Here is a 71,876-nt window from a genome sequence, read left to right as displayed (position 1 = left end):
AACCACATCCAACTAGGCTTTGAAGCTAACTTTTGGATAGAAAGGTTCCATGGGGGAGGGGGGGTTGAGGAGTTCACGACCTTGTCACTGTGTATTTCCAAACAACAGAAAATCCACCACAGCTCTAGGAAGATGCCAGAATTACACGGCAAGCCAGGAGGAAATGAGGGAGAAAACGGGACTACGAGGCAAACGAGGAAAGAGCAACATGAATTACAGAGACAAAATCAGAGAGGCCATGAGGTCAGGCAGCAGCAACAGTAGTGGGTGGCATCGGGGCCAGGCTTGAGAGTGTTGAGGGCACCTTCACAACATCCCATAGAGCCCACCAGTCAGTGCTCAAAGGAACCAGCTTCCTGATCCACTCTCAACCATGTCTTTGAAAACATGATTCTGAGCTTCTGTGGCCTTGCTCATTAAGCAGCAGGTGCTCCCCACCTGCCTCTCAGTGCTCCCCAGCAGAGTCCTCAGGCACTGGAGGGTGTCTCTCTCCACCCCAACAATTCATGTTTCCCCCAGCCTTTTGGCTAATTCCTATCCTAATATTTAAACTGTTACTTTCTCCAGGAACACTCTCCTGACCCCTGTATTAGTTCTTATCCCTCTCACATATGTGTCCATAATAACATGGACCCTGTATTATATTCTATGCCACTCACATTTGTGTCCAGAGTAACACAGACCTTTCATAGTGGTCACCATGCTCCATAAAGGGCATGCACATAGCATTCCCAGCTACACCCCTGGCATGAAGCAGATTCTAGCACTGACAAAATGCCAATTAAACACCCATTGAAAAAAAATCAAGGGAGAGCTGGTCAACATCTCAAGATTAGCCTTCTCCCTCACTAAGCCAAGAAGAGGAAAATGATGACATGTGGGGATTTGAGCAAAGAGATTATTTTGAGAGAGAGAGAGAAAAAAAAGAAACCCAGAGAAACAAACAGCTTTTCATCTAAGGGTCATCAAGACATAGATTGTCCCCTTGATAATTGTGCAGTTATAATTGTCGCTGCTGGGCAGAGGGCCTTTTGGAAAAAGGAATTACAGAGATTTCCTTCCTTAAAAATAAACAAAACCAAAAGCTACTAACTGTCTATATAGCTCAGAAAACACTCAAGCTCAAAGGCTTGTGTGAACAGGACAGAGGGCTGAGAGCTCTGACAGGGCAGCTTGGTCCAGGAACAGCTCTTTGTCAGCGCAAACTAACTGTTGAAATGCAAAAAGGCAGGTCACTGTTATCAGTGTCTCCGAGAACTCCCAAGTCCGTGTAGAGGTCTTTTTGTTTATTTGTTTGTTTGTGAAGTCTTCTGTTTAAACATTCCCAACCTGTTTACACTTTTTTTGTAGACACGGATGAACCTAAAGAGCAACTGTATAGGACCCAGAGATGGCAGGGATCAACTGTTACACCAGGAATCATGACTTCAAGAGGAGCCATTACCTAAACACATGTCAACACCAAACTGCACTCCAAGGTCTCCAAACAATGCTATTTACCCACGAAGAGTGATCAATATATCTATCAATACATGACTAGGAGGAGCATGAGGAGCAGTTATTGCTACTCCTTTTAACTGGAGTTCAAAGAGTCTTAGGCAATATGTCTGCAGTTCTATGTTTCCACCACTAGATGGCGGTAAATGTTTTATGCTATAAAATGTGCAATGAATGTCACATGAAGAGTTTTATAGGTTATGAGACTGATGTGCTGCCTACTGCACTAAGCAGGAAGCCAAAAAAAAAAAAAAAGTCAAAGAAATGATTCCTAATGAAATTCTGCTATACTCCTATATTGGGGCCTAACCATCATCAGAGAGGCAGATGATGGAGCAAGTTCAGAGACCTACAGCCAAATATTAGATAGAGACCAGAGAACCCCGGGGACAAGGGGAAGGACAATTGTAAGAGTCAGAGGGTGGAACACCAGGAGAGCATGGTCCACAGAATCAACTAAGCAGGGCTAACAGGGGCTTACAGAGACTGAAGCAGCAGAGAGCTTGCATGGGTCTGTGCTAGGCCCCTTGTATATATGTTATAGTTGTGTAGCCTGGGGTTTTTGTGGGGCTCCTAACAGTGGAAGTCAGGGTGTCTCTGATACTTTTTCCTGCTCTTAGGACCCTTTTTTTCTTATTGGGCTGCTTTGTCCAATCTTGATATGAGGATTTGTGCTTAGTCTTGTTGTGTCTTACTATCAACAGACTTACTAGGGTAGTCTGTTGATATCTTAGGATATGTGCATATATGTATATATGAGTATATATAAGTATATATATGAATGTATGTATATATGAGTATATATATGTGTGTGTGTGTATATGTATACATATGTGTGTATATGGGTTTTATAGATACTTAACTTTCCTATCTCTCCTCATTTCTTACCCTCATTTCCTATCTCTCATTTCTTACCCTTGTCAGGTGTGCATACAACTAAATTCATTAGAAGGGCATAGTCTCCCTTTAATGTGAGTAAAATTACATTTAGAAGAATTGGATTCCACAGTGGAGAATGAATGATGTCAGCTATTCAGACCAATCATGGCAGATAGCCCTTTAGCCCAACCACAACATTGTAAGTTTGCTTCTATACTAAAGGCACATAGATAATGATTTTGGGCTCAATGGGGGAGAAAGACCAGACTGTCTTGGTTACAGAAGGCACTGAGGGGGTCTTTTAAGAATAATTCATGAGCCCAGTGAATACTGAAGGGTGAGACAGAATTCATGATGGAAAACATCAACAAGAGCAGAGCATCCACACATTCATCAACCATTTACTGAGTCCTTAGGAATGAGTGTGTTGCTGACCACCTGAGATAAAGCAATAAGCAGGACACTGCCCAGAAGAACTCACTGTGGTGGAAGAGATATATAATACAAAGTGCATTTAAAATTCCAGTTTGGGATAAGTAGGAAGAAAAGCTATCTGCTGAGCTATCTGAAGCCATGTTGCTAAAGAGAGACAGCACTTGTGTTTCTTGAGGGTAGTCTAGGTGGCCCTCTGTGAGGAGGCAGCATTGCAACTGAAGGGTGAGAAGAGACCAGTCATGCAAAACAGACTTGGGGAGAAAGGAGCGAGCCAAAGATGCCCCTCACAGGGGAAGTAACAACTTCCTCCACTTCAAGAACAAGACCTCACATTTATAAAGCTGCTGGGAGAGGCTGGGAAACCTCCCAGGACACTTGGACGACAACACATTCTTCTGATATTGAGACAATGTAAGGGAGAAAACAAAACGGAAAGGAAAGCCATCAAACAACTGGGCTTTGATAAGGCCTCTGCGGCCTCAGAAGCCACAGCCAGTCTGCTTAACCCTCCACTCTCTGGAGCCTCGTTCTGTTGAGGGCAGCCCTTGAGCTCTGTCTCCTTTGAGCTGTTCACAGACAAATTTCCAGAAAACAGCAGGGAGCACTTGTGTTCTGAAATCTGAGTTGAAAACACTTCCATTTTTATCAAGAGAGAGAAAGAAAGAAAGAGAGAGAGAGAGGGAGGGAGAGAGGGAGGGAGGGAGGGAGGGAGGAAGGGAGGGAGAGAGAGAGAGAGAGAGAGAGAGAGAGAGAGAGAGAACCAATAAAGCAAAAACTACCAATGATCCTAACAGTCAAGAAGTAGGGAGGGAGGTGGGGGTGGGGAGGTGTATTCCTAGACAAAAGCTTATGCCCCAAGGGGCTTTTTGTTGGAAAGTTATTTGAAGTCAACCTCAACAACTCTGGAGAAGAGCAAACTACTGTGCAGGAACTTGGAGGAGGGTAGGAGCAACCCCCACTATGTGAAATTTCCAAGTTTGGTTGTTTCCTTCTGACCGAGGAGGACTGCTTAGCTCCTTGGCAGTTGGCTAATAAAGAGATTTGGATGAATCTCCTGAAAATGAGGAACTAGCTCATAACTCCTGACAGGGGGAAGCCGAGTCTAATAAAAACCCTTTATTCCTTTTATGAATTCATATCTGGTAGCTTAGACAGAGAGGCAACCTAAGCATGCGTCTCCTGAGGTGCTCCAACCCTTCATTTTCCCATTCTATAAATATTCAAGAAGCACCTGTGAAACATCAGATACTGGGGCTGGAGAGATGGCTCAGCGGTTAAGAGCACTGGCTGTTCTTCCAGAGGTCCTGAGTTCAATTCCCAGTAACCACGTGGTGGCTCACAACCATCTGTAATGGGATCCAGTGCCCACTTCTGGTGTGGCTGAAGACAATGACAGTGTACTCATATACATAAAATATAAATAAATAAACAAACAAACCTTTAAACACACATGCATCAGATACTGCATAGAGCTCAAAACTAAGAAACTGAGTTATGACTCTAGATATCTAGAAGGCTCCAAGAAGGAAAGATAATGATGAAGCAGCCCAGGGTAAGAGAAGAGAGAGCCTACAGCCCCCACCTGAGAGGGAACCCACAATCCCCCCCATGCTTCGTCGCAGCACTGTAGGAATTCGCAGACTACGTGGCAGGTCTTTAGCGGTTTAAATGAGTGAGCAGACATTGCACACTGTTATTATCTTTACAAGGCCATTGGGATCTAAGGCAAATATATCTTGGTTTCTAAAAGCTGGAGAAATAGTTTTAAATACTGTGAAACTAAGTGAAATAAAGAGGTATATGAAAGGATAGAGTCTGAAGGCTCCAGTGGGTAGCCCTACATGTCAGAGAGTTAAAGATTTTCAGGAGCAAATGTTGGATGATACAATGTGTTTATAAAATTGTACCACAGAGTATGTGCTGGTTGCATTTTGTCAACTTGACACAAACCTGAACATACCTGGGAAGAGAGAATGTTCATTGGTCCCCGCCACCTAATTGATTCACCCCATAACACAAGATTACGAGATCTTTTCTTGATTAATGATTGATGAAAGATGGCCCAGGTCTTTGTAGGCAGCTCCATCCTTAGGAAGGTGGTCCCTAATTATATAAAAACGGAGTTATAAAAATCAAGGAAGTTAGCCTATATATATATATATATATATATATATATATATATATATATATATAAATTTTTTTTGAAACTTAAAACTCAAAAGTCCTATCAGAAGCTCTCCATGAGAACGCCTTAGCTTTCATCTTCTTTCAAAAATATTGTTTGCACATCTAAGAAACCCAGCAAGCAGCCCCTGTGATGGCTATTGTTGCCATGGGACAGATTTTTTTTTTTTTTTGGTTTTTTTGAGACACGGTTTCTCTGTGTACCCCTCGCTACCCTGGAACTCACTTTGTAGACCAGGCTGGCCTCGAACTCAGAAATCTGCCTGCCTCTGCCTCCCAAGTGCTGGGATTAAAGGTGTGCACCACCGTGCCCGGCTTCCATTGGACAGATTTAACATGGTTTCAAACCTGCTTCTTCTGCTACCTATGACCTTCCCCACGTTCCTCCTGGGGGAATCTGCTTATGGAGACACCAGTCTACTGGCATGAGCAACAAATCATGATTCAAACTGGGTTCTGGCAGGAAGAAAACGCCCAAAGAATGCAATGTTCTTTGGATGCCTGACATACATTTCAAAACTAAGAAATCCTTCAAGGTGTGTTTATGCTCTTCTTTCCTCCTCCTTTGAATTATTGGTTATTTTTTCTTCATCCAAGATTCCAGTAAAAAGCGATTTGCACCTGCCTTCTATGCCTGTGAAATGAGAGAAGGTGGTAATTAGGGTTCCCCAGTATTACTAAAGTTAATGGCTCAATAAAACTTCAGTAGAAGTCATTAAAATGAGAGATATTTGCATTTTGTGAACTATACGTTTGGTCCAAAATAAAATGAGGGGAAAGTGTGGGACTCTGCAAGAGGAAGTAATCATAGGTGACTTGGTTTTGTAGACACCAAGGTGTACAGATGGTCCATGCAGCTGGATTCTGCTCGTGTGGACTGGGGAATGGGAGATAATGACCCCTTTCAACTGTGACACTTTGTGTTGGATGTGTTTGTTGCTTAAGAAACATTTCTTTACAGCCAGTGTCTCTTTTGGTTCTCACGCTGAGCTTGACAGGTAAGCAAAGAGTGAGTATTGAAATCACTTTGCAAAGAAATTGGAACCCCCAGATTCAGTGGTGCAGCTGTTTGCCACCAAACACTCATCACCCTTTAGAACACAGGTCAACACTATCCACACCTTCAAGGATGGGACCTATGGAACAGAGTATTGGACTCTAGGTCTCACAAACTACCTCAGGGATAGAGTTGTAGATTTGGTTAGAGCTGCAAGAGACTGGTGTTGGCTGGTGGGATGATGTATGTACATCACCTATCACCTTTGCGTCGTGTCTTAGAACAAAGCAAACATAGCGGAGAACAGAACAATGAGGAAGAAAGCCTTGCTCCAGATGAAACCAGTTCCTCCAGTCCCGGGAGCAGATGGCTTCTCTTTTCACCATTGACTTGAGCTGCTTTATTGGTACGTGCAGCCAAAGAATGACTCAAGATGCTTGTGACATCTCTGGCCCCCTAACTTCACTTTTTAGGTGAGTGACAGCTCTCTGCTGTCCATGTGGCATCAGCTTTCTGTATCCATGTGTGTTATCAACTGGAAACTCTCCTCCCTAATTCAGAGAGAGAAGCAAAAGGATGGAAATGTAGCCAACTCCTGTTTTAACATCTAAAAATTCCTGGCCATCAATCAGGAAATGGATTGCTTGCTCCTGGCTCGATGCACTCTTCCTTCCCCATTCAACCCACAGTGGCCAGATTGTGGAGAAAGGAGAAGTGATGTGGGTGATAAGGAACAGGATATGGCCAGCCACAGAGGCGAGCTAGTGAAAAGCTGAAGGCTCGGTGAACTGTTCTACTCTCTCCGTACTTCCCTGTGAGTCCAGGAGATGGACAAATTCCTAGACAGAGAAAAATAGCACTTTCTTTTGAATTTTATAGTCCCTTAAGTACTTTCAAGATTTGTTTCACTTCTTAGACTAACTCGTGGGATTTCCACATGTGGATTTACTGAAATTGAAAAGAAATGGCCTCCAGTGATATGAGTAAGTTGTGAATAAATAGAGAAAAATAAATAAAAATACTTTTAAGGAAAAGGGAATAAGTGATGTATTCACACCAAGTGAGAAACAAACAATGTCATGGAACTTCCTGGCATAAAATGTTTGCAATGATGAGAATTGAAACTGTGGTGGACAACTGAGGTTCAGGGAACATAGCCAAGTGGAACACCAAAAGGTCTCACTGGGGCAGATGTGGGGAGAACTACTCCTACCTAGAACTGTCCCTCTGTGCTTTTAGTCCATTTCAAGTCTAACTGTCTCTAGCTTGAATTATAGATGATACATAACTTTATGCTACTTTTGTTTAATTCAACCACAAGATGAGCAGTTTATTCTATTTGTATTCTTATATGTGTAATTATTATTATTATTATTATTATATGATAATATATAGGTTAACATTATGGACCATAAGAAAGTAATTTTTCCTTTAAAGGGGTTATTCCATGAAGCTTGAAAGCTAAAAAAAAAAATAGTAGTGTGTGTTTCTTGCCCTCTTCCTTAAGGTCTTCTCTCTAGAATACTTTTCTTTAGAGAGAATAGTGCTCCTTGTTAAATTTTGACTGACGTGCTAAAACAATATGTATATATTTAATATATACAACTCATTGAGTTTAAAGATAAGTGTATAATTTATGCTATAAACATCTATCACCTGCACAAGTTTCCTCCTAGATGCTATTTGTGTTTATGCAATAACCACACTTAACAAATGCTCTATCCTTTTAGTAAATTTTAAGTGGACAATATTGTTCATCTGGGCACTATGCTGTACAGTGCATCTTTAAGACTCTTTTATTATATAAGACAAAGCATCATGCCCTTTGACCGCTATGTCCAAATTTCCTTCTCTTTGCAACCACTGACTGCCACCCTTACTCTCTGCTTCTGAAGGTTCAACTCTTTTAGACTTATCACACAAGTAGCATTATGTCACATTTGTCCTTCTTTATCCGTAGGGACTCACTTACCATGTCCACCAGGTGCAGTCATGTTGTCACAGAATGCCAGAGTGTTCTCCTTTAAAAAAGACTAACATTCTTTGCACATCTGTACCGTGGAAGAACACGTACTGTTGGACTTTTGGGTGCTTTGTTATCTTGGCTGTTGTGAGGTAGTGTTGCAAGGACCATGGGAGTGCAGATGTCTTTTCAGGATCCTGATTCCAAAACGTTTGGATGTGTGTCCAGCAGTGTGATTCCCTAATCACGTGGCCATTCTATTTTAATTTTCTTTATATTTGTTTCTATAGAGACTATGACAGTTTGCTTTCCCAACAATTACATACAAAGGTTCATTTTCTGTGTATCTGTTCAAGCACTCATTTTTAGAAACAAAACTATAATGATTATAGTACAAAGCGTAAGGCAGCCTCTCACTGTGGTTGGGCATCTCTTCATATATACCCACCAACCATTTGCATATCCATATTTACTAGGGAAGTATCTGTCTGCTCTTTTGACCCTCTTAAAATCAGAATATTTGTTGGCTTTTCCTATGGAACTAAAGATTCTTTATGTGTTTATCACATGCATGTTTATGGTGATGGCCTCCCTTTTCGGTGGAATGCATTTCCTTTACCTGGTTGCTTTCTTCACCGCACAGAAGCGTTTTGATATCATTTTACTTATTTGTTTGTGTCTCCTTTTTTTTTTTCCTATTCTATTCCAGAAACCACTGCCACATCCAAAATCCAGGAGCTTCCCATATATTTCACTTCTAGGAGGTCTCTGTCTTCAGGCATTTAATTACTTAAGGAAGTGATTACTTAAAAATTGATTCTCACACACAGTTGGGGTCCATGTGCCCAATTTATTTTCCCAACATCCTTTGTGGGTGAGACATTGCTTATTCCTGACCCTCTTGTCAAAGACTACTTCACAGTATATGCTAGGACCTACTCCTCTCTACCTTGTTCTTATGTCCTCTATGCCTGTTTTTATTCTAGTGCCATAACTGTTTTGATTACTATACCTTTGCAATATAAAGCCCCAACCCATAACAGCACAATTTAGTATGGCTCAAAATTGGTTTGGCTAGTCAAGGTCTTTTATGGATCTTGATATGCTTTAAATTAGATTTTCTCCTTATATGTCAAGTCTTTGGGACTCTGACTGAAATGGCCCAAATAGTAGCAGGGCTACCTTGGTCCTTCCATTCTCAGAGCAAAGGACCTTTCTATTTATGTGTGTTGGTTTTCTTTCATCAGCATCTTCACCTTTGTCATGTGCAATCCTTAATTAACGTTGACATTTCAAAGCCTTAATTTTTAAGTGAGATTTTAAAAAATATCTTCTCGAAGTATTTTATTATTAGTTCATATGGACTGATTTTTTTGAACACTGTGTAAATTTGTTTACTGACTTACTGTCTTCTCATGAGATCATGAAATCTGAAGAATTCATTTCACATCTTCCTTTCAGGCATAGGAATTGTGGTGGTTTGAATAGGGGTGGTCTCCATGGATGTACATGTTTGAATGATTGGCCCACAGGGAATGGTGCTACTAGGAGGTGTGGCCTTGTTGAAGTAGGTATGGCCTTGTTTGAGGAAGAGTTACTGTGGGGGTGGGCTTTGAGGTCCCAGAAGCTCAAGCCCATTGTTCTCTCCCTGCTGCCTGCTGATCCAGATGTAGAGATCTCAGCAAGTTCTCCAGCACCATGTCTGCCTGCATGGCTGCCATGCTCCCTGCCATGATGATAAGGGACTAAGCCTCTGAAACTGTAAGCCATCCCTAATTAAATGTTTTCCTGTATAAGAGTTCACATGGCCATGGTGACTCTTCATAGCAGTAGAACCCCTTTCTTGCCTAATGACTCTGGCTACAGATCCTAATACACTATTGAAGAGATGGTGGGGATGAATGCATTTGACTTGCTTCTGATCTTGGAGAAAAAATATCTTTTTGCTCTCACTATTGAGTGATGTTAGCTATGGCCTTTATTATAGTAAGGTTGGTTCTCTTTTTTTTCCTGTATTGACATTTTTCTTATTAGATATTTTCTTTATTTACATTTCAAATTTTATCCCCTCTCCTCATCTCCCCTCTGAAGCCTCCCCATTTCATCACCACTATTACCACCACCAGCAGCAGCAGCTCACTAACCCACCCACTCCTGCTTCCCTGTCCTGAAATTCCCCTACATTGGGGCCCTTCACAAGACCAAGGGCCTCTCCTCTCACTGATGTCCCACAAGGCTATACTCTGCTACCTATGCAGCTGGAGCCATGGGTCCCTCCATGTGTGTTCTTTGGTGAGTGGTTTAATCCCTGGGAGCTCTGGAGAACTCGTCTCCAGGGAGTGCTCTGACGCCTGGACTCGGGGGTGAGGTTAGTTCTTTCAATGCCTAGATTGTATTCCCTGAACCCTGGAAAGCATCCCGTGAGTACCTGAGAAGAATCTGTGTTCTGTGACCATTGCTGTGGTTGCCTATCATTGCTTTTTAGTCTGCCTGGTCTATGGTGTTAGCGGTGCCTGCTGCTTCCATACTGACTTTTTCTCTGCTCTGTCGGCTATTGCAGGCAGAATAATAGAGTCTCATACAACTCCTTTGTTAAGATTTTTTTCTTTCATATCTATATTGTCTATATATTTATGAGCTCCCACACTGGGCACATACATAGTTATTAAATTCCTCCTGAACTGACACTTTCATTATTGTGTAATGAAATTTCTTATTCTCTTGTGACAGCTTTTCAAAGTCTTTGATGTTTGACGTAAGAATGGCTTCATCTCTCTTTTGCTTTCCATTTGCATGTAACATCCTTACTGTCCAACTCTCAGGCTATGTATGTTCAAAACCAAAACCATTTATATTATTTACTTCCTTTAATAATCAATTAGCAGGACTTTTTGCTTTTGACTCTTTGTAATGACACTTAAAGCAGTCATGATATAGACTCATTGTTTGAACAAGTATAAGAACCTGATGGCCATTCAGTGAGCTTTGAGGGAATAATTGCACTCTGCAGGGTCTGACCTGACTGATCAATCTGTGAATTTATACTACAATAACTTTCTCAAGAGGAGGTAGTGTATAAACTATTCTTTGCATTCTTCCAGCAAATAATATATACATTATATTCTGGAGGAAAAAAAACACAATTTTCCCTATCTTTATGCTATAAAGGTCTCCAGGGGGTGTTGGGAAAGGGGCACAGCTGAGTTTGAAATCCATGTTCTTTACTTCCTACTCTGTCCTCACTGCATTTCCCAATGTTTACCCACACAGAGACTGTTCTGCTATGATTACTCATTGTCACTGTGTTCCCTGACGTCTTTGAGCCTTTGCACACACTGTCTCTTCTTTCTGTCCGTCCTTTATTCTAGTTAATAGAATGAACTCAAATGCTACTTTTTCTCCACTCACTGTAAGAATCAACCCAACTGTCATCAGACACCTTTCTGCTTGCAGTAGGCTATGACTGACACAACCAACCAAAGTTCCAAGTGACTGTGGGATACTCAGCTCTAAATGGGACATCTATGTCACACTCATCCTCCCAAGGCTCAAGGGCCACTGGGGAACATGATAGAATGAGTAGAAGAGGCAGCAGAGGTGATAAACACAAACAAGAAAACAGCATCTTCCAAACACACCAGAGCAGGGCAGATGCACATATGAACTCACGGAGGCTGAAGAACATGCACAAGGCCTCTGCAAGTTCAAGTCAGACCGGATCCCAGCATGGAGTGGAGATGGGGGCCATGAAGTGCCACTCAAAGCTGAGGAGCCACCAGCAGTTAATAACTGCTGAAAGAATGAGAGTCCTTAAGAGTGTAGCCCCTGGGGGCAGTGGTGGCACATGCCTTTAATCCCAGCACTCGGGAGGCAGAGGCAGGCAGATCTCTGAGTTTGAGGCCAACCTGGTCTACAGAATGAGTTCTAGGACATCCAGGACTACACAGAGAAACTCTCCCCCCCCCCCACCCAAAACAAAGACCAAACCAAAAAAAGAATGTAGACCTTTGTGAGTCAATTGCATAGAAGGTCACACATCCAAGAATGAATATTTGGGCAGCAAAAGCTAGCTATGGGTGTAAAAGTAAAAAGTAAGTTAAAAGTAAAGAGGACACAATGTTGTTTGAGTAAAGAAAGAAGGTTGAATCTAGTAGGAGTTGAGGGAGAGAGAAAATATTATGAAAACATACAGTACAAAGTTCTGAAACAACTACCAAGGTTGGGGAAGGTGGCTAACTGTTTGATGGACTGGTGGCTTTAATGATGGTGTCTTTCTAGCTTCATAGTTGACTTTTCCCTCAGTAGCTGCAGTAAGGTATGGAATGGATGAGAGTCGGGAGCTGGTATAGCTCAGTCCTCTGCTCAGCCACCTAACACGTTGCCCAGTCTCCAGTCAGCACCCAAACGATTCATGACTCTTCAAACCCTTCTCCTCTTACACACAAATGAAAGCACAGAAAGGGAGTGTGAGACTTTCAAAGTCCTGAGGTCGTTGTCTGGTCTCCTCTAAGTAGGGGTTGCCAATGTTTCTCAGAGCCGAGTTAAGATGAGCCGCCAGGTTGGAGAGGAGAATGAGGTAGATTGTGGAGAGGTGAGTTCAAGCTCCTGGGAACTGGGTCAGGACTGATAAAAAATTGATAAGCTGTTTAATGACCTTTTGTTGCCAAATCTCTGAGCCCAGACTACTCAATAGGGATTAACAAGACTCTTGAGAAAGAACTAACTTGTAAGTCAGAAAAACTGGGTTTCAGCCAATGCACACCCCTCTATGTGAACCTGGACAAGGCCCAACTTCTTTCTAGACACCAACTTCTAGTAGTGAAACTAACAAAAAATAACAATAAAAATCCACATGTTTATTAGATCCTTGCTATGTCCCAGGCACTATGGTACAAGGCATGATTATAAATGAAAATATCTACCTGCTAGGTGTTGAAAGCCACAGAGAGTTAGGAGCCCTTCCTAGCCGGCCTTCTTAAACGTTTTTACTCAAGAAACTTTTGGTGAAGAAATTTTTGCATAACTTCTGTTATAAACAAGTGTATAAAATAAACATACAAGTCAAGCATGATTGATAATAAATTATATTAAATAGTTCAAAATAACTGTCTGATAAACATAATTTCATCATTTATTAGAGATAAAAGCAATTTTCACACTTTGATAAGATGGATCTACTTATTTTTTCACATAAAAAAATTGCTGAGCCTCCCAGAACTTCAATTTTCAGAACAGATCTATAATCGAGATTTTTAGAACAGCAAGGCTGAAGATGTCACTTTTCATAAATATCTATCACAAACTGCACATTTAAGAGCATTTCAGAAATTACTAAAAATTCTGTCTTAATCACACACCAAAATTTATGTAATCTTTTAACTGAGACTCAAGTTAACAGTTCAAATGTAATATGAACAGCATATCAGTTGATGTGTACATGCTGAGAAACGACAATGAGGAAGAATGAACTCTTTGTTTTCCATAATTAAAACATCTTGTCTCTTTAAGGGCAGAAAGTGTTCTACGTGCCACAACCGCACTGTAGTTTACAATATTAATAATCTCAAATCTGCGCTGAGATGTTTCAGGCAAGGTTCATCTGCACTGGGTGATCTAACAGTAAATGGTACAAAGAGCATACGTTGTGTGTACAGAACCAAGGTCACTGTGAAGTCAAACAATGCAGCAGGGACCAGGACTCCACTATGGATTTATTACAAGCTCAATGTCAAATCCCTCTTTGGTCACCGTGTGCTCAGACATCTCTTACTCCTGCCAAACCTTTGTGATCCTCACGGGCTGTCACGTGATTACATGCAGCGATGTTTCTCAACCTTCCTAGTGCTCAGTCCCTTTAATTCAGTTCCTCATGTTGTGATGACCCCCAAGAATAAAAGAATTCTGTTGCTACTTCATAACTGTAATTTTGCTACTCCTATGAATCATAATGTAAATATCTGATATATAACCCCAAGGGGTTCATGACCCCTATGTTGAGAGCCACTGGCATACAGGGTCATAACTCAGCAGCTTAAGGATACTGGCCTTTAGAATACTGGACCGGACTATCTAAATTCCAACTCAACTATAAACGCTTTAAAGGAATTTCTGTCACAGTGTGTTAGCCCCAGTCTTTATGCCAAATATAAAAGCAAATCAACTTAAAAATTGGGATTTTTGGCTCACAGTTTCTATCCATGGTCTGTTGGTATTGTTTAGAGGCCTGGGGCAAAGACATGGTGAGATACGATTGAACAAAGTCACCTACTTCATAGAAAGGCAGGATGTAGCCAGGTTCCCAGTATTCCACCATTGAGCAATGACATCATAGGCAGGAGCCAAGTTTCTAAGGCATGGGTCTTTTAGGGACATTTACAATCCAAATGATAACTCATAATAAGCCTTGTACACCCTAGAACTTATTATATACAGTAATGCTGTATTTTAAGGTATACCTATGTACCTATATCTCTTTCAACTAAATGTACCTATTCTCATCTAGGAGGCCATATACACACATATGAAAAACAAAAGCACTTGGGATTCTCAATGGTCTGGGATGGAAAACTATTATTTAAAAATAAAAAAAAAACAGCTTCAACATGCAAAAGTCTTACCAGCTGGATTCCGTACTTCATCAGTTTCTTGGGTTTAATTATTATTAATCATGTCAGCAAGTTAGCAAGGTGGTTTCATTATCTTGTTCACTCAACACAGCTCCCTGATTTATATGGGGATACAGAGAGCACGTGGCAATTCATAATGATATTGATGTCTACATTCCAGACGCCCTTCCTTGCCACTTTCCAACCTCTGCAGTTAGGTTGGCCACGGGCAGGGGTAAGTTTATGCAAATCTCTAAGTGATAAGAACCCCGACTTGATTTGCCTCACTGCTTCAACACATATTAAATGTTCGGAGTTAAAGGATCAAAGAGTCTCTCTCTCTTCTCTTCTGACTGCACTACTTCCAGGCCCTAGTTTTGGAAACATCTCCGTTTAAAAATACTCCATCTTTTGTAGACAGCCGTGAAACCCAGAGAGCTGGTTAACCATCACTTCCCAGGTGTCTGTGTAGATGCTTTGGGAGAGATGTCATTTGGATCAGGGTGTGGCATAAAGTAGATTATTCTCTCCAGGTCAATACAGACCCCCCAAGGAAGACCTTAGTAAGACAAAGAGTTGAGAGAGCCTGAGGTCATGCTGCCTGATGGATGATGCACTGGGCTCTCAGCCTCCCCTTTCACCTCGTGGTAGTCTGGAAGGAAAAAGGATGCTCCCGACTCTTAAGACTTCAGATCAAAATTAGAACCCACTGACTCATGGATCTTTCAACAGCACCATCTTGCCTGTGTAGCAGCAAGATGTTGACAGCAAATTATAGGACTTCCCCCCATCCACAATTATGTAAGACAGTGCATTCTAAGTACTAGATATCTGTCTCCTCACCTATCTGTCTGACTCTTGGTTCTAGAGAAGCTCATCTGACTGTGACATGGTTTTCCCTACAGACCACACAGAAGTGAACAGTACAGGCTTTGGCCACACTGCTCAGCCCTTCGAAGATTTTTCTTTGCTGCCCCTCCCCCTAGCTCCCTCCCCACTCTCATCATTTGCTTGTTTCCATCTCTTCTGTGGACTCCATTTTCTACAAACCAGGCAGGTGAATGAGGCCCATTCGAGTCGTATGGAAGCTTTGGTGAAAACTTGAGATCTTGTGACATGTCAAATGTCCACATGATTTGTGCTCCTCATAGGAAAAAAAAAAAAACCCACTTGCTGCCAGGGACTCCGAAAGGCAAATGTTCCTTAACATTTCGCCCATTGTGTGTTTTCCTTCCTTCCATTTGGTTTGTATTTCTTGGAGATGGAGAAGATAGGACAGAGAAGGTGGGGTGGGTGCCTGCTTCATTGTTGACCTTGCCCATGCACTCACAGCGGGGGGAAGGGAGTTCAAGTGGTTAGGGACACCAAAAGCCCCAAGCTACCCCACCCTTTCCCACCTTGGCGTCCAGCTCCATTTCCAAATTACAGGGTGGTTTCCAGATTAAGGCTCTGATTGAATGGCACTCAGCCAGGGTCCCACACTGCCTTCCTTCTGGCGCTCTCTCAAGGGTTCCTCATGCACCCGAGTGCATTTGGGACCTCTACTCCCCCACCTTAAAAACATCTCATGTACAAGAAAGAAAAGCCTTTCTGTGCTATTTCTAAAAACAGGGGCAAATGTTTGAAATCACCTGTATGCATATAGACATTGACCAGTTCATAAAATAATAGCATCAAACAAACGAACAAACAAACAATCACAGGGCTGGTGTCATACACCTTTAGTCTCAGCACTTGGAAGCTAAGGTTCCTGGCCAGGCTAGTAAGGACCACACAGTATGACTACCTCTCTAGCCATTAGACCAGGAGCCTTGTCTATTTTGCTGTGTGTACTTCTCAGTATGGGGCAAGTTTTATTTGCATGACCCTTTTATGGAAAATGAATCTCACTTGGTGAGGAGTGGGGTTGAAAGGGTGAAGTTTAATTATTTACATGTATTATGTAAGCATAGAAATGAGACCCAGGCTAAGTGAGGACAGCCCCTGCTCAGTCCAGGTTGAGCTCATTCACCACCCGAGTCCTCAGAGCTCCCCGCTGGCACATGGCAGTGAATGGAGACTGGGATATTTCAGGCCTTGTATTTCTTTGTGGAGGTAAGCCAAGGGTCTGTCTGCCCCTCCAGGTCTACCATCGCAGGGGCACACATGGTGATCTGGAGTGCTTCAGTGCCCATCATGTGAGCTCACTCCTATCAGGTCATGTATAGGGTAGTGAGTGGGTTCCTTGATATTGTCCACATTTCTCCATATAATCAAACATCATCATCGTTAAGATTGTCTGATACAACACCCTCATCGGAGCAGCTACTCTGGGCCTGAGTGCAGCCCACTTCAGTCTGGTTTAAATCTAACTTTTAACAAGATAAATGGACCACTGGCCCCCTATCACTATGAGCAAATGAGATAACCAGGACTCCAGACCAAGTAAGTCAAACTAAAACCTAAGCAGATCACATTATGGAATAATGCCTTGTTCTTAAAAGCCTTTGGAAGTTTGCCATATGTATATCAATTCTTATCAGGAAGGCCTGGAAGCTCTTCCCCTAAGTAGTAAGACTAGAACTCTCCCAATTGTGTGATGCAATGGGAGCGAGCTACCGTCAAAGAAAACTTCCTTGTCCACAGAAATCCTCAGCTCATTGGCACAGACAAAAGTCTAGAATCAAACAAAGTACCCAGACATGGTGACTCATGTCTGTAATCACAGACCCGGAGGAGTGGAGTCAGGAAGTTTGCCCGTGACTCTGAGACTAACCTGGGCTACAAGAGTAAGTTCTAAGCTAGCCTGGACTATGGAGTGAGAATCTGTCTTAAAATAACAAAAACAAAAATAAAGAAATGAGACTAGAAGGAGAGCCAAAGTGCCAAGGCATTACACTTTTTCTTTTTAAATTTTATTTATTTTTAAAATTTTTTGTACCAGTACACATTGTACATTGAACATATTGCGATCCCATAGACCTCTGCCCTACCTGCTCTCGCACACCCCGTTAGTCCTCTTCTCCCCTCAGACACTTTCAGTCTGCCTTCCTCTTACATACATTCATGAACTTGTGTAGCTATATAAAACCTAGGAAGCACAACTGAAAGAACCATGTGATATTTGTCGTTCTAGAACTAGTCTAGTTTGCTTAATACATTTGTCTCATTGTTGATGACAGAAAGTAAAAAGCCATTTCTGTGTCCTTGTGATCTACAAAATAGCTCTGTCTGAGCCCCAACAGGCACTGTAGACATGGACAGTCTGACTATCTGAGCCCCATGGGCACTGCACACACCGAGGGTTGGACTCTGGAGCCAGACTACAAAGCAGCTGGAAGTTCGTGCTGTTACAATCTTTCTCCCTTCCCTCCTCCCCTCTCCCGTGTGTGTGTGTGTGTGTGTGTGTGTGTGTGTGTGTGTGTGTGTGTGAAAATATTTTTTAAGGAAAACACTCTTTCTGTTTTCCCATCTGTGACATTAGCTAAACCCCAATGGCATAAATCCACAAAAAGGACAGCTGCCCTGAGTACATCAGTGAGCTTTTACACAGTTCCTTCTTGAGTTGGTGTTTTGCCACACCAAACTTGAAAATGATCCACCTAATGTCCCTACATCTCTAGCCTCGGTGATCCCGAAACCGCCTCCACTTCTTGCTGTAACCGGGCTCTGCCTGCACTGTTGCTTCATTCACACCTGGCTGTCTGATGCCTATCTCGATTTGCCCAAAGCGCTACATTTGGTGATAGCATGCGTATACTCATTAACTGGTATTCGTCTGTGCATCCTCAGATTGTCAACATCATTACCACTAGCATGCTTACTGTATCTTGGGAAGCACATATTTAATAAGCAAAACATCCTAAATTTTAAGAGTAAGTTGCATTGTACTGTTTGCTCCTACAATTCTGATGGACAGTAGAGTATAGCTTAGCATCTAATTTAGCATAGAGTTTGTGATCATCATATTAAATTTAACACAGCGCTATGCGATCCTGTTCTATAAAGAGCGCTATGATTTCTAGGAACTTTGCCAAGCTGATTTCTAGGAATCAGTGGACTTCTCAAACAAAATGGTCAATTTGCCCCGTTCAACTCAGCCGTCCTAATATGGGCCTCTGGTTCAATGTGTACCCTGTCTTTTCTCTTTTATGTATTTGTTCATAGATGTAGTTGTGTATGGTTTGTTTATGCAAAAGATTCTTGCCAGCTATTTTTAAAAAGGCACAGCCATTAGATAATCCTATAAATATTTATTGAGCATTTGTCATGTGCCAAGTGCTAGCTAAGATGTGGAAAGCCAACAGCATTGAACACTGGCCTTAGGTTCCTTCATGTTAGTAAGGCAGATAGGCAACCAGGAAGAGTCTCATGAGACCTGGCAAGACATGCTATACCAAAGATTACAAGACCCTTTCTATGGAAAAGCTTAGGAGGTAAAGGCTTACATTTGGAGCATGTGTAAATTTATACCCATCCAATCACATAGGCAGAGAGGGAAAGCTCTTTATCACTCTAAAAGAATAGTACTTTCTGATATCTAGTTAATTGGGGTTTATCATTTCAGCTCCCCTCCCCTTCTGAGGCATAACCTTGAGACACGCATAATCTAAGTGCCACATGAGGACTCTGCTGTCCTGCTCAGGGCATACCTTCCATGGAAGCTGGGGCAGAAGGAAACATGACCAATGACATTGGATTAGGGAGTTAGGTATGCCAGTCCATGGACTGCGCGTTAGAACCTCCTTGACACGGTCCTAGACTCTGAGCATCTCTACCTATATCAGCCACATTTGATCCTTTCTCTGCCCACCTCTACCCTCTTAATAATCTGTGTTTAAAGGCCACCTACCACCTCTGTCTTCCCACTCTGGACTTTGACCACAAAGTGGCTACCATCTAGGATCTACTCAACCCTGGCTACAGTCGCTCTAGGCCAAAGCATTTCTATTCAATCCCATCTCTGTCTGGACCTTGGGGATGCTCAACATACTAAAGTAGTCAAGGTCCCCCATACTCATTCCAGCACTCCCTTCCATCTCTTCAAGCATAACTTCTCTTCCACCTTCCTGCCATGTTGGCACCATTACCTTGGGCTTTACCAGGTATTGTGTGTAGAACCTCCCCCTGGCTGCCTTGTACTTTTCAGTCTCACTGAGCTTCCATGCTTCCATCTGACCCCACGTTGATTCCAGGTTTACAGTGGCCCCAAGCTGGGGACCCCACGTCCATTCCAGGTTTACCATAGCCGAGCCCCCACCTTGCGAGAACTCTTTCTTTCCTATCCTCATCCTTTATTGACTCAGGCCACTGTGGTTCTCCTGGTTTGGCTTTCTTACATGAAACCCCAAATCTGAGAAATCTTTCTCTCCTTCACAATGTTTTCCTGGAGGCCAGTAATGCTGCTCTGAGCACTCTTAAACTAGGGGTATAAAAACACCAGGAACTATTAGGTATTTACTTAGAAGAAAAGCAACTGGCTTAATAATTCAAAAAATGTATCCCCACGAATCAAAACAATCAAAGCAGTTCCACAGAGACACAAGCCACCCAAGCTATCTCCCAGTACTTTTGCCTTTGAAAAATTAAAAGAAAACGCAGAGGTGAATTCGTACTTGTTGACTGTCTTCAAAGCTAAGGTATAGTTGCAGGTGTTTCAGGGTCCCTGTCCTTTTGAGTCCTCTGTAAATACATGACTTTTGTCTTACAAAGACGGGGATGAAGTTTGGCAAGCTAGTATACCACTTTTTCTTAAATAATCAGTGTTGAGGTCAGCATTTACAACTGGCTCTCAAAATTTGTTTGCTTTTTCCTCTTCCATAATGAGCAAAGCAAGCACCATTCAATAGGAGTGTAGTGGCGTGTTTTTAGTCCTGTATGTGCTATTTATAGCATATGATGTTCTTTGAAAAATCAATGAATGTAATGCATTTGTGACTGTTTTCCTGCTTTGGGAGAGAGCGTAATGTACTAGTTTGGATGTTCCTGGTGACTGACAGCTGAACTTTTGCTTCTCAATCATCTCTGGGTCCTACTGCTTTGATGTGGAGTCTGTAGTTACTGTGAAGAACCAAGAACAAAGTTGAGAAAATTGAGCCTACTGTGATGGCTTGTTCTACACAGCTTGCAGCAGAACCTCATGTTGAAGAAAGTGCGCTGCCTGTGCACACAAACACAGATTTTCCCCGAGTGGCTCCAGCTTAGAGGAGTGGCTGCCAAGTCTCAGCAAAATCAGAAGTCTCTTCTGAGCATAAAGAAGCCTCTGTGACACACAGAAGAGCATCTCAGCTGACATTTTGGCAGCTGAGCCACCAGAGTCCCCAGGGTTGAGAGGTCAGCTGTTAAATATAACTTTCTTACCATGAATATCCACTCAAGCCCTCCTGGAAAGTCTGTGACACAGAACGTCCCAGTGAAGGTGAGAGAATCCATGAAGTCTTTCCTATGGCCTGGGAATTTAGAACAGGGTGGCCATCCCTGAATTACTCATGCACAAAACACCTGTTGTCCAAAAAGAGAGAAGAATCTAGTAGTCGTTAAAGCAATATAGGTAAGCAGCTGAAATTTTAACTGTGCTCTTCACATATGAGTGGGATCCAAAAGGTTGATGGGCTGCTGTTTTGTGAAATTTGCTTTTTGGTAACTTATGTATCTTGTATACACAGTAGGGCTAATCATGTATACACAGTAGAGCTATAGATACAAATACGTGCAACTCTGTGTGGTAGCAGGTTAGTTTAGAAGAGAACACTGAACGAGAATCGAGATTAAAAGCATACTCCTGGTATTTCTAGCAAACCATGGCAGCTTTCAAACTCTTCTGCAATTCAAATTTCTCAGATATAGAATGAAAAAAATATTGTCAGTTTGCACACAAACTTATTGTCAGTTGGCACATAAGCTTAAGATATGCTATGCTCTTGTGATCTGCTATTACATTCAATTCTCTGCATGTCTTGGTCAGCATGCTATTGCTGTGAAGAGACACCATGGCCAAGGCAATTCTTATAAAAGAAAGAGTTTAATGGGGCTGGCTTACAGTTTCAGAGGTTTAGTTCATAACCATCATGGCAGGAAGTATGGAGGCGTGCAGGCAGACACAGGGCAGGAGAAGTAGCTAAGAGTTCTACATCTGGATCCATAGGCATCAGGGAGAAAGAGACACTGGAACTGGCTTGGGCTTTTGAATCTCAAAGTCCACTCTCATGATGCACTTCCTTTAACAAAGCCTACTCCTCTGACACACACCTACTCCAACAAGGCCAAGTCTCTTAATAGCACTCCTTGATGACCAAGCAGGAAAATATGTGAGCCTATGGGGACCGTTCCTATTCAAACCACCACACCATGAAAACTAGGTTAGATGTGTCTTCCAAAGTTCCCATTCAGGCTGCCCTGCATTCTACTTGGTGTAGGTAGAATAGAGTAACAATTTTTTTATAATGGCTTTAGTCAACACTAGAAGCCACAAAGGAAAGAGACTCTTCCTTTGTTGCTCCCCATTGTGTCTCTGCACCTGGTTCACCATCATCTAATAGTTTTTGTTTGTTTGTTTGTTTTTGTTTTAAGAAGAAAACGATGATAAAATACAACAACCTGTGGAGAATGTATTTGTTCTGAATACCGCAATGGCATGTTAATATAATAACTAGTTTATGGTTTTCTCTGCTTCATGATCCTTTCCAGTACCCATAACCAATCTTCTGGATCTAAATTGTATGAAGATCTAATGATTATATATATGATTCATCACTTTTATAAGTACACAAAAGTAATTCAAATGTTTAGCATGTAAACATTTGTTGAATAGTTGATCTTATTCATGACTATAGATTTAACATCATTTCTTCAAATTCCACTTTCATTACTATCTCGTTCTATGTTCAAATTAGGGCCTATAGCTTCCTAAGACTATCATAACAAATTACTACAAATCAAGTGATCTACACTAATGAACATTTATCCTGTCACAGTGCAGCAGCTAGAAAACCAAAGCCAAGGTTGTCAGCACAGCTGGTTTCTTTTAGAGGCTCTGCAATCTTGGTACTTGGAAACAGTTGACAAGAGTTAGAGGCTAGCCTGCGTTAAATAGAGATTGAAAGCATACCCTGAGTTACCCAATGAAAGCCTGTCCCAAACTGTCAGGGGTTAGAGGCATAGCCTAGTGTTAGAATGCTTGCCTATCTGATATGTATGAAGTGTTTGCATCACCACACGAAACTAGCTAGCTAGGTAACTAACTAACTAACTAACTAACTAGCTAACTATATAAAAGGAGGAATTTTTCACATAAGGATATGAAATTTATAACTGTTAAATATGAGTTAAAAAAATCAGCATAGAGTCTTGTACATGAAGTGAAAAACTAATATCACAAGAATTTGCATAATATATGACAGGAAGCTGCCAAGAAAGTGTTGACATTGGTTGCAGAGAACTCACTGGCCAGAGGCCATGCTAAGAGGGAATACTTTTGCTCCAAAACATTTTGTACCTTTTGAGCATTGGACACTGAGAATATTGTTTGTCATCAGTCTTTGATATATTTGACTGATTTCAGATTCACTCTTAGAATTTTTTAAGTTATTTGAAATGATCAGTTATACATGGGCAGCTATGAATATGATTTATCTCTTTTCCTCCCTGGGACTCACTAACTAGACAGAAAACAACTTTTCTAGTTATAAGCCAACAAGGATGCAGAGAAAGGAGAAGACAAAGTTGGATGCACTGTTCCAACATCGTGTATAGAAGGAGAAAAGATAGAAATCTTTACCCTAGAATTGGGGATTTCTGAGAGGAGGGCAGGGGAGGGGAGGGGAGGGGAGGGGAGCAAAATATAGAGAGATTACAGAGTGACAATTGCACAGCTTATAAAGAAAGGACAAAGTGGACGAGTTGGAACTGCTTCCCTCTGGGAAATGAAGCAGAAGTGGAGTAGCAGCTTTTTTTATTGTGTGCTGAAATTCATCATGACAACATATAGTTTATTACTTCAAAAAGGCATGTTATTGCTCAAAATGTTATGCTTGAATGTTCAGTGACATGAATGAACTCTACAAAACGTTAAATGACCAAAATTGACCCAGAAAACAATGGGTAGGTGCAAACTGACTAATGGACCAAGGATGAAACTGGAGAAAATTAAAATAATTATTCTCATTACTACTGCAGCTAGTGGTTTTTCAAAATTTCATCAAATGTTGCTTTCAAATGAGAAAATTCTTAGGGGCAATGAATATGAGAAAAGTAAATTGTATCCCTGTGAAGTGGCACATGTCAATAATTAATAGTTATTAAATGCTGTGATTCATTGGATTATGGACTAATTTAATTGGAATCTAAGAAATCGAATTATCCGTATGGTAAAAGAATTATTCTCTGACACAGAGCTTGTCCTAATGTTTCACACCACTAACAATAAACAAAAATAGAAACCTTGAAAAATACTTTTAATGCAATTCTGTATCCATCTTTGACAGAAACAGAACTGTATTGGGAATGAAAGTAGAAGTGAGACTTGCCTGTCTTCCAGAAATGTATTCAATTATTATATTTCAATTTCTGAAAAACTAGGAGAAATTCTTCTTTAACATTCAAAAGATTTGGATGTTAAATGATTTGATGCCCACTCTTTAAAAAAAAGACTTCTTGAAATCACTTAATCGATGGGCAAATGACTTTGGAATGCTTGCAATCACAGAGACACTCTTACAAAGCATATTAGATCGGTGTGGATAAGATGATGCCCTTGAATTCAAGAACACACATGGTCATGGTCACTGGTGCTATGACAATGCATTATATTTCCCTGGAACACTTTGCGTGATACAGTTAGAACCCTCACTTAGTAATTGTGACCAGAGGTTCCTCTGCTCTGGCCCAGCCAGATGAGGAAGCTATTGGATCGAATTCTAGGGCATGTGGGGGAAAGGAACTCCTTTAGGAGCTGAGATTTCTGGGTGGGGAAAGGCACCTGTGAGAGAGGGCAGACATCAAATGATACAGGACAATATCATCTGTAATGGTGGCAAGATGGAAGGAAATCCCCCAAATCAGAGAAATAAAGTCAGCCATAGACATTAAAACTGTGCAATAGATAGCCTCAAATGTCAGAACTTCAGAGACCAAAGAGATACATAAAGATATGACTATAAAATAATGCTCAGGAAAAATAAATTCAATACTATAACTAAATCAAATTTCCTCACATTGAGAATGGCAGCCAGAAATTATGAACAAGAGTCAATAGATTTAAAATCTATTTTAGTTTCTCTGGCAGTGTTACATAAATTTGTACTTTTTAAAAAAGAGTATCTTTTGTTGCTCCCAAAATAATCACTTCTGCTGGATCATAGAAGACATGTCCTGACTGCAAAAATTTCCAAAGGAACTCACATATGGTTTTGTTCTTACCCTTGAGTCTACAGATGTCCCTTTATGCGGGGCGGAGGAAACATTTATAAATAAAAGACAAAGTCAGACATATAGACAGCACCAAGCAAACACAGCAGACTTTTAAAGCAAACACATAAAGTTGGGAGGCAAAGTATTGGGTTAGGTGGGGGAGGGGATGGGGGAGTGGTATTGATCAAAACACATTACGGGTATGTATGAAATCCTCAAACAATTAAACTCTGAAGGGGTGGAGGGAGACATACTCAATAAACATCTTTTCATCAAATGCCAACAGCAGTGGGCAACAGTGACGCTTTATTTCCCCTGGAAAATCCATGTTATTAATGAGTCTTTATAATTGGAAGGGCATACAGAAATCAAGTCTAGTGGATTTTAATTCTGTTCCACTGGGTGGCTCGGGATTCCATTTCTCGGATAATGAGGTGACATGTTGAACATGCCGGTGCAGTTTCTTTGTCTCTCCTCCCACACTCTGTCCTGGAACGCCAAACACACAAATAATTAATCCCAGGAACCCTGCTGAAATATCTGATTCAATACTGGTGTGTCGGAGCATGGCCACATAGGGAAGTCAGAATGGTCTGAGGCCTCACATCTGACCTACCTACCAAATCAGTGTCTGACAACGCAGCTCAGCAATTAGCATCCGTTGAAACTTCCCCCTGTAATTCTGATGAAATCCAAATATGGAAAATCTTTCCATAGAGAACTAGAAAGAGGGCAACATCTGGCCTTTGCTGGAATGCTTCCAGTTGCAGGAGTGTCATCTTCATAGAAACGTAAGGATTATGAAATGACAGGGATCTTAGCCATGAAGTCAAACTAACTTGTTATGCTTTCTTGTGTCAACCGGAATCAAGAAGCCTCCTTATTCTCAGGAGAGATAAAGCAGACTAACTGGGAATGGCCACTGTTTCATAGCTGTGCTTCAGGGAATGGGTTAAGGCTGTGGGGGAGACCACTGCAGCCCAGTGTCTTTTTCCCACTCTTGCCTGGTTGCCTCCTTCTCTGCGAGCTGTCCCCTGTAAGGGTGTTCTAAGCAAACCTCCAACCTAGCATCTGCTTTTTCCAGATGACTCAAGCTATATCTCTCTGCAGGAATCTCATCTAGGGAGGAAGGGATTGAGCTGAGCTATAGATGTTATCCTACAGCACCTTTGCCTGCTCCCAAATGTTCTAACCTTGCATCACTATGGTTCCGAACAGCTCAATGCTTTAATAATATGATATTTAGACCTGAGTACAACTCCTCAAGTGTGGGCTTTCCAGGCTAGCCTATAGGGCGGTTTTATACTACTCATACTTCTATAATTTAGCTAAAGATTATTAGATCAGCTTCCTAGCGGCCCAAAAATGTAGTCGGTTTATTGGTGCTTGTGTTTTCCAACCACTCCCATATTTCTTTCTGTCAAGGCAGCTCCCTCTCCCTGCATCCAAACATCTTCACTCCTCAAAGAACTGCCTACACTTTACGGCTGGCTGTATTTCTTAGCCATGTATAAACACATGCACCAAATATGGGCAAAGCACTGGGAGACTGGAGAGAGATGAAAGTCTTGGTTTTTTTTTTTTTGCAGAGTATAGTATAACAATAATATGTATACAGAATATGTATTTTTCTAAAACTGCACACATTGTCTATCCACCTCATGTCCATCCTCTTTGGCAGTTTCAGGAAACGCCTTTTATAATTTTATGATTGCTTTGTATCCTCATAGTTAACGTATGAAACTTTTAAACATATCAAATGTGTGTGGTGCATGTGACAATTGTCCCAAGGATGCTCATTGTTAGTAATGAACTATGTTTGAAAATGACGTGTCCTGGTTATTGGCTCTCACTGAAAAAAAAAAGAAATGATTATAGACTTAAAGTTTATTATCTTTTGATTTCTAGCAATGAAATGTGTGGAGCTGGGTAGAGCTGTAAAGATCTAGAAACAGAACACTGAACACCCCTTCATCGTCTCACGCTCCCAAACACCACGACAGGCACTTCTTTTTTCCATTCCCAGAGGGATCTTCTCTGGAGCCCAAACGCTTTCTCCGAATATCACATCAGATGCCTTCTCCAATTTGCTGGTTCTGTAAAATGGAAAACAAGGTAAACCTTGCTTTCCTCCTCTGCCCCAGTCACTATATTCTCCTAAAGAGGCTCAAGTCCAAGGTCTATAATGGTTGTATAATGGTTGATAATTAGGCTTCAACTCATTCCCAATCCAGTTCTCTGTTTGCCTGCCCCAGCCTGAAATTTAGCCAATAATTTCAACCACTATCAGTCTGAAGACTGGTCAAGTATGTAGAAGTCTGGTCTCCATATCAATAAGTATGTATTCCAATACAGAATGGGTATGTAGTCACTTCCTTGGCATCCTTAAGACATGGAACCCATCTATAGGAAAGGAAAGGGTCAATTTAGGCCTCCAGTATCCACGGGCCATAGACAAAACACCTCAATAACACTACTAATAAAACCCTGACAAATGGAAACATGTTTTGTACCCAGTGACTCATACCACGAAGCTAATCCCACAATGGCTCCACCTTGCTGTTACAATCAGGAGAGAGCGGGAGAGAGAGGAAAAGTAAACGCCATGTATGTCCATTTGTTTGGTAACCACAACAACCAGTCATAAATGATGAAGCGGCAAACGGTTTTGTTTGAAATCAAGACCAGCCCTCTGGCTCCTAAACCGTCATCAGCTGGAGGCTGGGAGAAGCCAATGGCCTTTGGGCCACTCAGGACATTGGAAATTGCTGAATCTCCCCATCACCGGCACCAGTTTCTTTATGCCTGAGACACGGCAAAGCTATCGAATCAACAGGATGGAAAACCACCAGTTGGCATGAGGTGCCCTGGGAGCCAGGCAGGAATTACAGGATGATGTGTCAGAATCCAGGAAATGAATGGAGTTTGCTTTCTCTTTGGCACAAAAGATCATACCTGAAACTCCAGCCCTGGAGGTTGAAGTTCGAATATCAAATCAGAATGGATTTAAGAGACACTATCCTGGTGCCATCACTTAGTAAATGATTATAAAATGAAGACCAGAGAGAAAGGAGACTTGGCCAAGATCATACAAGTGTGTCTTATATTTCTAAGAGATTTTTTTTTTGGAGAAAAAAACAAGAGACCCAAAAAATGTAAACACTGGGAAAAACCGTAAACTTAAATAACTCGTCCAGTGGAACACCAGTTGGTCTCTATAGTTCTGTCCCCTCAGAAAGCACAAACCATATTATTTATCCCAGCTGGTACCAGTTCTGCCAAGGGGTCTCCCTTCTTCCCCAGCTCTGATCTGGTGCTTACTAAGGCAAAGCCCTGGCTACCAAGTGACTCACTTTGGAATCAAACTGGGTGACTCAGCCTGTTTTCAAACCACTAGTCTAAGCTTCTAGAGACTTCGGTTTTATTACATCTACCAATAATCCAGCACAAGAAAGACCCATCATATATTAAAAAAAATCAATGGATTTGTAGATCTGTGCTAGACTACATGATAGAAATGCATAATGATTGACACTCAGTACATAGTAAACTAGGACCAGTGTCAGATGAGCTATCCTTTATCATCCTCACCACAACCAAGGATAAAAATGACTATTTGATAGTCCAAGGCAGAAAGCATCAGGATGACAAGTAACTGGAGAAGGACTTGGGGGAGGTGACCTCGGTTTCCATTGCCCCTTACATTTTCTTCACAGTCTTCACACCGCACTGCATGCCATGTGTTTAAGGTATGACAACCTATATTGTTTTAACTTTTTTTTGTGTATACAAAAAATTATATACACACATATATAATATGTTCATATATAATATATATATTCCTTCCTTGAGGAGAGTTTTTTTTCCCACTCTTACTCAACACCCTTTAGTTTTTCCCTGTCCACATTGGCAAGTCTGTTGCTGTTCAGCTCATATTTAGGCAGGCATGTTGGTGAGGTTTTATGTTGGTGACACTCCTAGGAGACACCATGTCAGACTATTACACATCAACACTGCAGTTCTGTGAAAGAGGACCAGTGTTGTTGGTGTGTGTGTGTGTGTTTGTGTGTGTGTGTGTGTGTGTGTGTGTGTGTGTGTGTGTGTGTGAGAGAGAGAGAGAGAGAGAGAGAGAGAGAGAGAGAGAGAGAGAGAGAGAGAAGGTGGTCAGACATGATGACTCAGTGGAAGAGGTGTTTGTCATCAACTTGACAACATACATTTGATTCCTAGAATTGGCATGATGTAAGGAGAGACTTACCTCAAAAAAGCTGTCTTCTAACCTTCAACCATCCATACACATACACTAGATAGATAGATAGATAGATAGATAGATAGATAGAGAGAGAGAGAGAGAGAGAGAGATAGATAGATAGATAGATAGATAGATAATGGATGGATAATTAAGTTCAAGGAACTTTGGATAAGTATATTGCATAGAGTTATGCTGTCATAAAGTAAAAGTAAGTTCACCCAGATCTTTAGAGACGTTAAGAAGGCCATGGAAAGGCTGATCCAATGAACTGGGACTAATATACCTCATTTCTTGGTTCATATCTATACACATATAACCTAAAATGGTGCATACAGCTTTTTAGCTTCACAGAAGGTTTTAGAGCATACTTTTGTTCAAACTAATAGTGATAAACATTTAAAACAGTGATTCTTGACCTTCCTAATGCTGCAATCCTTTTAATACAGTTCCTCATGTTGTGGTGAACCCCAATCATAAAATTATTTCATTGCCAGCTCATAACTGTAATTTGGCTAAGGTTATGAGTTGTAATGTGACTATCTGGTACAAAAACCCCAAAGGGGGTCTTGAGTCACAAGTTAAGAACTACTACCTTAAATTCTTTCCCCGTTACATGGTATTTCTAGGGCCTTCCTCAACACATGTGGGGTGAAGTAGAACAGCTTGTGTTAGAAATTATATACCACTCTCCTGCAGCTACTCGGAAGCAGGTGCTCCAAAGTGCCTGAGTAGGTGAACTGACCTTTGCATGCGGGTCCAGCCTGCTCTAAGACATATTATGTGAGGTCATTTGGGTGTGCTGCCTGCTGAAGAGAACCCAGCCTGGTGGCATAGCTCTAGGCTTTATCTAGCACTCTCTCCATGTCTGTGTGTGGTCTCCCGTGCTTTCCTGAGTACGGTTCCTTCTTTCCTGAGTACGGCCCCTTCTGTCCTCATTCCTCTCTCTAACACATTCTCCCACAGTGCATTTTACAAACTTCCTTCCTTAAATCCCCCCTCTCACTTTGAAGGACCTTCTCCCTCCTCTCTGTGATTCCACAGCTCAATTCTCTTCCAAGACTCTGACTCACTCTGTAAGCTCACAGGAGAGGGTGACCTGGCCTCAAAAGGTAAGTTATCAAAAGAAGTTATGAGCTCGGTATACATGGAAGCCTTTCCACCCTTGGACACTGGGGAGGCTTAAGGATTTAAGGAGTGGGATCTAAATCCAGGCTCTGTTCTAATGAACAGGCTAACCCTGGGCTTAGAATTTCATTTTAATGTTAGCTTCAAAGTAGCCACTAGTCTTTAAAATACCTCATGGGTATGGGAGAAGATAATGTTTGACAGGGATATGTGGAGGAATAACCAGGATATGTACATTATCAATCATGTGTCCCACTTCGCCCATCTCACTTCTTATCTCTGCAAAAATACCACTTTTCTTAAGCCATGGCTTCTACTTACCCATCCCCCAACTCCCCTAGGGACTCATTCCCATATGGATTCTTCTTTCCCACAGTATCACCTATGGCCTCTTCCACACCCTTCATAACTCCTCTTGATAACTTACCATTTACAGACAATATCACACTTGGCAATCCATATCAGAGACTTCCGACACCAGAGATGAGCCTCTGACAGTCACAGCCACCACAGACCATGTACTCTTCTATATTGCCTCTGTGCATCATCCGTCCTTCCCATAAATCTTGCTGCCATCCCTGCACCCCCTTTCATCCCACGGCTCCCTTCCCAGCCTTTGCCCTTCATAGCTTTGCTACAATCTGTGAAGAGTCCGTTCTTCTTCTGTGTAAAAGGCAGTGCTTATCTGCCAATGTGTGGTTTATCCAGCTGTCTCTTATTCTAGGTTGTCAATTCCCATTGCCTACCCACTTTTCAGATTACATTATTGTAATGTGTGCTTTGTCTCTAAGATATGAGTATCTCAAGTATATGTCTCACAAGTACATGTGTGTCTCCTTACAATATCAAGTAGAAAGCTACACATAGAAAAGGACCCAGGAAGATATGCATTGACTGATGAATCCACCTTCAAATGGAACATAATTTGTCTGGGTGGAGAACTACATTGGTGAACACTTACTTAACCTTATCATGTGCTAAGCAGTAAATTTAGGACAAAGGAGTGAACTGAAGAGTAAAAACTAGTCATCAACATCTGTGCCAAACATTGCACATGGATTTTTTTTAATTTAATCTTCAAAACAACTATAAGTGGGATAAACTATAAGTATGCCTATTTTACAGTTGGAGAAATTAAGACTTGAAGAATTTCAATGACCTGCTGTCTTAGCATGTTTTGCATATGTATGATATAACAGCATACACAAACTGGGTAATTTGTCCAGACTACAAACTTAGGTTTTACAGTTTTAGAGTGTGGAGAATCCAAGATCAAGGGCTTGACATTTGATGGGAGATTTCATCTGCACTGGTGTACAAAGATAAAGAGGGAGCGAGACAATCAGGGAGTGATGAAAGTGGAGAAATGGGGTGAGAGAGAGCAGAATGAGCACTGAAGTTTAATTTGCAGCAAACTCTAGGAATAATCAACCTATTCCCACAATGAAATTAACCCATTCATGAGAGCAGAGTCCCCAACGGTTCTACCTTCCATCAATGATGCACTGGGCTTGATTTTCTAGCACATGAAATTTGGGGAAGAGAGTTACCGTGTTGCTTTCCCCAAGGAAAATATAAGAAAATACTCCATACTCCAGGTGGAGCACCAGCAGAAGAAGAAAGGATCCATTCAAACCCAACTTGATGAACCAATGAGGGTGACCTATGGGAGCAAGGATGAGTAAACACACATGAGCAGTTATGACTTCAGGTGGGCAGGCTAGGAATCTCCAGAATCCTCCTCCTTTCACCTGCCAACCCGCTTGATCTCATGAGAGTGCTACATCAGATCACAGCAGCTCTGCTCCAAGGATGAGCCTGTCCAACTTTGAGTCAAGAACTATACTCTGGCATTCAGGTCTTTATCAATGGCCTCATGCCATCCCAGAAATGTATGTCAGAATTGAGTACATCTCACTTACTGGTTAACTCACCTAATAAAAACTCTTTCTTTTCTATTTGTCTTTACTTACTTGTTTATATATCCATTTTGTTTTGCCTTCCAAATTCATTTAAGGTTCCCAGAGTCCTAAAAATGATTCTGGATAAGTCAAAAAGTCACTAAGAGAGACCTAAATAAGGAGAGAGACTGAGCCATGCAGAAATGTGAGCTGAGGAAGCATGCCAAAAGACAAGGCTATGAGAAGAAGCCATACAGCAAGACAAGCTTGGTGTCCTTGCAAGGGGCCAAGAAGCCAATGTGACCAGAGACACCAGAAGTAGAAAGACAGGAGACTGGGTTAAAATTGAAAGAGCAGAACTTTGAGCCCTCAGAGTATATTTTATTCTTCATGCTTTAGTAAGCCATTAAAGGGATCTGACATATATAAGTAACGCTTCTGAAAGACTACCATCTAAGCAATTATTGCACAAAACTGTGGTTTCTGAAATAAGTGGAATCTGTAGCTGGTCATGGTTATCTGGTGTTAAGTGTTCATGTAAGCAAAGTGAAGACAGTTCAGCTTCTAAAAAGGGGAAGCCATCCATTCCTGGAGAGATTCAATACATGCATGATGGTGTAGGCAGGATCTGGGAATCCTGTAAGTGTGTATTTCCCTAGATGCCTTCTGTGGGTGCTGGTTTCAAGATGTGTGGATCAATGTTGCACAATGAAAAGTTAAATCATTACAGGAAATGTTCTGTTCAGCATAGGTAAACATAGCATAGCATCATAGAATTCACAGAATCTTGAGAGCTCTCAAGAAGAGGCTACAATTGGCAGCATCCTGGAAATACTTTTGCTGCAGTATTCTTTCTACATAAAAAAATTAAATCAAATAAAAACTATACCAGGAAACCCCATCGAAAAGACTTCATCTTAAAACAAACTAAGCTTTATTCAGAGATGAAAACAGAATTGTGTTGCATAATAACCCATGAAGCCAAGAATTTGGATATTCTGAGTTATTATAAAACAATTTAAATTAACTGGTATGCTAGAGTTCATAATAAACAAATTCATAAGGTCACTTTTCTGTCCTGTATAGAACAGACTGAGTTGCCCCAAAGAGAAGTGCCCTTGCACTATGGCTCTGGTTGCAGAAGAGAAGAAGAAAGAATGAAAACAACCCAATGGGAGTGGCATTTATATGTTACTGTCTTAGGTAGGGTTTCCTAAGAGACACCATGACCAAGGCAACTCTTATAAAGGACAAAATTTATTTGGGGATAGCTTACAGGTTCAGAGGTTCAGTTCATTATCATCAAGGTGGGAGGATGACAGTGTCCAGGCAGGTATGGTGTGGGAGGAGTTGAGAGTTCTACATCTTGATCTGAAGGCCTCTAGGAGAAGACTAGCTTCCAGACATCTAGGAGAAGGGTCTCAAAGTCCACCCCCAAAGTGTCACACTTCCTCCAACAAGGCCACAGCTACTCCAACAAGACCACACCTCCTAAAGTGCCACTCCCTGGGTCAATCATATTCAAACTACCACAGTTAGCTAGTCTGCTTTGCTCAGTTATAGCAGTAGAACTAAGGTCAGAAGTTACTTGCCCACAACCAGAAGATGTCCCATAACTGGAGGGATACCCCCTGGTTTCCAACTAGAACTGTGATTACCATCACAGAATCTTGTAATAAATTAGTATCTTGAAGTCATGGGGGTCTATCCAAATGATTCCATAGCTGGAGAAGCTGGAAGGTTGAAGAATTTATTCAGCAATGCAGAGAAGCACAGTGGTGTCACTCGGATGAAGAAAAGCTCAGATATCCTGAGTCCTGCCTAGATGTTATCCTCTCTGTTCTACCAATAAATGCACAGAGGAGCCAGAACTAGTGTGAACTGAGTCTTCAATCATCTGAAAACTTGGAGTTGTAGCTGAGTATTTATCTGCCAACATATATGTAACAAAGGTTAAAATTAATATTGTGCAATGATCAAAATGATCAAATTTTAAAGAGAATGGATTCAACCTTACATTTCTAAGAATCTCATGTTTTATTCCATCCCTATCTGGACACTCTTGGATCTTTTCTGCATTTAAAACTTTAACACTTCACTCATTGTGGCTATTTTAACTTAATTTTTGTGCCCCAGGCAGATTACCTCAGCTTAATCACCAATCTGTTCAACTGTCAGTGCCTGGGCCTAAGAGACCATACCAGTGAGATACCAGGGATGGAGCGGATACCTATAAGTACTAATAGGTAAGATGCCTACTCTTGATTCAGAATAATGAGGCTGATCACTTGCAGTAAATCCTACTATGACTGGGTCATAAAGGCATGAAGAAGTGGTGAATGAATAATCGTTTATGAATCTATAATTTGTAAATGACTCCAGTTCTCATAGAAAAAAAATTGAGTTTCTCAAAGAATAGTCTGTTTAGTATTCTGTATGGCATACAATGTCAATAGATCAGCTGTTCAAGTATTGGATTGATTAAGTACATTGACAACTAGCATGGAAAAAAATGAGTCTTCTGACTGGTCACAAGCTTAATATGAGCCTGTGATGGGAAATGGATGGAGTATCCTGCACTACTCCTAGACATGTGACACTCAGGAACTACTCAGGGCATCTAACATAGCCTCATTCTATGGGACACTTGGACTAAAGTTCGTGTTTAGATTTCTTGTTGGGGAGTTTCATGGTTATTGTTTAAGTTTCTAAGGATTGTTTTTTTAGGAGTTGAATTGTGTCTTCCCCCAAGGAGACATTGACATTCTAAACCCCTGTGCCTTTAAAAAATAGCTTTCCTAAAAAATAAGAACCTGACAGGGGATAAGCTAGAATGAGGCCATTTATATCCAGTAGTTTTCTAACCTTGACACAAAGGAGAAGATTAAGCAGTCATGCACACAAGACAAATGCTTCCTGGTGATGAAGGAGGAGATCAGGGCTATACACCATGATCCAAGGAACACCAAGGGATTACCAGTAAGCCAGCAGAAGCTGGGAGGGTGACACATGTAGATCATCTCTGATAGTTTCAGAAGCAGCTAACTTTTCCCACACCTTGATTTTGGAAAGAACACAGCCTCTAAAGAAAATCCAAGGAACACCTACTTAAACTCGAAAGAACCAAGGACGCAGTCCAGGGGTGGGGGTGGGGGGGAGTGGGGAGGAGATTGCTCAGTGGTTAAGAGCGCTTGCTGATCTTCCAGAGAACCCAGTTCATCTCCCAGCACTCAAATAGGGCAATTTATAGTCATCTACACCTCTAACTCTAGTGCATTTAACATCCTCTTCTTACCTCCTTAGGCACCCACACACACACACACACACACCCTCAAACATATGAAATAAAAATAAATTTAAAGCATGAAGCCGATACAACCTACACACAGAGACTCTTGTTGACAAAGCTATCCCAGAGGGGCAGGCATGTAGCAGATCTGCAGTGGCCATTCATTTGTAAAAGAAATGAACTTCTTATCAGCCTGCTACTGCTAAAGGAGGAAAGGAAGAGATGCGCTGACAAATTATTTTCCTTTAACCTCTCCTTTCTACCAAGCGCGAGCCATCCAGTACATCCCCACCCCACTTTGATTGGTAGACACATTGCGCCGATTGAGTGAGTTCTATCGATGGTACAGATGAAGAAACTTGGTCTTACTGAGGAAGAGGATCTAGCCTTCGAATGCGTGAGTCTCCCCTCCTACATTTCTCCTACTACACAGTCTCTTATCTTCTAGTATTCTCTCTCATCTGTCGTTTAAAATTCAAATGAGAGATGAGCTATGCTTCTTGAAGCCAAGAAATAGCTGAAGAGTGCCCGATGTTCTCATGAAAAAAAAAAAAAAAAAAGCAACATCTTCTATTTAGAGAGAGTTGACTTTGCACGAGTTCCCTACAGCAAATACCCTAGCTGAGCAGTCTCACTTCAGACTCACAGAAATGATACCAAAGTAGGGTTTACTTCTTTTTTATAGGTGTCACATTTGTCTTTATATTTTATTTTTCAGGGTTTTGCCTCTATTTTATAACTGAGCAAGACTTATAATTTATTATTATATTTTGTTATATAGTCTCTGAATATAACTTATTCAGAGAAGTAAGGCAATTTATGCAAAGGTTACAGTTGACACAGGTAAATCCAGTGTTGTGGTTTCTGAAGTCTCCCCTCCTAATCCACTTTTCTATAATAGAATTGGACAGTTAAGAGCTGGCCTGATGCAGGAAAAAGAGGTCTATGATGGATGAAGGGGATTGGGTACCATTTGGCCCTAGCCACTAACCAATTCTGGGACCTGAACCAAACATTCTTGCTTGCATGGGTCTTAATTTCCTTAACTAAAACTTGTGAGGGGGAAAAACTAGGCCACATGCATCAAAGTCTATCAATATTGAACCACGGCATCATTCATCCTGTAATTTACTATATGTCAGGTGTGATCTGGGACACTGAGCATCAAGTAATTGCCAAAAGTCTTGCCTTTGTAAAGTTTGGGAGATACTGAATGGGTGAACATGAAGAAAACTATTTTCAAAAGAGAAGAAGTGCCCACAAAGAAGATAAAGCCAAGTAAAAGACTAGATGTCAGATGAGAGTATTGGGATCACCACATTGCACCTTGTGTCCTCGGGATCATCTACTGAAGTTAAGCCTTTAGGGAAAAATGAAAAGAAGATAAAGAAGGCCCAAGGGATGAGGATGCACAGAGCATGTGGGATTAGATGTCACTGGCACTAAACACTCAAGAAGGCCCGTGGCAGGTAAGTGACTATGGAGAGTGATGGACATTTCTCATATTTAGATTTGGAAGCTTTGCATAAAACCTCACTTCCCACTGCTGTAGACATAGGCCTGGTTTCATACCTTAGGCTCACAATGACCTTTTTTCCTTTTAAAAACTGTGGTTATTATTATTATTGATAATAATTATTATTATTTTACTTATTCACTTTACATCCCACTTACTGCCCTCCTCCAAGTCACCCCCTTCTACAAGACCTCCCCCGCATCCCATTTTCCTCTGAGTGGGCGCCTCTGCAAGGCTAGGCACATCCTCTCCCACTGAGGCCAGACAAGGCAGCCCAGCTAGAAGAACAGATCCCACATACAGGCAACAGCTTTTGGGTTAGCCCCTGCTCCAGTTGCCTAGGATCTACATGAAACCAAGCTGTGGCTCTCAGAGACTGAACCACCAACCAAAGAATATACAGGGGCTCACGATTACTTAATGCACTCAATTCAGTTGAATTTCCCAATCATGTTAAGCCTAATTAGGAGATTAGCCGAAGCTAATTCTCAATGACAGCACACCACTTATTTTGGGATTTTTAAAAGAGTCTTTATTAAAGGATCTCAGATGAAATTTTAATAGTTTATAGTTGACCTTTGTTTCTTGTTGAAAGTTCCCCAGAGAAATGACTCCTAATACAGTCAGTGTCAACTCATCCTTTTGTCCAGCCCATTCTCTATACTAAAATAAAAATTGTACCATTACACTCTCCTTAAAAAGCCTCCGAGGACAGTGGTTCTCAGTTCATGGTGGTGACATGATTTGTGTGTCAAATTCCATGTAAATCCACACAAAAAAGAGTACATTTATCATTTATAGGTTATTTTTATTTTATCATTTATAAATTTATCTTTTATAGTAATGAGTAATATATCATTTACAAATTAGACTTCAAGTAGTCTGGATCTCTCAAAGTCTCTAAATGTAGATATTATTCTCAAGATTAAAAAATAAAAGACTACATCCATAGAGTAATAGTGTTACCAACAGATACTTCACAGTCTAAATTCAAAGCCCGACCTTAACATCACACATGAAATGAGTAACCTTAGCCAACTCATCAAGAGTCCTTGGAGATTCTCTCTCTTCATTTTAGATAATAGATAGTATGTGCCTCTTCTAGTGGTCATGGGATAAATAAGCTAATACCTATGAGCCCAGATCTTGGCTGAATGAAAACAGTAGCTACCAAGCCATGGAGCCTGCTTCACCACTGCTCCCTAGCTTATGCTCTTGGTTTGTATCACTGTTGCCTCAAAAGAGTACCGGAGATGGTGTGTGTGGCTCCAGCGAGAAAGCATCTTATCTCACAGTCTGAGTCTGAAATCAATGGTGTTATGAGAGCCTAACTTGCTCAGTGGGTTTTCCTCCTGGCTTCTTGGGTTTGTTGGCAGCATTTGGTATTCCTTGGAATGTAGACACAACCATACAGTCTTGACACCCTACCTGAGTGGTCCTCTGCTTTTGTTTCTGCCCCCTGTCTAAGATCGCCTGTTTTATTAGATGAGAAACTTCATGTCTGTTCTATTATGCTCTAATTTAACTACACACACACACACACACACACACACACACACACACACATGCCATGCTGCAACCTTTTTTACAAATAAGGTCACATTCTGATTGGGGCTGAGGACTTCAGTGTATACACCCAGGGGAAGATAACAACTCCCACCTGGACAGGCCTTGACATGTTTTCTTATCTGTATCTTTGCCCTCAATGTCTCCCTAACAGCCTCCCATAACCCACATACTTGTTTGACAACCTCACTCCTGCTTGATTCTCAAGTTTCGGTGACATCTGACTTTCTAAGCACCTCATACCATTCTGCCACCTCATCATTTCAGAGCCAAGGCCTCACTGCTGTCCTCCCAGTGTCCCGCATCACCAGAGCTCTTATCGTACCTGCACTCCCTGCAAGACTTCAAACTCCTGGTAGTCCTGGCAACTTCTCAGTGTGCTTCACAACCCAAACAGATCCTGAGACCTTGTGAATGAATGTCAACGCCTCTTCTTGTTTTTCAGATCTCACCTATCGTGTGGTTTTGTGTATACTCATAAGGAAAGGGCTGAAAGAGCTAGAAAAGTTTGTAAACATTGTACTGATTGAAGTTGAGTGTAGAGATGAGAAGTTGTGTTGGTTGTTTCAAATAAAAAGCACTGAAGGCAAGGAATGTGTTGCACAGTTACCCAAAGGCTGTGCTAACAAAATCCCCAGAAAGGTTTGGTGAGAATAACTTTGGGAGGATGAGACTGCCAGCCAGAATGAAAGAACAGAAGGAAGCGGAGAGGCTGCCAGAAAAATGGCATGCACAGGAAGTTCACAGCTGGGCAACAGTTAGATCTCAGAAAGAGGAAGAATCATATGACTGGAACATGGGTTTCAGAGCAGGGGGACAGCTTACCCAGGGGCGCTGAGATGAGCTGGCAGTGAGTACCAACTATCCCTGGCTGCCAGTGAGATCATCAAGACACCCAGCAAGAAATCCTCAGAAATGGAGTTTACAGATCTCAGCACCTACATCATAGACGTGAAAGAGGATCTGAGAGGCAGCAGCATCAACGTGCATGAACAGCACAAGCCAAAGCCAGAACCAGAGGCCTGTGGACCACAGGGGTAAGGATGAGTCCTGAAAACTGGGTTTCTATTGATGGCTGTCATGTGCCAACCGTATCCTTCTACACAACATTTTTCTCTTCTGAGATTCGGGTTCACTCTCTGTGGCAGGAAGGAAGCGCAAAATGCTAGGGAGCCCTTCCCAGCATGTACAAGGATTGGTATGAGAAGCACCAGGGGATTGTGAGTGATGCTGACACCCTCAAGTCTATAAGATGCTCTATCTTTCTTTTACCATCCTGTGCGTGAATAGAGAGCATTTCCCATTTCTGGTTCTGTGGCTTTTGTTAATGTGTCTCAATAAAGGAAGGAAGCCAGGCCTGTATTTCTCTATCGGGGTGACTCTTGATCACACTGATTCCAAAATGAGCCACTCGTACAAGGTTTAACTGCAAACTTTGAGAAATAAAGGGAGAGATTACCAAAGTGACAGCGAGGGGTGGGAGGGGTGGAGGTGTAGGGAACGGAAACACAGTGGGGAGGTGACTGAGAGCTGATAATTACCTGCAAAGGCCTGGGGTTTCTGTGCAACTGCTTCGCTGCAGTGCTGCCCCAGGTCTCTGTCTCTCTGCTTCCCACGGCTCACCTGGGAATTTAAAAAATAGGGAGACTCAGTTCATATCTCAGCATGGCCATTCATTAACTGGGAGAGCAAAGTCTGTGTCCTTATGTGCAATCCTACGGCCTCGCGAGCCGGCAAAGCTCAGAGCTAACACAAGCAGGTGTGCTGTCTCACACTATGCACTACGTACAAAATAACAGTCTGTTGTTGAATATTCTTGTCTCTTTTAGTTAGTTATTTCGGTTTCAAGGTTCTTGGCCTAAAACTTGCTATGTGGCCCAGGCCTGCATTTGCAAACTTCTGGCCTTTGCATCGAAGTTCTGGGATTATGAACACAAATCATGCCTCCCAGAAGAGGAGCTTTATGAACACTTGTTGACATGTAATATGTGAAAATACCATAATGGGACACAGTATTTCATATTTAAACTAAAAACCTTTTTAACTAAAATATACTCATAAAATGAATGAAATATACCAAAAATGTTTATATATCTGTATGTTGTACCTCAGTAAGACAATTACAAGACTGTGGAAGTAAGAAGTGATGTGAATTTATTTTAATTGATGAGCCTAGGGTGACGTCACAAGATAGGAAGTGACCCACTTAGATATTGAACCCAATAGCATAAGCAAATAGTACACAGAGAGCTATGTGTTCCTGGCTAGCATCCACGGCTGAAGACACGCAGGTGCCTCTCTTCATGGATTCTGGCTTTGGAAAAGAAGAGTGTGCTTACAGGAGACACTTCAGAAGAGGTGGGGAAATGCAAAACTGAACATTTTAAAAATCCATATTTTCAAGCCTACACATAAAAAGTAAAGATGATCTGTGAATTTTAAGTACTATATAAGTATAAGGGACTAACAATTGTGTGTGTGTGTGTGTGTGTGTGTGTGTGTGTGTGTGTGTGTACCTGCCTGTCTGTCTGTCTGTCTGCATGCCCCTGCAGGTATAGGGAACAGAAGAAGTTATCAGATATCTTGCCTTATTCCCTTGAGACAGATTCTCTCACTAGACTTCGTGCTTTGGAACGAGCTGGCAGTCAGCCAGCCCTGGGGATTCTTTGCTTTCACCTTCTAACAACACTGGAGCCATAAATACATGCGGCTACACCAGTTCGTTGTACGGGGCTGTTGGAGATTTGAACTCCAGCCTTCACGTTTGCACAGTGAATATTCTTAACCACTGAGCTACGACCTCTGCCTGAAGTTGAAAATGCTTATAAGCCAAATATGAATAGTAAGGTGGGGGTCTTCACAAGGCAGGAAACTAGCACCAAGAAATGCCACCGTGAGTTGAATCACTGCTCATGTGTTGGTAGATGACCGATTACCTCTTAGCCTGAAAACCAGGAGTATCTAGGGAGTGATGGTCTCTAGTAAACTCAACACCACACAGCCAAGTGGAGAACTCTCCCTTGCAGCTCTTATTTACTATTTCCACATTTCTGGTAAGCTTGGTTCACTGATGATTTTGTGAGAAGCTACACTTTTAAAATTGTACACCTAATTCCAATTTTAACTGCTGGAAATTGGTTAATTCTTTAAACTCTGCAGGTCAAACCAAAAAAACCATCTGTGGGCCCGATGAAACCTGTGAATGCCAACTTGCAGGCATTGCTCCCAGCAGAGAGGGGAGGGTTGAGTTCACTGAAGTCTGCGTACCAATAAACAACAGGAGCAGATTGTGTAGTTGCGGAAATTCCTGAGGCAGTTAGAAGGACCAGGAAAGATAGAGGTGGCAGAACATTTAACTGGCATGAGAATAAAAAAACGAACAAACAAAAATAATAACAAGCATACAACTTCATACTCCCACAGCAGCAGTGATAGGAGCAATGGGGTGGGGGTGGGGGGCATGTCTAGAGGCAATGAGGAAGTGATGCAGTTTTGTCTTGTAGCCTTGGGAACCCACTGTTTAAATATGAGGAAGGAAACGTGCCTTGTTTGACAACAGCTTGGAGAGGAGGGGGTCACTGGATACAGGGAAAAGACTGAATAAGGCACTGACTGTGGGCCTTGAGGGTGGAGTCTTGAGAGTGGGAGTGAGAAAGAGAGGGTGGGGCTAACTACCTGACTGACAGGTCAAGGCGGGGCTACCCCACCTCCGTGACTGACAGGTCGGGGTGGGGCTGGTCGGGGTGGGGCTAATCGGTGAGGGTCTGTGGAGGGGGAAGTGAGTGAGCAGTATCCCAGCCCTACAGTCCTTGAAGGGACTTGGAACACACAAAATGAGGAAGTGTAACAGTAAAATGGGAGCTTGCCCCTCACAATGATTTCTTGAGTGTCAACATGCACAGAACTCCAGCAGATGAGGGGTTGAGGCATTGAGAAGTCTTCTAGGGGAAAGACATTAGTAGAATAATCTGACGAATAAAACCAAAGGTAGAGAGAGTCTCGGGATAGCGCTGAGACAGCAAGGGGCTCGGTGATGTATCTAGGGTGAGAAAGTTGACCGCCACCGGAAGTGACAATTAAGCTCAAAACTAGGAACTGAGTAAGCACAAATGTGTTAAACAGGGGAAGAGAAAGCTTTGAGCACCAGGAACAGCCGGTGCAAACGCTGACCTACGAGGGGAGGGTTGAGAAGGGCCAGTGTGGCCGGAGCTAGGCTTCCCACCACCCCTCTCACTGTCTGCAGCCACCCCAGAGGCTTCTTTGCTGAAATAAGGTCCTGCGGATTGAGGTGACCCTTCAGGGCACCTCTGAGGCAGAACGATCTGTTGCTGGACTGTTCAAAAGGGACCATCAGCAAACCGTATGCAAAGATGATTTATAGAGATGCACACAGCGTGGAAAACAGGCCCACAGAAGGGCTGCGGCCAGCTCCAGCTCTCTTCTAGAAGCTTCCTCGTTGTTTAAGTTTTCCCCATCATCATTTTCATTTCCTGGTTTGGTTTTACTTACATCCTTCCTCCTCCCCTTCTAAACAGATTGAAAAGAAAAAGAAAAGAAAAAAAAAAGACCAACTAACAATTTCTACTTTTACTTCTTTGCGGTTATCTGCAAATCTCCTCCCTACCCTCATGCTATGGTAAAATAGCATGATTATTTTAGCTGTGTTAGTATGTTTCAGACCTCCAAGAAACCATGACCCAAACAATTCAAGAACAACAGTGCATGTCAAAAACTATTGCCTTTGTCTGTCCTGCTCCAGCTAGCTCCTTCCCCACCCCCTAGCCCCGCCTCTTTAAATCTAAACTATTATAAACAGCCCCAAATCGTGGCCCTGGTGGAATCTGCTTCTCTCCTCATCTGCTCTCTGGCACTGGGCTCCTGAGCGCGTCTCTGTGGAATGGCCTCGCTTAGCTTGCCGTGGATATTTTTCCAGATTCCTCTTCCGTGGCCGGAGACACCTCCTCTCCTTAGGATCTAGGCCTCCTCACCTCAGCATTCAGGGGAATTTCAAATCTCACAGCGCACCTCAGCTGCTTCTTATCCCTTCTCCCATAGCGGGTGCGAGCATCTCCAAGAATATCTGCTGTTTCCCAAGCAGAGATGAATGGGTCCCACTTCTAGACCTTGGCCTGTGCTGTTTCTAGATCATTTACTCCTTCCTTGTCTGACCACCGAAATCCCATGCAGATTTCAAACCCAGCTCTGCACCCACCCAGTTGAATGAAAAACTCCTGTGCGTGTACATATGAACGTGGGTATGCTTAAATACATGTGTGGAGTCCAGAGGTTGCTGTCCAGCCTTCTTCCTCAGCCACTGTCCACCTTAGATTTTGGAGGTAGGGTTTATCCCTTGAACTTGGAGCTCATCACCTCAGTCGGGCAGGACAGTGACCTCCAGGGGTCCTCCCCGACACTCCAGCTAGCTCCTTTCTAGATATATTGGCTCACAGCTGGGGTTTGTATGCTGAGGATCTGAACACGGGTCCTCATGACAGCACAGCAATGCTTTCCTGACATTTCCCCAAAGCTTGGAATACATGTTCATGCATGCGTGCATTCTAGGTGGTTGAAACCCATGCAGGAGATAAGCATTGATGAAAATCAGGTGACTGAAGACATAGGAAAGGGGCATGAGCAGAAAGCCCAGAGGCTCACGGCCAACAACGTGCAAGCACTAGCATCTTGCCTCTCTTTTTAGAAATCATGAATGGGGTGCTTGACCCAAAATCTTGGTTCTTGGGCCTTGTTCCCGTAAGTGTGGAAACGGATACCTCTTAACTCCATCAGTCTTGCAAAGCTCAACCGTGCGTCCCTAACAACAGGACACGTCCTCCACAGCAGGCAGAATATACAGCCTTGTTTTGAAGCTCCACATTTGGGGCTGAGTCCTATGACAATGATTCAGGCTTAGGCTTGTAGTCAGATGGAGCCAGTTTAAAAGCCCTTCTTCTATTATTTATTATATAACCCAGGGCATGCTGCCCTGTGCCTTTAAACCTCCACTGTCCCACCCATGAAGGGGAATAGCTTTGCCTCTCTGTTGTAAGGTCATACAGAAATGACAATATAACCTAAGATTACAAATGAAAACAGCATCAAGGTTCCTGGTATGTAATGGACATGATGAACAGAAAATTTGATTATTGTTTTTCAGATTCCACAGTTAGTTTCAACTTGAATGTGATGTACCAGGAACTGATCTTAAAGACTCTTGATCTGATCTTAATCGCTTTATGTATCTGGAAACAGAGGCCAGGTTAGGGACAGTCATATTGCACAAGGAAGTGTCAGGACAAGTTTCTCCATGTTCCCTGACCCACAGTCAGTAGACACGGTTGGAACATCTTGACCTCTCCTTGACTGTTGTGATTGACAAATGCCCTCTGAGGATTTGAACTCTTGACTCACAGTTGGTAGTAGTGTTTGGGGAGGCTTCGTAGGTGCAGCCTTGCTGGAGGAAGTAAGTCACAGGGGCAGGCCTTGAGAGTTCAATCTCTCTGTCCCAGGCTATGGTTGAGGTGTGAACTCTAAAGCTTCCTGCTTGCTGCATGTCTCTCTGCCAAGAGGGATTCTTACACCTCTGGAAGGGCCAGCCAAAGTAAATTGTCTTTGTCCCACAGATTGCTTTTGGTGATGGTGTTTTACTACAGTGACAGAAAGTAACTGATACATTGACTGGGGACATGACTTTCCTTCTGTGTGCCCCGGCAGCAGAAGATCGTGTTTTGGAGAAGGACCACTGTGTTTCTTTCCTGGGGATTTTTCTCTTCCTCTGTCCTTTCCTGCAACCAATTTCATTTCTTGTGGTTTCCTCATCAGCCCTGCTTCCTCCCACGTCTTCTACAATAGATATGGCTTGATCACCACAAGCCTTTCGCTGCTTTCTTTCAGATTGGAGAGACTCTTCGTCTCCTTGCCTTATGCCATAGCACCACGCAGTTTATACATAGGCTGTCTTCAGCCCAAGTCACATGACCCATCTCTTCTCTGTAGCCTGTTTTTTGAACTCTGTCAATAATGGGCCTTTCCATACACACTTTGAGTTTGCCATCAGTAATGAACATAGCACAAACTATCTGCCAAGCTAATCCTGACCACATTGGAGATACTAACTTGCTTGACACTCATAGCATCCCGTGAGGTTGTGAGATAAGAACACTTATAGATAAGCAAAGTGTGACACAGATTAAGTAACTGGTTCAGGGTTTTTCCACTGACAATTGGAGGAAGCAGTTGACTCCTGGGTTGCTCCAGCACTGCTCCAAGAAGCAGACTCTGCCTGGCTCTTTGCTTCTTTGCAACCTCGGCTGCTTCTCTTTCACAAAGCCTTTCTTTCACAATACCAGCAAGCAAGTCCTCACCTTGAGGATTTGAAGATGCCAACCAATCTAATGCAAAACCTTACCAAGTCCACTATAGGCAATTTAGTGTATAGAAAGGATCCATGCCCTGCAGGATCAGTTTATTTATTCATTTAAAGGACTGCCCTTAAGGAAACGAATAGGATTTCCTGAAATAGAATTTGTCCCAAAAAACTCACAGTGATGATGATGACAACGACAATGAAGATGATGGTGAAGATGTTGAAGATAATGATGAGGGCAACAATTGATTCCTACTATGATGATGATAAATATTTCTCTTGGAAACACTGTGCTAAGTTCCTTAAATGCATTATTCTAAACATTATTCTAATCTTCTAAAACATCTGAGAGCAATGCTATTCACCTAACCCTTCCACCAGAAGGAAGCACCAATGCACATCCCTCCCTCCTCACCCACCAAGGAGTAATTTGATTCTCAATTGTCATTCAGCATTTTGGGGTACACAGAAACACTCTCCTTAGGTACTAAAATACCGTTGATAGTCTTTCTCTTCAACTGAGAGCCTTCAGTAGAGAGCTCAGGACTTCAGCAGGCAGCAAAATCAAACGATATCTCACTAGCATTGCTTTGTTTTCATGGTTACTTTCTACTTATGGCAAGTGATACTAGTTCTCCATATGTGGTTAGGACTGAATATAATTTTTCTTTAAAAAAAAGTGTATTTGAGCTTTAAAAGTGGGCCAGTGATGTAGGAAATCACGATATACCTGCTAGTCAGAACAGTGAAATCAGGGTGACAGGAAGCAGAACATGAGCGTGGGGTTGTGAACAAGTTGTTTTGTAGGATTCTAAGTAGTCTTTGCCAACTCCACGGTGGCTCTTCACAACCAGGAACTCGTCTCCTCAATGGCCCTCAAGTGACTTGCTCCCTGCAGCAGGCCGGTGCATTTCTGACGGGAAGCTCCCCGGTGCATAGATCACACTTGAGGCTCCGAGAGCGAAGATGACTTGTTGAGGTTACTCACAACACCATGGCTTTTGTGGGATTAGGTCTAAGGTGTGCTCATCTCCCACTCATGGCCTGTCTATTTATCCAATGCTTCCCTCCTATCCAGACATCCGTCGCTTACACATCGTTCATTATTCAGCTCCTCTCCTACTCAGCAAGAGAATCATGCACAGATCCCTGGCCTGGGTATCCCTCACACCGTAAATGCTTGCAACTTCTCTCTTATATCCTTAGGAGGATACTTTTGTACCAGCTTAGGATAACTAGAAAGAATATTTAGTCAGATAATTTTCTATGGGGTTTAATTCTCTTGCAAAATGCCAATCGAGAAAGCTGTTGATGTTTAGTCCCTTTGAATGATTAAGGTTTTCTTTTCAGGTCAAAGAGTCCTGTTTGTGGTCAACTGAATTATCCCCTCCCTCCTGCCTCCTCCCCCTCCCTTGTTCTAATTTTAATGCCTTCTCCTTTTGTCCAAGGCCTCTGGGATGCAGAGGATTTATTAGCGTGTCTCTCATAAAAACCGGAGCATAGCAGGAAATTAAATTCATCTGGCATAAGCACCTGTTTGGAGAGCTTTGCTGGTTGCGCTGCTCCACTTCACGGTTGCCAAGGTGATGGCGAAGTGACTGGCAGCTTGTCTGAGGATGGTCCAGATATCAATGTTTTAACATCATCAACTAAAGGAAGCACTGTTGGCAGAGACATCGGCCATAGTAGTCCAGGGTATCCCAGACCCAGGAGGAGAGATCTCAGAGGGATCCTGTGGAGAACTCAAGAAAGAAAAGAGAGAGGTGATTGTTTTGAGTGGCCTCAAGGGGGCAGACTTAAGAGTCATGCACATAGACGGAAGGAAGACAGATTTTAGTTCGAAATCTGGACAGTGGAAGCAATACACTGTGAAAGATGCCCGTGGGGGTTTTCCTCACAAGAGTTTGGGGAGCGCACCTTGTAGAAAAACCAAAAAACTAAGATTCTTCATCCCAAATCATTACCACACCATACAACTAGACAACTCGAATGCTAGTAGTAATAATTTTCAGGTTCATTTCTCTCTCTGGAAATCCTGGTTCCTTTTCTCAAGGGAATGGTGTTTTGTCTACCTGCATCATAACTCAAAAAACAAATTGCATATTACTCGTATTCAAAGGATCCTTTCACACCTGATATGGCGAGACAAATATGCATTCTATATCTAGCTTTTAATGCCAAACTATACCACGAAGGGAATAACTATCTCTTCCTGGTGGTAGCATGCTAAGTACTTCATGTGCTTTTAACCTCATTTAACATAAACATAGTGAGATAATTCTGCCCAGAGATATTATCAAAAGATAGTCATGCTAAACAAAAGGATTCCACAGATGCTTGTCTGCCCAGGAATCATGAAGATGGAAGAATTCTTGCCAGAGCCAAGACCCAGCAGCAGGTTTCTTAGCAGTCCAAAGAGTGGCGTGTGGGGCATTCTTTGGCAGTACAGAGCCTCACTCCTGTTCAAACACTCACTAGATAAATCAAACTGTTTTTGATTCCTGTTTGGCAGGCAGGAAATGGCAAATCAGTGTCTTAAGGGATTGACAAAATATGTAATTAGACACTATCAATCACCATAAAAGAGCTCGGTTTTTCTTACATCAGATAAACGCAGCTTAGTCGAAAGAAGTATTACTTAACTCAGTAAGGTCGCAAGATCCATAGGCAGCCTTAGCAGACTTACTCGCTGTGAAAGGAAACAAATCACTGTTGCTAGGTAGGGAGAGGGAGTGAGGGTGGGAGGGTAGGGCCAGACTCTTAAGTTTCCTAACACCTTGAACAGGACACGCCCCATTTCTTCAGGCTCCTTTTTTTTTTCAAACTAAAGGAAATAAACAAAATCCTCTACTAAGCTTTTCCCTATTTTAATTGTGTCTAGACTTAGAATCCTAAAAGGAGGTCAGAGAAAAGATAACATTCTGAAATGCCTACCTCAGTGGGGGAGATTATGTCCATTTGTCATAACCGGTGGGGACCACCGGGCACAGGACCTCCTTTTTTGACCAATGTTATTTCCTCTTCTCCATTTAGTCTGTATGAGGCTTTTAAAAGATGTTTCCCAAATTATATAGCTAAAGTTCGGGGTGACTTAAGTGCACAGCAAATAAAAGATTGTGTTACTCCTAAAAGAGTTCTGCCTGAGGCTTTTTGTTGTTGTTGTTGTTGTTAGGGGAAGATTAAACTTCGTGCTTATATATTCCATACCTTCACAAACAGGAAGTAGGTTTCAAGTGTTTTAGTTCCACAATTCTGAGTAGATGTGTATTTAAAGAAAGGTTGTTGCATAACACAAAGCCTCTTCCTAAAATGCACCCAGTTTTGGAAAATACAAAGTGGGTGTGCTTTGAAAATTGTGTGAACAGAAGAGATCTTTAATTGATATTTGTGGGGTTTAGGGGAAATATTTTTGAGGCACTATAAAAAAAAATGTGTCATTGAAGGAGGCCGAAGGGCCCATGTAGGTTCCATTTCTAAGCCCCATTTCTCAAGTAAACACCGCACCTACTTTTTTTTCACAAAGTGCTTCACTGTTGTTTTGTTAGAGGAAATGGGTAATGTGTTCTAAATGAGTAAGTAAATTACCCAAAGTTCCGGCCAGTGGTGGCCCACGCCTTTAATCCCAGCACTTGGGAGGCAGAGGCAGTCGGATTTCTGAGTTCGAGGCCAGCCTGGTCTACAGAGTGAATTCCAGGACAGCTGGGGCTCCACAGAGAAACCCTGCCTCCCCCCCAAAAATGGCCCAAAGTTCACTGACAAACTCACATTTGTCTGATATTTAGCTATGTAACAGCACTTACGGTAGCAATAGAATTTGATTCTCACTCATCACAATGAAAATGGCTGGCGCTCTCTCTCTCCCTCTCTCCCCATTTCAAATCTGCAAGCACACCCCCTTAGAGATGGAGAGAATTTGATCCCATTGGAGAATCGAGCTAAAAATACCACCATGGAATTGTGGGAAGGATTAAATGCAATAATGCACAAAAGGCACATAGCAGAATGTGCCCTAAATGTCAGCCATTGTTATGGTATTATGTAATCTACAAAGTATGTTTGCTTACTCCGTGTGAAAGACTTTCAGTCTATCAAACATAATACATGTGAAATCAAACCTTGAAAATTAATTTTTTCCCAACAGTCAAGACATTTGCCAGCTGCAGAGATTAGCATTTCATGAAATCTTAGTCTTGTTCTGAATTTTTTTAATGGGAAGGAACAACTATCCTCAACTATCCTTTTTTTTCTGTAGTTTTAAAATGAACTCCACAAAACATGTTTTTAATATAGGGAATTATATGAAATTGTGGGGTGGGCAGCGAGGTTAAAGGCAGAAATAGCCCAATGGTGGCACATTCACTGACACAGCCTAAAAGATTAGCAAATTACCCAGCCAACACATACAATTAATACAATTAATATTTTTATAGTTAAAACAGAGTTACTAAAGAAATTGTTTGAAAAGAAAATTATGAAGACTGGAAAGACGGCTCAGTGCTTAAGAGCTTTGGCTAGTCTTCCAGAGAACCAGGGTTCAATTCCCAGCACTCACAAAGGCAGCTTGTGAGCTGATACTATCTGTATATTCAGTCCTAGGGAATCTGATGCTTTGTCCTGACCTCCAAAACAGGCACAAATGTGGTGCACAGACAAATGTAGAGATAAGACTCCCATGCACAGAACATAAATAATGTAGTTTAATTTTTTAAATTGTAAAACTGAAAATGGTTGCACTTGCATTTTTATTTTCAGCACATCCCCAGATATCCGCCATATAACAAGAAAATGATGCCACACTCCCAAGAATTAAGAATTACACCTTCCCAACCCTACCCAAATGTGTATACTTCTAGGTCTAAAGAAATGCGAAGGATGAAGTTACTGCCTTGGTGCGGTTCTCAAGGAGGGAGGATGCCAAAAAAATATTTTTTCACAAAGTGTGCTGAGAAACTCTGTAGCTGTTGGAGTCATCTCCTGTGCTCTTGCCAAATAACTGAAAGGGGATACACTGGATGTCTGTGAATGGGGTGTCACTTATGAGTGCTAGAAGCGGGTGGTACCTGGATGTGGACACCGGTGTCTGAGTGGTCCGCACTCCATGTCTCCACAGGAGCGCTTATGTGTGTTTCTTTCCTCCTGCTTCTGGGTGTTCCTGGGTTTGTTTACAGCCACCTCTCTGTTGGACCAGGAGACAGCTGTCATCTCCAGAATGAGCGGGCGCGGGTGTGTCTCCGTGGCTGTGGCTGTGGTTCGGCATAAGTCTGAGCATGTCCTGGTCGTCAGGGTGCGTTTGTGCCTGTGTGTGCGTGTCCGGGTGAGCTTGCTCTTTCTGTTCCTAAAAGAAAACGCACCCTGCGCTACTGGCGTCCAGAGACCTCTCAGCCCGCACAGGTGACCTGAACGGACAGGTAGCACCTCCAGACAGCGCCTGGTTGGCGGGTTGCACAGCAGCCCTAGATTTCTCTCTCTGGTGCCCCAGCTAGGGTAGCTGGAAGGGAGCGGTGGCCTGGCCTCCGGGGAGCCGCTGGGCCCCGCCCGGGCTAACCCCAGGAGGAGGCGGGCTAGGCTGGGAGGGTTGGCCCTTGGTGCCTCGCCCCTCCGGGCATCCGGCCGTGCCATTGGCCCAAAGTTGTTGCACGTCACTGGGCAATTCCCCTAAAGTCTGGTGCACATAACGGGCAGGGCGCACTGCAAGGCTGCTTCTCAGGCATTCAGGCTGCGGCTGCAGGCACCGCGAGCCCGGAGCACCCACGAGCTGAGTGTGCAGGACGCACCCCAGCACAGCCACCTACGGCCGCTGAATGAAGCTTCCAGGAGTCCGCCCCCGGCCGGCTGCGCCCCGTCGGAGGTGCACCCGCTGAGAGCGCCTGGGCACCGAAAGCCGGTGCGCTCACCTGCTAACCTGCCAGCCATGGGGCCACACGGGAACGACAGCGACTTCTTGCTGGCACCCAACGGAAGCCGAGCGCCAGACCACGACGTCACTCAGGAACGGGACGAAGCGTGGGTTGTGGGCATGGCCATCCTCATGTCGGTTATCGTCCTGGCCATCGTGTTTGGCAACGTGCTGGTCATCACAGCCATTGCCAAGTTCGAGCGACTACAAACCGTCACCAACTACTTCATAATCTCCTTGGCGTGTGCTGATCTAGTCATGGGCCTAGCGGTGGTGCCGTTTGGGGCCAGTCACATCCTTATGAAAATGTGGAATTTTGGCAACTTCTGGTGCGAGTTCTGGACTTCCATTGATGTGTTGTGCGTCACAGCCAGCATCGAGACCCTGTGCGTGATTGCAGTGGATCGCTATGTTGCTATCACATCGCCCTTCAAGTACCAGAGCCTGCTGACCAAGAATAAGGCCCGAGTGGTCATCCTGATGGTATGGATTGTATCTGGCCTTACCTCCTTTTTGCCTATCCAGATGCACTGGTACCGTGCCACCCACAAGAAAGCTATCGATTGTTACACCGAGGAGACTTGCTGTGACTTCTTCACGAACCAGGCCTACGCCATCGCGTCCTCGATTGTGTCTTTCTACGTGCCCCTGGTGGTGATGGTCTTTGTCTATTCCCGGGTCTTCCAGGTGGCCAAAAGGCAGCTGCAGAAGATAGACAAATCTGAAGGAAGATTCCACGCCCAAAACCTCAGCCAGGTGGAGCAGGATGGGCGGAGCGGCCACGGACTCCGAAGGTCCTCCAAGTTCTGCTTGAAAGAGCACAAAGCCCTCAAGACTTTAGGCATCATCATGGGCACATTCACCCTCTGCTGGCTGCCCTTCTTCATTGTCAATATCGTGCACGTTATCAGGGACAACCTCATCCCTAAGGAAGTTTACATCCTCCTTAACTGGTTGGGCTACGTCAACTCTGCCTTCAATCCTCTTATCTACTGTCGGAGTCCAGATTTCAGGATTGCCTTTCAAGAGCTTCTGTGCCTTCGCAGGTCTTCTTCGAAAACCTATGGGAACGGCTACTCTAGCAATAGCAACGGCAGAACGGACTACACAGGGGAGCCAAACACTTGTCAGCTGGGGCAGGAGAGAGAACAGGAACTGCTGTGTGAGGATCCCCCAGGCATGGAAGGCTTTGTGAACTGTCAAGGTACTGTGCCTAGCCTTAGCGTTGACTCCCAAGGAAGGAACTGTAGTACAAATGACTCGCCACTGTAATACAGGCTTTCTACTCTCTAAGACCCCTCCTTGACAGGACACTAACCAGACTATTTAACTTGAGTGTAATAACTTTAGAATAAAATTGTATAGAGATTTGCAGAAGGGGAGGCACATCCTTCTGCCTTTTTTTAAATTTTATTTTATTTTTTAAGCTGCAAACAAGAGAGAGAAACTGTATTTGAGTGCTTATTGTTTTCTTGTATAGTTCAGTTCCTCTTTGTATGGAACTTAAAGGTTTCTGTCTGAAGAGTGTTGGTTCTGGAGGACTGAGTCTGTCTGTCTGTCTGTCTGGATGATGTTTTCATGTATCTACCTCACTGGTCAAGTATTAAGAATGATATATATTGCTGCTGGAAATCCATATCTAAAGGAGAGAGTTTTCTTCCTGTACCCTTGGACTTGAAATATCCTGTGTCTTGGACCTTTCTGCTGTGACAATGGGCCCTTTCTCTCTCACTCCACTTATTTACTCAAATGGAGTGTTGCAGGCAGGGATTTGAGGGACAACATCAGTTGTTTTGTTTTTGTTTTTGTTTTTGTTTTTTTGTTTGTTTGGTTCGTTTTTGGTTTGTTGTTGTTTTTTGGGGTTTTGTTTTTGTTTTTGTTTTTTTGGGTTTTTTTTTTTTTTTTGCTGAGAAAAGTCTAAAGTTTACAGTAAATAAATTGTTTAACCATGACTTCATTGCACCCGTTTCTTCAAAACCTCTTGACTCTGGAGTGTCCTTGTCTCTCCCACTGGAAACCACAGGTAAACTATGTGTCGTGACCGATGAGTGGCTTAATGTGTAAGAGTACCAGAATGGCATGCACCGTGCCTAGCCCTTCCGTGTGTGTCTTCGGAGCTCCAGATGCAAACCTGTGCCTTCCCTAACTTCACTCGTGTCCCAAAGCAGTCCTGCCTGTTCACAGCATAACCCAGTATGTCCTACAGTTGCTCTTCTGTGCTGTCACTCCAGAAACCCTGACTCACGGAAACAGAGTTATGGGCATATGTTTTTGTCCCCATATGCTCCTGACACCCACCTTCCAGCCTTACTTGCTTAATAACTGTGTATATTTACATCACTGCCGTCTCTTACAGTAGTGCCCTTTGTACTGCATCAGGGCTTGGTGTGTTCAGGATGAGGAAGATGTTCTGTGTAATAGCTGTTCAAGCATCTAGAAATTCTGAGGGAAATCAAAGGCCTCGGTCAGAGAGAGAGAGAGAGCAAAGCTTTAAAAAACATAGCTGGTGAATGCTTCACGCCCTTCAGCCTCTCCTCGCTCCCGTCTGCTGTCCCGTGTCTTCTGTTCCCCAATTCTCTGCACTTCTGTGTAAACCAGGCTTCCCCATGTCTGGCATTCCCGTGCATTATATGATATTTGGCGGCAGCTCTGTACCCAGTAAATTCTGGTAGCACCCCCCCTCAAGTTTACAAATAATTGCCAAGAACAACTTCAGCCGCGTAGCACCCCCCCTCAAGTTTACAAATAATTGCCAAGAACAACTTCAGCCGCGACCTCTTACCCCTAAGGGTAAAGTACTGCTTAGTAGAAAGCCTGCTGTAGACTTTGCAAACCTAAATCATTACTACAAAGGTTCTATTTTTGACACCTAGGAGAGGGGTTTTTCCCAGTTTACTCAGTTGTGACAGCCCCTCAGCCCCTCCTCTTTCTTCTTCCTCATGGTGCCTTCTAAACTTGCCTTCCAGCTGCCCAGGTAGTTACCAGAAGAAGTTGAGGTTTTAGGCTCATGCACGGAGTCATTTGGGAGGGTTTATCAGTAGAGGTGAGGCCCGCAGGGCTCTTACTGCCTGTGTGCAGAGAGATTATAATACTGTTAAGAGGCACAGAGGGAAATCACAAAAGTAAACACATTTCTTCTTGCAGCCCCTTTCTATTTTTGCCTGTGTGTCTGAGCCAGAGCTCGGCCCAGGTTTCACGGAGCGGATCGTCCTCCTTGGCAACACTGGGCTGGAAAGGGTCAGCCTTCATCATTTCTTTCACTCGGAAAGCTGACTCCCCTTCTATGTCCCCTACTGTCCGAGGTCCCCAACACCAGCCTCCTCTGCTTCTCGAAAGCTCAGTAGTGGTGATCACTGATCTCTCAGAGGGAGGCAAAGACCATGCTTTGCAAAGTGCAATGTATGCTCTTCTGTGCTCTCACGTCTTGGTCAAGGTTTTCGTGTCGTAGTCTCCTCCTGCTCTGGGACTCACGTCCCGAGGTACAGCAAGCTTCTCCAGATGTCCTTCAAATCCCCCATACCCTTACAAGTTCTTGGATTTGGAGAGTCCATAATCTGAAGAGTCTGAAAGCCTGATACTGGAAAGGACCTGCACAAGGTAAGTGATGAAAGATGCCAGAGCAGGGGGTCAGGCAGCAGCCCAATCACCTGCCAGGAACTGCTATTGATGGCATCACCACTGACCTCTGCCTTCATCGGACCTGTGGAGCCTTTCCTTGCAGTTGAACCGTACTTCACTCATTAGGGCAGGGCTTTTGGTTTTGGGGGGGGGGGCTTTTTTGTTTTTGTTTTGGTTTGGTTTTTGTTTTGTTTGTATCTGTAATACAAAAATCAGGGACTAGATAAATACTCTGCAAAATGAACAAAAATAAGAATTGTTTGCTTTATTACAAAGAATCTACTCAGTTATTCCTTGCTTTAGAGAAGTTGGAAGATCCCCTAATTCTTTTATGACCAGCATGTCACTTCAGTTAGAATTATATGTATGTATGTATGTATATATATATAACCTGCTTGTCATTATTTGTTAATTAAGTGGCCAAGACATACTTTTAGTAAGTAAGTCAATATTATGCATATACTCTTGGCTAAAGGAATTCCTAATGTAACTTGTTAAAATTTCAGCTATGAAGGTTAACGTCAATTCTCAGCTAAAAGAGGCTTTTGCAGCGTTTGAGTCCCTTTAGGAATGCTTTAAGCTTAAGAACTTTGATCCATTTTTAGGGGCTTGGAAAACAAGAACACCAGGACCCTCCTGTGATCCCTTGTTTTTTCACCTCTCATGTGGGTTTGTGTTCCCTCCGTCCCTCCGAGTCTCCTGTTTGTTGACACGCTAGTTACATAAGGTTTGTGTTGGATTCGTCACCCTAAAGTTTTCTTTGCCTGGACAGCAAGTTCTCAGAGTCTGTCAAATGAGAACTTTATCCTGAGATGCAAGCTGACAGGTGTGAATGGTGGCGGGACAGGGTGGGCCTGCCTGGGAGATAATTACTGAGGCAAAGAATCTAGGAGGGGAAAGGAGCCTGGAAATAGGAGCTGCCCTTACATGCTGCTGAGAATGTTTGTGATGGAGGACTTGCTGCCAAATCCTGTACACCAGAAAGAGTCCTCTCCTCGGGTCACTGTAGCACACCTGCTGGGTGCATGTGAGAGAAGCCTGAGCTTGTGATTTTTTGACCTTCTGGGCCACCATAGAGTACTGAGCTGTTATCTGCATTGAAATTGAACTGAAGGCCGGGGTTACGTTAGGCGACTGTTGAGCACTGTATCATCTTTACAAAACCTTCAGATGCAGAGAGAATAGTTGTCGCCTGGCAAATAAAGCTGATAAACACAAAGAGCCACCCAGCCAGCTAGTGGCTGAGGAAATATCAGAGCCTACATCTGTGAGAATGCAAGGAGCCTAGCACCCATGCAAAGCAGGAAGCAGCAGGAGGCGGGGAGACGTTTGTGATGTATGCCAAAACAAGGGCCAGAACTGGAAATGTGATACCTTGTTGAGAGAAGAGGGAGCTTGTTGTGGGTTGGGACAAGGAGGAATGTCCCTGCAAACCATGTGACTGCTGGATGGCTAGGGACAGGGGCAGGACAGATCACTGAGGTACCCGGGTGACTTCTCTGGGTCTTTGCTTCATCTTTTCTTAACGTAGAAGGCAGAAAAACAGAAAAAAGAAGATATGAAACTTGAAAGTAAACACGGCAGGGGGCCACAGATCCCAGCAAACTCATTCTCTGTTCCAATGTCCAGGAAGGTCTTCTAAGTTGAATGGGTACCTGAGCCTTGAGGACACTGGTCTAGGTTGTCCTGGAGGTGTGCTATCTGGGTTTGAGCTGGTGTTCTAAGGCAAAGGGCTGTTATCTTCTGACTACACAGAGCAAGGAGGACTCATGCACATTGAGTGACATTTTTCATTAGCAGAATAACCCCCATTCTTCCTTCCAGCTGCACAGAATAGGCATGGGGTCAGTTCTGTGCTAAGCCTTACTTTCTTGACAGACCAAATATAATTTGATGGGGAAATGTTTAAAGTGCTGTGGAGAGCAAAATTTCCAATCACCATCAAGGGCTTAAAGTGTCAAGGGCTTTAATCTCAGTGCTTGGGAGGCAGAGGCAGGCAGATTTCTGAGTTCGAGGCCAGCCTGGTCTTGAGAATGAGTTCCAAACAGCCAGGGCTACACAGTGAAGCCCTGTCTCAATAAACAAAATGAAAGAAAGAAAAAACAATGAAAGAAAGGGAGGAAGGGAAGGAGGGAGGGAAGGAGAGAGAGAGAGAGAGAGAGAGAGAGAGAGAGAGAGAGAGAGAGAGAGAGAGAGGAGAAGCTGATATCTTGTGAACAGTACAAAGTTGTGTAAAATGAAGAGATTTTAAGCACAGCTGTTCCTACAACTGGGGAGAAAGTCTCTGCTCAACCTCTCTCTTAATTTCTCTCCCTCTGTTTCTTTATAGTAAAGTAAGGCAGTTTCCTAGGGGGAACTCAGTTTGTTTACCTGTAAAATGAAGCCCCTACAGAGAGTATCCAAGCTGTGCTAAGCCCTGAATTTGTACAGCTGTTCATTTAGAGGCTAATTAGAGATTTCTAAATATCTCCTGATTCTAGTTAAGAGCACATGACATTTGTTATGGAAATAATAGCCGGGCATTGTGAAGATGGTCAGTCTGCCCAGGGCATGCTGTGAGGTGCTATCAAGTGTTGGAAGACTTGTGTGAGGATCAGGCGATGTCTATTGTTTGTAAACACTGTAGGACAAGCGTGCCTTATGGGTAGGCAGATTCCAGAGCAGGTAAAAGGAGATCACCCTAAGCATAAAATAGAAGAATGAGCCTTCTGTCTTTGGAAGCATTAAAGAGGAAGCACCGCTCAGGAGGAAGCACAAAGTCTTCTCCATTGAGCCGGGCAAGGCCCCTTTCACATCTGTAATCTCATTTCTAGAAGAAGAGCAAACCTGACCGCCCTGTGTTCATCCTTCCAGCTGGCCTTCTCCCCAATTCCTCCGGATTTCAGAAGTTTCACCATTTTCATAACTGGGAAGCCTCCCGGGGAAACCAGGGACTCAACAGTCCTAGGCCATGGGGAGCAACCAGAAATAGAGCGATAAGGTTAAGCAGTTTTCCACATCATCATCAGACCTTTTCATCAGCTGCTCTTCCCATGCCTCTTGCAAATGACCTACTAACTCCCAAAGAGAGAGGAATGAGAGATGCAAAGGTCTCTCTGCAAAGGCTATTACATCCTTCTCCACTCTTGAAATCACCGCACTTCCCGTAGTCTGTCACAGACCCTCAAAGAGCAGGAAGGAAGTATGGCAGGTCCCTGGCCAGCACAGAATACTCCAAACAGTCTATCCCCCAAACCCAGAGACCTAAGGTCTGTGGTAGCCCAGCCACTAATGGTCAGGATGGGGAACCTCTGGCAGGCCACTTCCTCTCTCCACATTTAATCTCGTCTCGAGAGGTACTCTGGGTTACATGAGCTTCTAACGTTCCTTCATCCTCTTATCTGTAGGAATTCAGTATGCCTTCTGTGATGTACATCTGGTTGCTTTGCCTTTATTTTTAAAGCACATTTCCCCTCATTCAAGGCGTCGTAGATGCTTAGGATAGAATGAGTTAAAGCCTAAGAAAGATAAATCTCACAGCATGTTCTTATTACGTGCCTGCTTTCTATCTTAGTTTGAAGCATGCTTATGCAGTGCATACACATATATTTTGAATTACTGTGGAGTTAGATTGTTCACACTGGTTTTCATTCTCTGCTAATACTTTCACAAATGCCCTCCCAAGTGTTTCTGTATGTGACATGACCCAGATATTATCATTTTTGATGACCATTAGCCTGGTGATGCAGAGTCCTCCCAAGTGTCACACATGGGGTTCAAAAGGACTGACACTCTTTAAAAGACAGAATCAGGAGGTCTGACTTGAATATGCAAGAATCTACAGTTCAGAAAGTTCCTTGAGGTTTTATAACATGAAGAGCTATGAACATGTTTTAAAGGACACTTGGGTTTAATATTTTCAAAAATGTATTGTTGCAGGAAATATTAAAAATAAGTGGCAAGTTCCCCCGCTACACCCATCTACTCTCAGCCCCAGCAGTCTCACCAACCAGTTCTTATCTCATGGAGAGTCTCTGACTCAGAGCACTAAAATCTCTCTACTCAGCTCGATAAGTTGCTACTGGCAGGTCGCTACCACACCAGCCCCATGCATCAAATCCCTCATAGGCTTTGCACATCAGGCAAACCCACTCTTTGCTGCTGTACCTTTCTCTCTTGAACCCAGTCGAACCACCTTGTGAAGGAAAACGCTATACAGACTTAGTTCAGAAATAGTGGTAACTCAATCTCTGGGCACAACAACTAGAATCCTAATCTTGTAAACCATATAAAATCTAAATCCTCTGGTGGCGAATCTGCCAAGAACCCGGGAGACACTAGCAGCTACATCTTGTCCTTACGCTTTCCCTGTCCAACAAGCCCCTAACTCTCTCCTGCTTCCTCTCTTCCTCCGTCCAACCCGGAAGCCCAGTCTACTCACCCAGTGATTGGCTCCTTTATTCATTAGGGGATGGGTTCATAAGAAGTCACCTGAGTACGTGACTCATTCCTCCTCCAGACAATCCCTCCTGGGAAAGCGGAATTAACATCAAAATACAAACAACACCAGGGCCATCCACAACAATGCATGATCATAGAAATTTTGAAAAATCAGACTATGCTTTGAAGAGTAAGTTTTTCAGAGACATAAACATTGCACATTAAACAGAGTTCTCCTTGCTACCTTCCTTGCTAAAGGAAGAAACAGCTATTTCTATACTAAACCTTGATGAAAGCATGCCATCTGTCTGCTTTTAGCACGTAGGAAACTAATCACTCAACTCTCAGGACTGAGTTCTTTCTCTGTGGTTCAAGGCCTCTAGGCCCATCTATTGGCTTTTGTTCAGATTAGTCCATGCAAGTCAGGTAGTAACCTAGAGCTACATGTGCAAAGCATGTCGGTATGTCTCTATTCCTATCACAGCTCTTGTGAGCTGGGCAGGGAGGTGGCTCTCAGCCATAGGTGCTGTCTCAGGGCCAAGCACTGCCTGGACAGTTGTCATGTCTGCTTTCACTTAGTACCCAGAAGCAGCTTTAAAACCTAGTACTATTATGTTTGTTGTTACATCATGAATAAAGAAAGAGACTTGAAGAGGCTGAGTTGCCCAAGGTCACATGAGCCACTAGCGTGAAACTAGAGCTCCATGTGGTTTGCTCTTGGAACATGCCTGTCCCTCTTCCCTGGAGAGAAACAGGCAAGAGAGGAGGGCAGGGGGAGATCAGAAGGGGATATGTAATGGAAGGGAATAACTGTCATTCTCCAGGGATGTGTCTCTGAAGGGTCTGATTCATTTATTATCCTGGGAACATCAGGGAAGGCCCATGCAGTCTAGGCAAGTTGTCACTATGCATCAACTGTGTGGAACTCTAGCATCAACCACTTTCCTGTCATCCAAGCACAGTTTGAGAAAGTTTCCCTTGCTGGGTTTAAGGGGAGCAGCCAGAGGCATGTGAGGATGCACCATAGTCTGCTCTAAGTCTTCATTTTCTGTGAGGCCTTGACACCTCACCGCAGAATCCTCTCCCCATCCCAATGCCTTGGTTGGCATGAGCATCAGAAGCTCAGGATGGACCCTGATGTGTCTTTCAGCCCTTGGAGCCCACTGGCTGTGCAAACCCAGGCTCATGGTGACCGGGATGACCCGGCAAGGCAGTACAGCAGCCCAGAGGCTGAGGTCTTTTCTGGCTTGTGTTATTTATTTTTTAAACACTCTGAGGGGGAAGCTGGAATTTCTAAATGTGTTCATATCCAGGAAGAGAAAACAACTTTTCAAATCACAACAGCAACACTGGTGACACAGCAGAACTGGAATCCTAGAGACTCCTGTCTGCTTTTCAACCCCACCACATTGGTTTTAAAGACTAAGACCTGTGCTGAAAAGCCACAAGTGTCTTTGTCTGGGGATTTTCTTTATGATCCAGTTCTATTGCTGGCTTGATGGATATATATATATATGTGTGTGTGTATATATATATATATATATATATATATATATATATGCCCTTTCTAGAAACTCACAGTTCTTATGATATGGATTACATGTCACTTCTGCTCACAGACATTTGGCCTCTGTTTCTTGTTGCCTTGCCCACAGTGTCCCTCTGTAAACCCCTCCTCATTCAGTGTTTTCAGCCTGAAAGAGTGGAAGGTCTTCCTCAAGGAAATGAGGCTGGATGACTCATGAGAGAGGTGGGAACATGGACTTAGATTTCTTGAAAAAACTTTTTTTCTGAAAGTGGAACATACAAAAACGTAGTTTGGGGGGGGGGGGCTCCTGAGAAAATACACACCCCCAACCCCCATCTCTGAAAGTCTTAGCTAGTGACCAATGCCATTTTGCCTCAGGTTCTCAGAGGATTTCAGAACAGAATCTCTCAGGACAACAGTCATGTGCCCTGGCCATCATACAGTTGTCTTCTTCCCTTTCTGCTCCTGAGCACAAAACATAGGCATGGGTGTTAAGCCCTTCCCTTCATGACTGTGTGAGTTCACACCCATAAGCACTCTGTCCAGTGAACAGTCATGACCTCCCTCTGTTCTCTAAGAAAAACAATGTAGGTGGAAACAATTTAATAATGATATAATGTGGCCTAAGAGAGGGGAAGGATAATAAAGAAGTGTCCCCAGCACTGAGGTCTTTAATACAACCCTGATTAATCACAAAGTGACATTAGGCACCACCACTGTTGCTGAGTCACCAACGCTCTCTCTCTGCATGAGCCTGGGAGGAAGCAGCACAGTTTGGCTCCTTGTCCTTAGCCTGCCTTGCGCTAAGTCAAACCACATTACGGTCTATATGAATCAGTTCTCTTGATGTACATAAGTGTTCTTACCTGGAATCTAAAGGGAGACCCACCCAGCTTCAGAGAGTGGCATGACTCACACATATGCATGTGCCCACAGATACACACACCCAAATAAGCACACAGACTCTTACGTTGCTGTTGCTGTATTTTAAACACGGTTTGTCTCTTCCAAAAGTCATATGCAAATTCGGTTTCCATTTTGGTGGTGTTGTGAGGCAGGGACTTGGAGAGTGGTTACACTATTAAGGAAGAAAAATGCCCTTCTCCAGGAAGTGCACCCCTTTCCGAGAGAGCATATTGTTATAAAGTGAAACTGTCCCTTCTGTTTTGTCTCTCCTGTTCACACCTGTTTGCCCACTGACCTTGAAGCCAACAGACACAACCAACCAATCTTGAACTTCCTAGCCTCCAGAACCGAAATAAACTTTTTTATATAAATTAAAGTGTCTCCTGTATTCTGTTATCACATCAGAAAATGAACTAAGACAGATGTCTACAAGCATATGAGCAAAAATGTTTATGCATGTATTTGTGCACACATATACATATGCTCATTCTTTTCCTGTGTATTTCCATATTAATATGTACACCTAAGTAGAACAAGAACTGTCTTAAGCATCCTTTCCTAAGCACACAAATGCAAAAGTATTCCTAGGCACACTTCTTGTCCTCTAAGTGAGCAAACATACCACATTATATAATCAGAACTACACCACTAGCTACATGTATATAGGCCCCCCATGCTGGCCCTTCTCCCCATGTAAGTGTATATATCCCTGATTTGTTATATGTTTATTGAGGTCTTATTATTTGCCAGAAAATCATAAGTGCTGAAAACAACAAAAACTTTATTTTTGCCTTATGTTTGAATGTAATAGGAAAGGTAATTGTTTAGAATGCATACTTACCTGCCCCTCCCTCCCTCCCTCCCTCCCTCCCTCTCTCTCTCTCTCTCTCTCTCTCCCTCTCCCTCTCCCTCTCTCACAGAGAGAGGAGAGGGAGAGGGAGAGGGAGAGGGAGAGGGAGAGGGAGAGGGAGAGGGAGAGGGAGAGGGAGAGGGAGAGGGAGAGGGAGAGGGAGAGGGAGAGGGAGAGGGAGAGGGAGAGGGAGAGGGAGAGGGAGAGGGAGAGGGAGAGAGAATGTATAACATTGCAATTATGGTAGGTACTATGAAGATAATGTGGAGTGTTTAGAGATTATGACCAAGTGGTCAATAAAGGTACCCTCAAAGAAATGAAGTTTCACCAGACATCCAAAGGATAACTACATAATTCCTAGAAGAGGAAAAGGAGAGGAATGCATGCCACATAGTGAGAAAAAGCATGTGCCAGTGTTATGTGTTAAAGTGAAGCCTCTTGCATCAGAAAAACCAAACACACAGATAACTAAGTTCAGCTGGCATACAAGGAAGAAGCCACAGGTGGCCCTGCAACTGCAGGCAAGGAGGATAGACCGTGAAGTGTCCTCGGTTACATTAGGATCTGGGTCTTTATGCCAAGAGCATTTCTACACCAATGATGTATTTACAATAGAGGTCCAGTTATCATCAAAGGTATATTTAAAAGAATTATCATGAGCATCACTACACAAAAGATATTTATGCATGCATGCTTTCTTTAAAATGCATATTTACATGCATATGCATTAAACTACCGATTGGATACTTTATAAACAAATCACATACAGGATCAGGGAAAGAGCACTCGAGGGCAATGAGGGGTGAAGAGTGCTCTCTTTACCAGATAGCACCAGGCCTGAACCAGTCCATGAGGCAAAAACTGAGAAAGTGGTGGATTTGAAAGGAACGCTCTGCTGTTGCTGCTTCCTCTGTGTCTGGCTGACTGGTAACATGCATGTGCCTCTAGCGCTCTTCCTCCTCCTTCTCCTGGCTCAGAGCATCCAGTGACAAGGTGGGATTTCTTCCAGAACATGATCATTGACTATTCTTGGCCTGGGCAAAGAGAGGAGGATGGGAAAGCCAGGTTGCATAAAGATTGCCTTGTGCCTTCTCAAGAGTTGTAAGCAGGGCCTCTGGCAGCCACAAGCCAGTGTACTCCTAGCACACAGTGGGCAACATGAAGCCATAAACACAAGTAACAATGGGCGAATCAGAGGACTTGAAAACCTGCTGGCACTGCAGTGGGAACAGCCATGAAGCTCTGTGGCATGTGACGATGGAGGTGATATCCATGATGGCCGTGTTCTCAATGGCCTTTATACAGTAACTCGTATTTACTCATAGCGAACTTTCCTCCAGTGGGGGTAGCCTCTCGCAGTGGGGGAGTTGTAGGGAGTTTTTCAGCTATGACACAATGCATTACTTTCCCATCAGTGGATTACAACTATGCTTGTGTACATTTGGGCTCTTGCTTAACAGCAACGCCAGGGAGGGCCTTGGACAGAGCTAGTGACAGGCTCCAGGGAGATCATTGAAACATTCAATAGCTATTAAACTTACCTAGAGCCTGTATATTTTGACCATAAATAGGTCCGTGGGGGATTTGGTGCTACCACAGGGACTCCTACGCACTAATATTTTATTTTCCAAAATGGTCTTAGAAAATGTTTTCTTCCCTAATTAAGAAGAGTTCCAGAATATTTTTCTTTAGCTTCAGGCTTATAGGAGACATGTTTCTTTCTTCACAGTTGGGCACTCTTCTTTGTAATCTTCGTGGCAACTTGCCAGCCCCATTGAGTTGCTGAAAACGGTAGTATTTGAATGAACACTTATCAGTGCTGGTCCTCCAGACTAAGCCAGTACTCTACGAGATACAAAGGACTTTCATATTGGCCATCAAGTCTAACCCCTATAAAAATAACCCTAAGGTCAGTTTGGACATGCCATTTCACAAACAGAAAGTCTAGGACAGAGCTTGATTTTTCAATTCCTACCTATATGCTTATCTTTTAAAAACATCAGTTCTGTAGTGCCCCCACCCCTCCAACTCTGTTACCCTCCTAAGACCCAGGACTCCTCCCTGGGCTTCTCTGCTCTCTGCTCAAAGTGTCTGAGTCAGGACTGACACACCCCAGCACTGAAGCCACAGGTGCCATGCTTCAGATAAGCAGGTGCCTGCTCTAGGGACAGTCTTCAGAACGCTGATAAGCAGTATGCTTGGTCAGGTCTAACAAACATGACTTAGAGCAATATCCCCAAGCCCTCCATATCCCTTGTGCAGTGTCCAGGCACTTCTTACACACAGGGAACTGAGCTGCCCAGCTATCAGCTCAGACACGCTAAACTGTTCTTATTCACACTGCCCCGTTCCTCTGAGTTCAGGACATTTCTATGGGAAGACCTAGTTGATTTACCCCAGTCCCACACCCACTGGAGATGATCCAATCTGTTTTAAGGGCCAAGTTCCACACCTCAATAAAAAATTTAAAAAAAAAAAAAACAAACCAAAAGAAAAAAAAAAAAAACCCTGTGCAGACTCCAGGAAGTAGTTGAACTTCTTAAAAACAACTTGTGTGTGGTTGAAATGTTTTATTTTAATCATAGCAATTAGATGTTCTTGTTTTGCACAACATCCTGCAACAGAATCGCCTTCATCACTGAGGAACAGGTGAGTGGCATGTACAGTAATAGATTTGGGAACGTCTTGAGTGGATGACACATCCCAAATCTAAGGAAAAGGGTTGGCCACCTCTTCTCTAAGTAGCAACTAATATGGTTTATTCAGCTTTCCAGGGGGATCATTCACTTTGAACAATTTTGATCTGCCAGGGATACAGCATTGACACAAATAAATGCTGCTTGTCTTGCCTTAGTTAGTTTTGATCCAAATGGGAAGGCAGACAACAAAAGGAGAATTATAAATAGTATTTGCTTCCAGGGCTCTGAAATTAGCAGTCAGCCAAACATACTCATACTTATGAGCAGGAGGAAAGGGTGGGAAATGGCCTTCTGGATTTTGCTAGTAGAGTCAGAAAGATATCTGGTGTCTGTCAACTTCAGCCTGGATGCCAATAATACATAAAAACTTAATTACCTCTCCTTTAAAAATATCTCATGGAAAAGCAGGGTTGATGGAGGCTTCCAAAGTTCTCAGTGTCTTAGTCTGTGTCTATCCTTTTCTGCGGGGCAGGAGGGTCTTCATATATCCAGTGGGCTGCTGGCTAAGAAGGAAGTGGAACTCGGTTGTTATAAACCGAAGGGCAGATACTCAACCAAAGGACGTTTTTCAAGTAAAGGGATGTCAGATTTGGCAAATTAAAATGGAGTCTACCCAGTTGAATCTGAATTTCATATCAGTAGCAGATCCTTTTCCTTGTAAGGATGTCCTGAATGTTCCATGAAACATACTTGTATCCAGAACATTTTCTGCTTAGGTGACATTTGAAGGTAACTGAGCAACAGGCAGTAGTAGTGCACACCTTTAGTCTTCTCACTCAGGAGGCGGAGGCAGACAGGTCTGAGTTCAAGGCCAGCCTGGTCTACAAATCGAATTCAAGGATAGCCAGGGATTCACAGAGAAACCCTCTCGGTGAGCATGCAATACTGGCATCTCACAGCCCTGGGAGAGAAAAGTCAAATGGCAATAAACATCAGGACTCACCGAGCTTTCAGCGTGGGAAATGACAGCAAGCATCTAGATATGCAGAAGAAGGTGTTTCCAAATGCTATTTCTCTCAGTACTTACGGAAACCAGCAAAGGACAAACTGGGGGAAAGCCGGGCCCCAAGGTCAAAGGTTTAGAGAACAGCCTGTTCTGTATTTCCCTTTTGGAATCCAACCTCTGGTCACATGATAAAAGCTCTGAGAACCCGACAGGAAGTGTACCTGGCTAACCTGGTTTAACCAAGCTTGCCCACAGATGCTATTTATGGAATCGGTTTTATCTGTTTGTTTTATAAGGACACCTAGTGACATCGGGCAGACTGACGGCTCTGCTCAATGCACTTTGGGGAACACCAGTATAAAAACTGAAAGTCGTCTTCATAGATCCAGTGGGCGGCTGGGTAAGAAGGAAGTGGAACTCGGTTGCTATAAACCACAGGGCAGATACTCACCCGAAGGGTGCAGACATCTGGGAAGCAGGTGCTTAGTTCAATGTGATGTCTAGACCTTTCTAACAATTGGAACAGTATCGTAGGTAATGAGTGAGTTTCTAGGGACTTATTGAATCAGAAATGGAAAGCTGTCAAGGACACTAGAGGTTATCCTTGCTCTGTGTAAGGAGCTCTCTGACTGCTGTGACAGATCACATTACATGCAATGTGGAGGGGCCTCCGCCAGCATCTTCCTCTACAACAAATTCCCATGTTCTACATATTTTCTGCAGTCTTTATCCATCTTTTCTACGCTTACTGTATTATGCTCCCTCACATCTGTAAACCAAGCACATTTCTTCTTCAGGGATGTTTGTGCTCTAACAGGAATGACCCATGGTCTCATCTAGGTCTTTTATAGCCTAGCCACCTTAGGTCACTCCCTGACCCTCTGGGAGGAGTTTAGCAACCCCAGATGTTACCTAGAGCTTGAGACCCCACTTGACAGAGAAGAAAGGGCACAGAATAATCTGGATTGGGAGATTGATCTTGTGATATTTGATAGAGCCATACATATTATCTGATACACAGGGCATAAGGTGCTCCAACGTAGTTCTAATCTTACCACTGCCTTTCTTGGACTCCTGTGACCTGGAGAAAGCTTCCACATCCAAATGAAATTTATTCCACCTTGTTAAAAAAAAAAAAGAAAGAAAAGAAAAGAATGAAATGGCAATGCCTCCATCCCTCTGTTTGGAAAAGGAAGAACAGCAAAAGGGACATAAAGGGACCCCTCCCCCCCCCCCCACACACACACACAGAAATCCTGCCACTGAGTGGTAGACACTCGGTAAAGGCTGCTGTCCTGAGTGGTGGTGTTTGTTCCCATGGAAACAGTAGCAAACTTCCAAGGAACTCAAGACTTCTTTAGAAAGTCACTAATCATATGCCAAGAGCTCAGGCCCCTAGAGAGTGGATAAGCTGGGGATCCTTTCACTAACACCTTCCTCAGAAGACATGCTGGGTTAATGAAACTAGGAGACAGATGTATTAAAACACAACAACTCTTCCTCCTTCAGGGTAGAAAGTAGCTGGGGTTGGAGACAGGTTGCCCTGACCCTTGACTCAAGTAAGGGTCAACCCTCACCACAGTTCCTAGTACTTCTTGGCTATATCAAGCTGCTGGGAGTTTCCATGACCTGTGCCGCTAGAACCACAGACACAGATCTCTCTGTAATGCTGCTGATTCATTATGACCTCTTAGCATAGGGAAACCTCACAGGCCTAAAGCACTTCCCATGGGCACCAGCATGTGCACAGGTGCTCTGAGGTCACTCTGATTGGTATCTATTCATAGGCCAAGGGTTCTCAACCTGTGGATAGTGACAATCAGAAAACACACATATTCCTGAGAGTCTTAGGAGCCCCCAACCAAAATTTATTTTCGTTTCTACTCCATAATTTGGTACTGAGCAGCGTCTTAGCTTCCAAAACCATTGCAAGTATGTGTTTTCCAATGCAAGTATGTGTTTGACCCACAGGTTGAGAATCACTGTATAGGCCTTGTTCCTTTAGTGAGGACTTCAACTAAGAATTGTCTGTGAGGAAATGTGCTGATAACAGACTCAGGATGGGACAAGACCATTTTTTCTAGTCCTGGATCTCCAGGCAAATGGCTTGTGTGGCTCCCCCTACCCCCCCATCCCAATCTTTTGCTTGAGGATCTCCAACTCTGTGTCTCTTGGGAAAGTGTCTCTGATCTATTTTTGCCTGAGCTTTCGTGCTCTCCCCACAGATTATCATCTGCCTGACTCAAGTTTTGATTAGCCCTCTTGTTTGATCTATTGTTTCATAACACAAGCCTTACAGCCCATAACAGCCCTTCTCGGGTTATGGGAGCATTGATTGAGGTACCAGAGCATTTGTTACAGTCTCTGCAGAGGATGCTTGGTCCCCTCAGCCCTAGCCCACACTACTCCTGGCCACTTTGGCACAAGAGGACGCATTCTCCTTCATGACATGACTCTAAGTGGAGTCTGCTTTTCACATTAGCCGAGAGGAGGCCCTGAAGTCAGAAATCCTTGGCCTGTGAGTCACTTTGTTTCTTTGTGCCTCATTTCCCCCAACTATAAATAGTCTGAGCCGCACACTTTCTCATCTCCCAGGATCCAAGGGCCTGGTACAGGTGCTCTGTGAAGTCGGAGAGCCTCTACCCAGTAGCCATGTCTGTTCTTTCCCCAGGTGGGCTCTCTCAAAGATCACAGCCGTCAGGGGTCTCTAACTAGCCAACATGTCTCTCCATCTCCCTACTTGCTTTCTTGGCAGCTGCCTCTTTCATTGTATGTGTGTATGAAGTTTCTGAAATACAGAAGCCAGGCTTTGCAGGAAAAAAAAAGCTCTCTCTGTCTCCCTACTGTCTTTAGAGTAAATTCCTCAACAGGTTACGTTCACAGGGAAATCTCACACTGAGAACAAATCATATATTCCAGCACAGGGAAGCACATGCCATTCCATTCAGACCCCTAAGACACAGGGCAATGAACTGGAAAACAAAAAGGGAGCAAGACTTGCTTGGTGTCTGAGAGGGTTCCATGACTCAAAAGGGTAAACCTGTGAATACAAAGAGAGTTGTGGTTTCAAACACTAACAGTTCCATAGAAATTGTGAACTGTATCATCTGACCCATTTTACAGATGGAGAAACTCAGGCCACTGAGCTGGCAAATTATGGGGACAAAGCAGTTTTGCTAATAATTTACTAATTTCTACCAGTCTGTAATCAGAGACATCTTTGTCACTCCCCATGTGAATAATCACACACCCACAGAAGTCCAGGTCTTAGAGGCCTGGGATGGTTGGCACCCACTGCCTAGTTAACTACTCCCTGCACACTAGGCCCCAGCTACTTTGGAATGCTCTCTGCTCCCTGAAGACCAGGTTTTAAGGAAGCTGTGCTGTTGCCTCAGATGGAAACTCTCTTTTCTCTGACCTCTGAGTGTCTTGTCTCAGCTCAAAGGCACCATTCATGGCAGGTGGAGGCATGGTCTATCTTCAATCACTGGGCATCTTCTCATGTGTGCCAATGGGTACACCAAGGAGCTTAACTCACTGCTCTTGATTTGACCCCCAGTGTCTGTGACAAGGTTCACTCATCCTTAGTATGTAAGAACTATTTGCCGACTGACTGGGATAGAGAATGCATGCTGAGGAGAATCTCACAGTGCAAGGTCATAATCCTCCTTCTGAACACTGTTTTTATTAGCATTGGGAATATTACCCCAGATCATCTCTCTCTCTCTCTCTCTCTCTCTCTCTCTCTCTCTCTCTCTCTCTCTCCCCTCTCTCTCTCTGTTGCTCTCTCTCTGTTGCTCTCTCTCCCCAAATCCCAAATATATATATATCACATATATATCACACATATATACACATATGCACATATGTGTGTATATATATATGTATACATACATGTATATGTATGTGTTTATGTGTATGTATATGTGTGTACATATATATGTGCATATATGTGTACAGTATATGTATATATATATATATATATATATGGTAAGTGATATACATTATATATTCAATAAAATTGATATTCTGTTAAAGTATGATTTGTGTGTTCCTTTTCCCACAGAAAATTATATTGTACCTGCATGTGTTACAAAATAGGCTTTTAAACTGATTGTTTTTCCCCCTAATTGATCCACCACTGTCCACGCCATTCTCACGGGACTTGATTTTTTTTTTTAAGACCCTGGTAGTAACTGTTTCTGACTGTGAGTAGTTGAGTAAGAGGTATTCAGTTTCGTCCAGGAAATGTCAACAGAACCATCGTTAACTTTGGAGGCTTCCTGTGGCTTCTTCCAGTCTGCCTGACTTGGCTGATGACCTTGATATTAAGTCAAAGATCTGTGGTTAGAGGTTGTGTTTCTGAAACGTCTTGTTTGGAAGATAAAGCAATAGCAGTGGGCATGAATGACCGAAGCTCATCATGGGAGGACAGAGGCAGGTCCTGGTTACCAGTATGCAAGAGTGTCCCTGCGGAAATCAACTGATAGTAAGGGACAAACGATTAAGGGATTTCCAAATACAGACATAAATGGTCAGAGAGCTGGCTGGGCAGTAGTGGCACGTGCCTTTAATCACAGCACACAGCACTCTGGGAGGCAGAGGCAGGCGGATCTCTGTGAGTTCAAGGCCAGCCTGATCTGCAGAGTAAATTCTAGGACGGCCATAAGAAAACTGAGATCTATAAAAGAGTACTTTCTCACCCAAGATGACTCCCACAGCAAACAATGGTGGAGACTGGGCTGGAGGCTGGTTGCTCTTCACAGGCAAGGTGGAACCATTTCCATAAAGAGAAACCAAGACCCTGTAGCAGAATGTATTTCGAACTACAAATAACTATACTAGCCAGAGTTCTTCAGAGGAACAGAAGCAGCTCCACATATATACTCATACACACAGACACACAGACATACACACAGACAGACACACACACACATATGCACACACATATATACACATGTATATATAATATATATGTGAATTTTATATATATTATATAAGTAACATATAATATTATACACACACACACACACACACACACACACACACACACATA

At 43.1% G+C, this 71,876-nt stretch overlaps 2 protein-coding genes and 2 long non-coding RNA genes across 14 annotated transcripts; 2 read left to right on the top strand and 2 right to left on the bottom strand.

The window, feature by feature from the left end:
- The first annotated feature begins 20,452 nt into the window (after nt 1–20,452).
- Gm36124 lies at nt 20,453–39,011 on the top strand. The gene is made up of 5 exons (XR_386275.3): nt 20,453–21,089; nt 34,361–34,470; nt 35,781–35,910; nt 36,656–36,982; nt 38,863–39,011. It is a non-coding gene; the product is annotated as a predicted gene, 36124 (long non-coding RNA).
- On the bottom strand, nt 25,232–51,661 carry Gm9949 (predicted gene 9949). 9 transcript variants are annotated; one of them, XR_003952512.1, is made up of 5 exons: nt 51,019–51,661; nt 46,689–47,700; nt 40,137–40,218; nt 31,874–31,986; nt 25,232–27,042 (listed from the first exon to the last, which is right to left on the bottom strand). XR_003952512.1 is itself a non-coding variant. In XM_030250439.1 (3 exons), exons 1-2 carry the CDS (start codon nt 51,575–51,577, stop codon nt 47,528–47,530), a joined length of 732 nt encoding a protein of 243 aa, XP_030106299.1. In that variant the 5' UTR covers nt 51,578–51,661; the 3' UTR covers nt 37,539–40,218; nt 47,492–47,527. The 9 variants fall into 9 exon arrangements, 3 of the variants coding, with proteins under 3 accessions (XP_030106299.1, NP_001013776.1, XP_030106300.1); XR_003952509.1 differs by lacking the exon at nt 31,874–31,986 and having other exon boundaries at nt 39,421–40,218; XR_003952511.1 differs by lacking the exon at nt 31,874–31,986.
- Adrb2 (adrenergic receptor, beta 2) lies at nt 51,641–53,909 on the top strand. Its single transcript, NM_007420.3, has one exon. The coding sequence runs from the start codon at nt 51,870–51,872 to the stop codon at nt 53,124–53,126; it is 1,257 nt and encodes a 418-aa protein (NP_031446.2). The 5' UTR covers nt 51,641–51,869; the 3' UTR covers nt 53,127–53,909.
- A 9,884-nt stretch (nt 53,910–63,793) lies between these two features.
- On the bottom strand, nt 63,794–67,100 carry Gm36003. Of its 3 annotated transcripts, XR_003952551.1 has the most exons (4): nt 66,818–67,100; nt 66,251–66,377; nt 64,717–64,957; nt 63,794–64,209 (listed from the first exon to the last, which is right to left on the bottom strand). It is a non-coding gene; the product is annotated as a predicted gene, 36003 (long non-coding RNA). The 3 variants fall into 3 exon arrangements; XR_386272.3 differs by having other exon boundaries at nt 63,794–64,957; XR_386273.3 differs by lacking the exon at nt 66,251–66,377 and having other exon boundaries at nt 63,794–64,957.
- Between the last annotated feature and the right edge of the window lie 4,776 nt (nt 67,101–71,876).

The sequence above is a fragment of the Mus musculus genome, chromosome 18 (assembly GCF_000001635.26).
Source record: "Mus musculus strain C57BL/6J chromosome 18, GRCm38.p6 C57BL/6J".
NCBI classification, from domain to species: domain Eukaryota; kingdom Metazoa; phylum Chordata; class Mammalia; order Rodentia; family Muridae; genus Mus; species Mus musculus.
Note: the sequence above shows the minus strand (reverse complement) of the source record. Positions and strands in the feature narration are given on the sequence as shown.

What these genes read in the sequence shown, in the direction of transcription:
- Gm9949 (XM_030250439.1), bottom strand. Translation starts at nt 51,577, where the DNA reads ATGGCACGGCCGGATGCCCGGAGGGGCGAGGCACCAAGGGCCAACCCT. An exon ending in ACACCGGTGTCCACATCCAG is followed by an intron (nt 47,701 to 51,018) that starts GTACCACCCGCT and finishes TTCTTTCTTGAG; the next exon opens with TTCTCCACAGGATCCCTCTG.
- Adrb2 (NM_007420.3), top strand. Translation starts at nt 51,870, where the DNA reads ATGGGGCCACACGGGAACGACAGCGACTTCTTGCTGGCACCCAACGGA.